We start from the raw sequence: 72,089 nt of genomic DNA, 5'->3' as shown, positions 1-72,089 counted from the left end.
ACACGTGCCCTGTCTTGTATATACCATTTCCATTTAATCACACTCGCCTCCTGAGCATGCCCAATTCGATGAGTTTTCGGTGAACTCAAAACCCACTGCATAATAGGAATTTCAGGACGCAAAAATATATCATGTCCCAAAGTCAATTGCTCGGTATCCACCAAAGCCCAATAACAAGCAAGTAGCTGTTTCTCAAAGGGTGTATAACGCTCACCAGCATCAGGTAGCTTTTTGGTCCAAAACCCTAACGGTACCTTACTCCTGCCTTGTTTCTGCCATAGACTCCAATTTGCATAAGGGCCTTGCACAGACACATTCAAATCCACATCACCATCACGTACAGGCCATAGATCCATAGCATGTTGAATTGCCTCTTTCGCCAGACTAAATGCATCTTGCTGTTGCTTACCCCATTCAAATGCATTCTTTTTACGTGTAATTCGGTACAAAGGGGCCAATATTTGACTCAAATGAGGAATATGCTGGCGCCAAAAACCAAATAAGCCAATGAAGCTCTGGGCTTCCTTCCTATTCCTCGGAACCGAAAAATCAAGAATCTTCTGTTTAACTTGAGGGATCACCTCGCGGTGTCCCTCATGCCAATTAATACCTAAAAATTTTACAGCTTGGGACGGACCTTGTAATTTATCCGGATTGATCTCCCAACCTTTCTCACGCAGACACTCAATGACTCTATCTAATTGTGTCTGAACATCCTCTTGTGTTTCGCCTTGGATCAAAACATCATCAATATAATGGCATATCTGAATTTTGGGATGAGCTGGTACCTCAGCCAAGTGTTCTGCCACCAGCCGGTGACAAATCGTAGGACTATGCACATAGCCCTGAGGAAGACTTCTGAACGTCATCTGACGCCCATTCCACGTAAAACTGAACTGTTCCTGACACTCAGGGGCAATTGGAATAGAAAAGAAAGCATTAGCAATATCGATGGACGCATACCATGTACCTGGATGTGTTTGGATTCTTTCAATCAGGGTGATAACATCCGGTACTGCAACAGTCAAAGAGGGCGTGTGTTTGTTCAATTCTCGATAATCAACAGTCATGCGCCAAGAATTATCACTCTTACGCACCGGCCAAACAGGATTATTCCAAGCAGAAGTAACTGGAGTTATAACGCCTGCATTAACCAACTCCTGAATGGTGGTACTAATCTCTTCATGACCACCCGGAATACGATACTGCTTCTGACAAACCACTTTGGTCGCCTGGGGAACTTGTATGGGGGGCATCCTTAAACGACCAACTCGTATAGGTCTGGACGAGATATAATGCGTCGTTCCAAATTGGTAACACCCATCATCAAGATGCAACGTCATTCCCTTCAAAATATCAATTCCAATTATGAATTCTAAGAGTGGCACCACTAATACAGACTATTCCTTTCTAGGGATTCTACCTATTCTCATTTCAAGCAAAGTTTGAACTGCAGGGGTTTCTTTTCCTCCTAATCGGGTAATAGTAAAAGGCTGCCCTGTAAACTTCTTTGATTTTCCATGAATAAGAGTGGCCTCCGCTCCTGTATCAACTAATGCTCGGGCCCTTTGGATATTACGATGTCTCCAATAAATATCAATATCTACATAGGGTCTATTATCTCTATGAGCCCATCTGTGTACCGGAGCTTGACCTATTTCCTAGTCATTCTTACTGCATTCTGTGTACCAGGACAAATCAGGATAAAGACTCTCACGTTTCTTAGGTATCGGTACCTCCTGTTCATATCCATTCCCCGTACGGAACGGATTCAAGTCTTCAGTATTATACCGTGGGTTACGATCAACCAAGCTGTGACGATTCTCTCTCCTCCTCAACTCAGGAGATTGATCCCTATCATCTCTACGCCTGCTGTAAGCATGATCATTTCTCCCCCTTTCCTTTTCCCCCTCTCTCTCCCTGTCCCGCTCTCGACGGGGGGACAGATCACGTACAGGACGCCGATCATCACGACGATCAGAGCGCCCACGGCGATCGTCATCACCGCTACCATCAGAACAACCACGATCACACTCAGTCGTTCGAACACGCCGGGCACCCTCCTTCCGATCCAAGCCCCGTTTGCGAAACAACTCCCACAAACGAGCAGTAATCTCACCATCAATGTCCTCCCGACGCACACCATCAGCCAAAAGACCAGTAAAGATATCACGTCTAGTAAATTTATATTCACCAGGAGTACGAGTGTCAGACCGGGACTGACGTTCAGGTTTAAACCACTCACCCAACTCACCGAGTTGGCGCACCGATTCCAACACCGTAGACAGCACATTACCAGTCTGGTTAATCAACAAAGTCATCATGACCTGCTTGTAGGCAACAGGAGAAGAGCGAATGATACGATTCCGCACAGAAGAAGTCAACATCCCATCAAGCAACCTGTCAGCAGTGCCCAGAAAAATAGCCGTTTTCATCACTTCCTCCTTAAGACGTTGCGCAGCATCACGCAAGGTATACCACGGCTTGTCATTGACAGGCCAGTCAGATTCCGTAGGATACTTCAGATTACAACCCTCAGTCGCCAATTGGAGCAAAGAAATTTGACCACCACCATTATAGTTACGAAAATGATCTTGCACAGTAGAATCCAAACTCAAAGAACAAAATTTCAAACAATCACCAGCATCCAACATAATACCAGCAGCGCCTAGTTCATAAAGGCGCACCATCCATGTGAGCAAGGCCTCACCAGTCCGCTGCCGAAAGCGCTGCAAAATATCACTAATTTCTTGTTGGGTAAAATCTTCTAAACAGTCTAAAGAAACACCCTGCGGAGCATTGGGAGACTGCTGCAACTTCCGACGAAAAACCGGATGCGCAGAGACCACGGGGCGAGCATCACAAGGAGCCCGAGCAGTACTAGTAGAGGGACAATCAGTGTAAGGAGCATCGATCCCGCCCGAAGAACGAGCGTAATCACGGGGTGCACCATCAGAGGTGCGAGAAGCAGACTTACTCTCATGACGGGAACGAGAAAACTCGTGCGTAACAGACTCCTCACCCGAGGAACAAGATGTACTCGAGTCCCAGATATTACCATCCCATTCATCAGGGTTCCAATCTAGTCCAGCTTTCGCCACGACCAGACGCACCTTACGCGTCGAAACCCGACCACGCCTGTTCTTGTACTTATAACGAGCAATCCGCACAGCCGCCCTTTCGGCAACCGTTTGGTAAGTGTCAAGTTTGTCAGAAAGCAACTTATTTTGACACCGCAATAGAGTATTAGAATTCTGAATCTCAACAAAGTGTGCCTCCACATCCTTAAGAGAGATCTGTAATTTCAACGATCTCTCATGCAGAATCCGATACGCAGACAGAATAACCCAACCTCTGCGCCCCAAAGCGGGAACCTCCTCACCCTTCAATACAGGTGCCGTCTGCAAACAAGTAATCACGTCAGCCAGTTCCGCCGACTCCAAAGAAGAGTTCCAATTTTCACTCAGACCAGTAGAGTCAGCCCACTCTCGGGCTAAGGCACCATAAGGCGTTGAATCCCATCCGGGAATATCAACGGACAATTTAAGAGTAGATTTAGATTTCTTAGAAAACATCGCGAAAAAAGAAAGAAAAAGAAACGTAGAGAAAAGAAAGGAAGAGAGAAAGAGAGAGAGAAAAAACTATACACGCAAATATATAAAAAAGAACGCAAAGAAAACCACGTACACACCGAAAGCAAACATAAGACAAACAAAACGCACACAGGTTTCGTAAACAGTTCGTGACGCCAAATGTTCTGCTTGGGTTTTCGGATCAGGTGGAACCCGCTCAACAGAGCCTTTCTAACCCAAACCAGAACGTTACCCCCTCCCTAGGGCCTTTTTACACCTAAATAACCACATATATATGTACCACCTAAGGACAGGGAATTCCTATTATATATATATATCCAGACCTCACAGCCTCGCGATCTCAGCAATCACAGTCTCGCGGTCTCAGGCAGACCCAGAATCTCCTACCCAGACGGCAGCCACACACAGTCTCGCGGTCTCAGGCAGACCCAGAATCTCCTACCCAGACGGCAGCCACACACAGTCTCGCGGTCTCAGGCAGACCCAGAATCTCCTACCCAGACGGCAGCCACACACAGTCTCGCGGTCTCAGGCAGACCCAGAATCTCCTACCCAGACGGCAGCCACACACAGTCTCGCGGTCTCAGGCAGACCCAGAATCTCCTACCCAGACGGCAGCCACACACAGTCTCGCGGTCTCAGGCAGACCCAGAATCTCCTACCCAGACGGCAGCCACACACAGTCTCGCGGTCTCAGGCAGACCCAGAATCTCCTACCCAGACGGCAGCCACACACAGTCTCGCGGTCTCAGGCAGACCCAGAATCTCCTACCCAGACGGCAGCCACACACAGTCTCGCGGTCTCAGGCAGACCCAGAATCTCCTACCCAGACGGCAGCCACACACAGTCTCGCGGTCTTCAGGCAGACCCAGAATCTCCTACCCAGACGGCAGCCACACACAGTCTCGCGGTCTTCAGGCAGACCCAGAATCTCCTACCCAGACGGCAGCCTTAGCACGAGCTCATCCTATTATTACCGTAGTACACGACAGGGGAATCGGGATTACTATATATCAGATCACACAAAGACTATTAGTTGAGCACAACCTGTTCTTTAGTTCGAGGGACTCGTTTCCTCCCTCATTCAGAGTTGAATCTGACTAGAAGAATAGGCTATCCTCCTATACAAGAATACACAACACATGCTGACTCACAACAAGCTAAATACTTTATTTAATTGTCACATGCACACTCGCAGAATACATCATATATACAACCTGCAAGGAAAGTAAAAGGTTAAGTTATACACTTCAAAGAAAAGGGGTCGACATCACCTTAGTCGTATGTAGCCTGTGCTCAATGGTCATCTAGGTTCCCTTCTCGTCTGTGCCTCGGCTTCGCCTGGAAGTCACACCTCCGCAGTCGCGGATCTACTCCCTTCTCCCTCTCCGAGTCACTGGGACCTCTTCCTCATCGGCTACTCTCTCCTCTTTAGATTCAAGTTCGTCATCTGTCTTCCCTGGAATAAGTAGTAGCTTTTCTGCTAACGGCCAGATGCCGCCTATGGTCTAGAAGCAAGTGCCCATATCTAACTCAGACTTTCACTAATATAGAGGTGCATTCTCTCATGGAAATTTCCAGCTCGAAACCTGCCGCCCACCAAATTCCTGTACCTCCCCGTGCCAAGGACACGTTCCCAGCCGGCCGGCCTGATGTAGTGTCTTCGGCAGGGGAAAAATACACTCCTTCGATAAGGGCCGGCCTGAACCGGTTCTCTCCGAGCGAATAACACCTCATAACTAAAACATCACCCTTCGTCTAGAAATGTCCCAAGCTGCCGGAGCAGAAAGAAAGATGGAGTCTCTCCTGTCTGAGGCCTACCAGGCCTGAATTCAGCACGACTCCATGAAATACCCTCACTATAGGGCAGGTTATCCTTAATGCTAACGAATCTATCCCCTAGGCTATGTATGTAGGCCCTGATCTATGGGTAGGAGCACGGGATCGTGTCAAAGTGTCTAATAAATAGGCTCTATTCACTACTCTAATCCTTAGACTTGGATGGAAAGAGACTGAAGTCATATTGATCGCTCTACAACACAAGAAGGCTGGGAAAATCGAGCAGTACATTTTCGAACTGACATATGAACTGCAATTACACCCCGCAGCCACGGATTTACTGTTGGGAAATGTTTATTTTAGTCCCCTGTCACTGTCCATGAATGCCAGGTATATAATCAACCAGGTGGTGACTGTAGGATGATTTGCATATGATTAAGGCTCAGTAGAGCTGAAACGCGTAATGCTACTTAATTCTGCCGGAATAAAAACTTTTCTTAAAATGAAGCACAGCGTTTGGGCCTGATTGCGCGCACCAGAGGGTGGAGTGCGCTTTGCTTTTCAACATTTAGAGTCCTGACACAACTCAACAGGCCCCGATTCGAGAGGCTGGGCATTCCTAGTGTTGTCTTTGCTGTTTGGTTTTATATATTACCTACTGGCGGTCGCCAGTAGGTAGTTATAGTTAGGACCACGTTTCCATAGGAAAACCTCAACATTCTATTTTGAATAACTTTGACGCCGGTCGACGAATCCTCGCGAATTTCTCAAAATAGGTGGGGCGCTACGCTCCGCTCCTACCCTGAAAGTCTCGGGGGGATTCGTCAAGTGGGGGCTGAGATAAAAGGGGGGTCCCAAAACGCGTTTTTCCCATGCATTTTTCCATAGGACCTTTAGAACGAGCTACAGCCCGAACGGCTGAACAGAATTACTAGAAATTTGGCAGAGAGGTAGTCCCTAGGTCAAGGAAGTGCCTTTTGTAGGTTTGGTGTAAATCTGTTCAGTAGATTCTGAGAAAATAGCCTTTAAATCAATATATATATCTGAGCCCGCTTACGGTACGCTTACCGTACGCTTACCGTACGCTTACCGTAAGCTTACGGTGGCGTGCGCGAGCGCGATTCTGATTGGCTCTTAGATCTTAGTAAACATTCGAATCGGCCGAAACCAGGAAGCGGCGTCCGCCATTTTGTCTCTCGCACTGAGTGTTGTTTATCAAACATGATGGCCAAAAACATGTTACGGGGCTGTTTTGACAACTCCCTCCCACATAGTCATGTTGAGGGAGTCCCCAAACATCCCCCAAGAGCAAAAACGGTTTTATTTTTTTTTCGGCAATTTCGCGGGGTACGCTTACCGTACGCTTACCGTACGCTTACCGTAAGCTTACCGTACGCTTACGGTAAAAAAATAAAAATAAAAAAAACACTATCCACACTTACCCCACCCCCTGTGCTTTTGGTGGCCGCAGGCCACCAAATGTGCAGGGCTTATTAATAGAGAAAAAAAACGTAATTTTGGCAACATGAAATTATAAAATCGAAATAAAAAAAACACTATCCACATTGACCTCACCCCCTGTGCTTTTGGTGGCCGAAGGCCACCAAATGTACAGGGCTTATTAAAGTTGATAAAAACCGTGCACGGAACGAACTGCGTTAAGTGGGCGCGCACGCCACAAATGGCGTAAAGTAACTTAGCATTTAAAAAACCGTACAAATTCACTGAAAAAACCATAGGTTTCACACACGTTATAGTTAGGAAATAGCATTTAAAAAACCTTGCTAATTCACTGAAAAAACCATAGGTTTCACACATGTTATAGTTAGCTGGACATTTTACTGATAAAAAACCAATGAAATTCCCCCGTTATAGTTACTGTAGGCAACTATAACTCACGCGACCGTAATCCTCTGCTGATGACATATGTGTCTTTATGAAAAAAAAATATTTGTAATATATGTATAGCTAAAATTTAATGGAAGAAGATATGGGCAAATAAGTGTCTAAATACAGTATTAGCATCAGCAGAGGATTGCGGTCGCGTGAGTTATAGTTGCCTACAGTAACTATAACGGGGGAATTTCATTGGTTTTTTATCAGTAAAATGTCCAGCTAACTATAACATGTGTGAAACCTATGGTTTTTTCAGTGAATATATATATATATACATATATATATATACACACACAATTTAATGTTTAAAAAAGTATATCTTTTTATTTATGAAAATATTTTTACAAAGAAACAAAAAAGGAGACCCTTATCACTGGATTCAATGTCACAGTTGGTTTTGCAAACTGACAAGTATTATGCAAGAATAGAAATGAAAAATGGTGTTTCTAGGCTGAAAAGCAATACATCAATGGTTTAAGATAAGCGGCATTTCAAAATATTTTGGAAAGTAGGCTGGCATGATTTTATGTAAGTATGTTTAGGAAATGCTTTTTCCGAGGTTCCCAAGCCATGTATAAAAATCTGATTGGTCTTGACCCTCTATTTTGTTTTTATGTATTTTACAAAACATACAAATATTTCCAAATAGTGATAGGGAATATTGAAATGTGCTTATGATTACTTAGATCACATATTGTTGTCAACCTATTCAATTTTGAAATAAATAGAGCATTCATGAAAATGAATGCATTCTTGATATTCAATGACATTAAAGTTATTTCCTCATGTTGAATTAAAAAAATGAATGTGTAACTTTAATAGAAAATAGTATGAATCAACAATTAGGTAATGCATCCAATAAAGTAAAAGTAATTTGAGTCTAATTAGTACAATGTATCTTTACATTCATTTTAAAATACAGAAAATATATAAATAAATATAAAATATGCATTATTTCTTTTTTTTAAAACACGTAATCATATGTATTTTTATTTTCACTATTTTAAACAATTTATTTTAATTCAACATTATTTCCTATAGGGTTAAATTAATGTTGCTAATTCCATTACATTTCTTAGAAAGTGGTTGCAAAGCCAGTGGTTGGGCGTGTGTGGTGGTGTTCTGTTCACCGAAGCAGCGCAAGCTAAATGTGGGCAGGTTACAACCTAACTCTCTGATCTGCTTGTGTCAAGTCTAAATGTTTGTATTATAATCACAAAGGACTAAATCTGATAAATGTAATTCCAAAAGCAAGCTAAAAAGAGGTGATGATGCAATATGGAAAATAATGATATCCTCCAATCTTCCACAAAGAATTGATTCCCTCAACACCAGCCTAATCGAAGCACTGCACGCAATTATTTTGAGAGTATAAGATTCTCAGTAAAAATGTATCTAGCCACCTATTGGAATATCTGTCACTCCTAGTACACACTCATCAGACTTTCTTTTATCCCAATCGCTCAACCACTCTCAACATATGAAGACTTCACAGAATACTGGAGCAGAGCCCGTCCCACTGGCCATTTGTCGCTTGTTTGTTAATAGACCTTGAACTAGGGGTGGGCGGAATTTGCGAAATTAACTTTCGCAAATTATTGCGAAAATGCCGAAAATCTCCGCAAACACGCCGGAAATATCGCGAAGACGCGGAAGTTTTTTTGCCGCCTGTTCGCGGTATTTTTTGCGTGAACGCGGGTCGCCAACTTACCCATGCGATTGCTCACGGGCGCGGCCATCTTGTTTTCACTTGTCCAGCCCTCTCGCGATGCTTACTTCCTGTTCCGGGTCGCGCAATGCATGTTCGCGCCTGTTCGCGGTCGATATTTCATGTTCGCGACCGCTTTTACTTGATCGCGTTGCTTTTTGCTTGCTCGGGGAGAAAATATCGCGCGAACTTGCGCACGTGGTCGCAATGGGCGCGGCCATCTTGTTTTTCACTCTATTGCATGGTTCTGGGGCCTGATTTTCAATCCTCCCAAAATCCTTTCAATCCTTTGTTTATCGCCACTTTTTTTGGATCTTTATTACTTATTATTTCTCTAACTATTTTCCTGCTTCTATATTTTTGGTTTTTGTCTATTTTGTTTTTGTTTTTTAGCTACTTTTGCCTCTTTCTATTCCCTGCTATTTATTTCCTTTACTCCTTTATTTATTTGACCTTTTCTTTCCCGCCCCGTCCCCAGAACCATGTCCAAGGGTAGGGCTGTTCGCCGGCGCAGCCAGAGCCGCGACGGCGCCCACAAGGGGTGCAGGCACGGGCCTTATTTGGGAAGGAGGAGTTGGCTGCACTAATTTTCTTTGTGCAGCGCCACCTCCCCTCAACCCTGGCAGCAGGTGGCAGGCCTGGGTCCGGGTACGGCCTAACGGGGACCGCGTCGGCAGCTGTGGGGGAAGGTGCGCTGGGCAGTGTCGCACATCTCTGGGGTCCGGCGCACCCAGGCACAGCTGACGCACCGGTGGTCCGACATCCTGGACCGTGAGCAGGACCTGCTGGACCTGCTAGGAGTGGAGGTCCCGGGGCTTGGTGAGTACCTATTTAATTATTACAACTTTGTGTCTGTTCTTTTGCTCTATGTTATATATTGCGAATATCTTTTTTTCCTTCCAACCAGCTAGAATGTTGCTGCTTACAATACATTCCAGGTTAATAACGTTTAAAAGTCTTCTGTGATTATGACACAGGTGCTCTTCTGCGCTACTACTAATCTTACTTGTTTGCAGCTGTGCGTTTGCGCTTGCTTAGCGTGATTCTTTACGAGTTTATTTTAGAGAAATTAAGTTACGTAATGCTACAGTGACTCACGTCCACTCCTTACTTTGTCCTGTCACTAATAGACAGGGGCAGATTGATACTTAGGTTTAGGTACTTTGTATGAGCTTCTAATTGGTTAGTGGTATACGTGATGCCCACCCTCACTCAGTTATGTGACATGCTGCTAGTACGGCAGTCTTTAGAACCTTTTCTAGTTTGTTCAATGAGTGGAGGTAGGCTTAGCAGTTACTTAGCAGTAGCAGATCAGCATCAATCAAACCAAAATTTGGTGTATACAAAAAATGTAGTCATTTTCATGTGTCCTCCATGATTGGACCATACGCATTGTTGAGGAATACAGTGGAAATGCATACTTAATGTACAATTGGCATGCCTGGAATAGGTGGGCTAGGTTGAGTGGTACGTTGTACTACTACTTAGGCTTAGTTGTAACTTAGATTTCTGGAATCAGAATGGAAGACTGGATTACTGTTGATAAATAGTAACTTAAGTAGTCGAACTGCAAATCCCCAGATATTACATGTTGACCAGATGAGATCGGTCAATGTAGTTATTGCAATTGTTGTTTCCATAAGTATTTTTTGACCATTGTTGAAAAATATTGTATTTGTTTGACACCATCCATCAATGTTTGTCTCTTTCTTATATCTTTCCTGTTCATCAGCACCCAGGGGCAAACCGACAGGGACTGGGCAGTCGGTGGGACAAGAACACCACCAGGAGGACACCGCTGAGGGCTCCTCTGCTGGCCCCAGTAAGTCTTCTTGTTTTTAATAATATTTCTTATTCCATAACTTTTACTGCCCCATTTTTCCCGAACTATAGTGTGTTTCCAAATGCAATTTTTTTACCACCAATTATCCTTCGATCTGTACGGTTTCAAAAATCTTATCCCTGCCTCCGCTATGATGACTCTGAGTACTACTACTACTACTACATACTATCAGTCTGTCCGTTCTGTAGTAGCTAGTCTTGCCCAGTTGGCCAGTGCCACTCTTTGTGAAAGGTTGTAAAATAAAACTCATATTCACCAGTAGCTCGTACAATCCGTTGGGTCGTTGTCTTGTACTACTTTTACTCTTATTGATGTTGAGGCTTTGAAAATTCACAGCAACAACAGCCCTACCAGATTTCTTAATATTTTGATATGATACCCTATAGGACATACCACTGTTGTAGGGATCTTGCACATACATTTGCACCAGAAAATAGGATGTTGGTGATGGTAGGTTGGACCTTCCTTGCACACCTCAATCAGAAATTCCGCACCCACCACAATTCCACTGCTTGACTATATTACTGTCTTGTCATACCTATTAGGTCTCGGAACCCTCCCCCCAAGATAGCCAACAAGTACACAACCCAGAACATAACACACCCAACCTCTGTCGTGGAAGCAATTCACATGCACACCCTTACTTTAATTTGCTCACTCGTGTAAGTTAGTCCACACCAAATACCACCAAGTCTATGTAAGTTTAAAATGTTTATTTCAATTTGAGAAGGTCTGTACACTGTTTTCTTAGCAGCACCAACCGGCAAATCAATAACATTAAAACAATATACATTGTTACACTTATACAGTTGGGAATTAAATCATGATAACTGAACAGTGGTGGAAGGCAGCACCACCATCCCATAGCAATTTAGTTTATATAAATTTATAAATGAAGATGTGAGTGAAGGGACCCCTCACCTCAGAAGAACCTAGTACTGGTAGTTGGTGCATCGTTCAGAAGCTCTGGTTCATAGAAGGGAATCTTGCATCTGTAATGCGAAAAAAGAAATGGTGTGCGTTAGTATATTGCAACTTGCAAGCATTTCTCAGCCGTGCCAAAAAGTGTAGCATCTATGGATAAGCAATATGGACTAACAGTAACAGTAGTACACCAGTTCTTCCTAAAAAAGTGGCTTGTTAATGTTTGTTGACCGCTTGTATGCAGCGCGTAGACTAGACAGTAGCAGTGTGAGGCTGGTCATGTGGGCTCAAAGGTGTCTTAAGAAGCTGCAAGGTAAAGGTAACGTCACATGTGCATGGCTAGGGCTAATCAAGCAAAGGCTACAATGATCATATAACTATTAGTGTCTACTCTACTACTACCTGATTTGTACTAGTGATGTATGTTAGTATTAACTCATTTTTCAACCTTGCTACTGATCAATAGTGGGGAGGTGTATATGAGGCCTAATAAATGTGTAATATTTTCTAGGCGCACTACCGACCACCATTGCCGGGGCCAGCGAAGGCGACGCGGAGGGCGAGGATGCGGCAGTTGCAGATAGCAACGGAGCGGTAGGGGGAGTGGCAGCACCAGTGGCAGGCGGTGGTAAGTTAGATTCATAATCCTTAACTATTGTTGAACTTGACAGCACACTCACTGCAAGGGTGTACTGTATGTATATGTATACTGTACAGTTGTGACTTAGGGCCCCATTAGGATGGTGGGCGTATTGCCCCCGCCGGGCCGGCTGGAATTCACTGCCGTCACCGCAGGGGCAAACCTCCCGCCATCCCTGTAGAAAATATTCAGACATGTCCAGGCGGAAAAGGGTTCAATATGGCGGTGGTGTCTTCCTCACCACACCGCCAGCCATAGTATCTGCATTTTGGAATGCCTTTGCGTGGCGGCATTGCCGTCCGCCACGGAAAGGCATGCACACATTGCAGAGGATGCTTGGGGGCCCCCATGGAGGGTACCTACCTATGCTATGGTACCCCCCCGACTTTCAAAGCAAAACGTGACAGGCTCCGTGCGGGGCCCGTCATGTTGTGCTTGGAAAAGCAGCACAACATTTTAGCATTGCTTTCAGCAAAGCCAACCAGAATTTAAATTAAAAAAAACAGGGTGCGCACGCCACTGTGCCGGGCGCATCATCCTATTTAATTGTCCCCATGGGACCCCCACCCTTTTTAGCAGTCGGATGGCGGGCGGACAAAGTCCGCCCGCTATCCGATGTCGTAAGTAAGTATGAGTTGTTGGGGACGTTTGAAGAGTGAACTAGAAGACTAGAATTCCCTTTAATTGGTATAGGACTAGGAGCCGGAGTATTGAGTAACCAATGGCCTCATCTATCTGATTTTAACTCCGCTTTGAAAGTTTTATGGAGAAGAGCACCTGGTGCACTGTTCAACTAAAAAGTGTAAGACAGGTGGAAGGAAGAAGGACGGGCGACATTTAAAATGTTATGTACTACTGTGCTTTATTTTATAGTGCTACTCTACCATGCCACTATGTGTATAAATAATTACCTGTCCTACTGTTTTATTAAGACTATATTTTACAATTGTCTTGTTTTTTTTCTTTTTGATACACAGCTACTCCGAAACTCAACCGGAAGGAGTTGGCCGCCAAGGCACGGCGCCGGAAGCTGGAGGCAATCCAGCAGGAATACCGGTGGCTGGTGATCCTAGCCGAGGAGGAGACTGCAGCAGCAATTCAAGCCTCCTCCAGTGCCCCGGGCCCCAGCCACCGCCCTCCAGCGGTACGGCGCCATCGTCTGGCGGCTGCCCGCCGCCACCGTGCCATCTCCGGTGCCCCCCCACTGTGGCTGCAACTGCCACGGCCTTAGACGCCGCAGGGCCATTTAGAGGACGAGATGCGCCAGATGCGTGTCCTCTTCCTGTACCGCCCCACCAGTTAGTCCCTGTCACTGCCCCTTTTTTAATTCCTGTTCTTGTTCTTTACTCATTTGGCCGTTAGACTTTTTTCTACTGTGGACAGTGGTTGGGGTTAGGGAGGGGGGTGGGTCAGCTTTTGTGGGTTTAGTTTATTTTTGTTAGGGTAAATATATTATATTTTTCTATGTTACATGCAATGTTGTTAATGTTTTGTAGGTGGGGTAACTGTTTTACATCACACTGTTTCTGGTGCTGGTGCATGGCCGCCCATAGCCTGTGTTTGATTTCAATAATTTGCTGACTGTATAAGACATAAACAGATAGATGCGTCACACCTCACTCATTGACTGGTCCTTCTAGTACTTTCAGTCTGTCCTCTAGTCTATGCATTCTTTGGAGTGGTGTGTGAAAATGAAATCATTGACAACATGTCCATTATTAATTCTGCCTCCACCAAACTTCTCTCTTACCGGTGCTTGATGTTTATGTCCAACTGTGGCACAGCACTGGCTGCATGGTGAAGATGGTTTCCTTTTTCATACATGCCATGATTGGGGTGGTGGTGGTGGTAGTATAGTAGTAATAGTAGACACTGGCAGGGTGGCAGCATTTCCAAAAAAAGAAAAGGAGACAGTCAATCGCCTTTGAGAGACTGTTAGAGGAGTAGTTGAATGAAGTACATTACAGAACTTACCAAACAACAATTATATGCTCAAATATTTGACAAAAAAACTGAATGGTGGTTATGAGGATAGCCTACTAGACAGAGTTACAAACTATAGTTGTGTCGACTCGAGTCACTTGACTATGCCTACAGTCTAACAGTTAGTGCTGTATATGAGGAATGACAACAAACAAATCCAATCAATGTCGGCAATTCATGCTGAGGTATATGTTCCTTTGAAAATAACCTCTGAAATATCCTACTCATGGGTGGGCAAGCAGAAGAAGATCATCGCTCTGCATTGAAATTGAAGTAGTGTTGCTTTCCCCACATCCGCCCCAGCAAGTGTGTGATTAAGTATTGGTGTACATTTAATTTAGTTACACCTCAACAATAAGTCACACAGCCCGGGGGAAGAGGGTTAGGGTTTGTTGAATGGATGAGAAGGGGGATTTTGGGAAAGGTTTGACATAGAAAAACAGTATGCATACATAGACAAACAAACGACAATCATTGAAGACTACCATATCCATATGTTAAGGGAGAAAAGGGCAATGCATGCATGATGATGAGAGACCCGGATTACATACACTTCTATTTCTTGTTCTGTTCCGGCCTTAATACTTTAACAGATAGCAAATAGAAATTTTAAATATTGGTAGTGAAGAATCGTAAACACAGAGCAAACCTAATGAAGATTAATAATAACAACTCCAAGAACACACTGTTGTAAAGATTGTATACAAGATATTAATCAAATTATTTAAAAGAAGTTAAAAGTGGATACTGTTACTGTCTTACCCTGGTCAAAAATGTGGACTGGATTTTTGCATCTCGGCATTTCTCTTGCTCCTCTCGTCCATCAATCTTGGGTGTGTCGCCTCGCCACTCGCCACTGCCCGGCTGGAAAAAAAAGGTGATTGATTGGTAAGGTAATTAATATGCATTGTAATGTTTTACAAATATTTGGGTAAGGCCTGGCCTGTAATTTTAGATTGAAAACCAAAGGGGATATTGAGAAAGAAAGTGAAAACAAATGCACAAGTGATGGTGTAGTGCAACAAGAACAATTTCCGAGGTGGCATGTATGCATATGCATCATCTCTGCTCTAGTCTGTTTCCAGCATTGACCTTCAACAGTAACAGGAGAGATCAGGCCCACAGTGCTTACCATTCGCACATCCTACGTTAACACTTTAGAGTCCTTTTTTTTTCTCTCAAAGAGTTGGACAAACGCAAAGCACATTATCCATTCCAAACATAGCATTTTACAGTTTAAGTTAGTAAAATCAATGCACTGCAGTCATCCCACCGCTACACTCTATTCAACTTCTACACAGACATTTGGGTCTGCTGTGGTTGTTGTTGACGTGTTTACCTTTAGGCTTTTCCGTTTTATGCCACTCCTGAAACATCCTCCTCCTGACTTCATCATCATCTCTGATACTTTTACTGACTGAAGATCGGCCTGCAGTATAAGTATGATTTTTATGACACAACAAGAGTAGAAATATGAATATTACTGACTTGAGTCATTCTTTATTGTGTACAGAAAGATAGATTACTACTAGTACACTTTGACATCACTTTGTGAACAACAAACAAACAACGCAAACACAAAGACCAATAGCTCAGAGTCAGGTGTCCAATACATGCCATTAATTGTCATCATTCATTACCTGTTCCTTCTCATCTTAAGTTAACGGGCCATCTCTTTCGCCATCATCATGATGGACGGTGCTGTTAAGTCACAGTCATTTGCATTGCGCCGATTGAGTGAGTCCCCTTCCTGTATTGAATTAAAAGCAATGTATCACCAAGATGCAGGAGAAATACACATTTCTTGTTTGCAAGAAGGGGAAAATTAGTGTGTTCTGTAGAAAGTTGATTAGTGGCAGTGCACAATTACATCAATTCATGCGCAACACACACAACAAAATCTACATCATTCAGTCTGCGATTCTGCGGCCAATGCATGGCCTCAATCATTACCTGTTCCATCTCATCTTGTTAACGCTGCAGGCCGTCTCTTTCGCCATCATCATGATGGACGGTGCTGTTAAGTCACAGTCATTTGCATTGCGCAGATTGAGTGAGTCCCCTTCCTGTATTGAATTAAAAGCAATGTATCACCAAGATGCAGGAGAAGTACACATTTCTTGTTTGCAAGAAGGGGAAAATTAGTGTGTTCTGTAGAAAGTTGATTAGTGGCAGTGCACAATTACATCATGTCATGCGCAACACACACAACAAAATCTACATCATTCAGTCTGCGATTCTGCGGCCAATGCATGGCATCAATCATTACCTGTTCCATCTCATCTTGTTAACGCTGCAGGCCGTCTCTTTCGCCATCATCATGATGGACGGTGCTGTTAAGTCACAGTCACTTGCATTGCACAGATTGAGTGAGCCCCCTTCCTGTATTGAATTAAAAGCAATGTATCACCAAGATGCAGGAGAAGTACACATTTCTTGTTTGCAAGAAGGGGAAATTTAGTGTGTTCTGTAGAAAGTTGATTAGTGGCAGTGCACAATTACATCAATTCATGCGCAACACACACAACAAAATCTACATCATTCAGTCTGCGATTCTGCGGCCAATGCAATGCATCAATCATTACCTGTTCCATCTCATCTTGTTAACGCTGCAGGCCGTCTCTTTCGCCATCATCGTGATGGACGGTGCTGTTAAGTCACAGTCATTTGCATTGCGCATATTGAGTGAGTCCCCTTCCTGTATTGAATTAAAAGCAATGTATGACCAAGATGCAGGAGAAGTACACATTTCTTGTTTGCAAGAAGGGGAAAATTAGTGTGTTCTGTAGAAAGTTGATTAGTGGCAGTTCACAATTACATCAATTCATGCGCAACACACACAACAAAATCTACATCATTCAGTCTGCGATTCTGCGGCCAATGCATGGCATCAATCATTACCTGTTCCATCTCATCTTGTTAACGCTGCAGGCCGTCTCTTTCGCCATCATCATGATGGACGGTGCTGTTAAGTAACAGTCACTTGCATTGCGCAGATTGAGTGAGTCCCCTTCCTGTATTGAATTAAAAGCAATGTATCACCAAGATGCAGGAGCAGTACACATTTCTTGTTTGCAAGAAGGGGAAAATTAGTGTGTTCTGTAGAAAGTTGATTAGTGGCAGTGCACAATTACATCAATTCATGCGCAACACGAACAACAAAATCTACATCATTCAGTCTGCGATTCTGCGGCCAATGCATGGCATCAATCATTACCTGTTCCATCTCATCTTGTTAACGCTGCAGGCCGTCTCTTTCGCCATCATCATGATGGACGGTGCTGTTAAGTCACAGTCATTTGCATTGCGCAGATTGAGTGAGTCCCCTTCCTGTATTGAATTAAAAGCAATGTATCACCAAGATGCAGGAGAAGTACACATTTCTTGTTTGCAAGAAGGGGAAAGTTAGTGTGTTCTGTAGAATGTTGATTAGTGGCAGTGCACAATTACATCAATTGATGCGCAACACACACAACAAAATCTACATCATTCAGTCTGCGATTCTGCGGCCAATGCATGGCATCAATCATTACCTGTTCCATCTCATCTTGTTAACGCTGCAGGCCGTCTCTTTCGCCATCATCATGATGGACGGTGCTGTTAAGTCACAGTCATTTGCATTGCGCAGATTGAGTGAGTCCCCTTCCTGTATTGAATTAAAAGCAATGTATCACCAAGATGCAGGAGAAGTACACATTTCTTGTTTGCAAGAAGGGGAAAATTAGTGTGTTCTGTAGAAAGTTGATTAGTGGCAGTGCACAATTACATCAATTCATGCGCAACACACTCAACAAAATCTACATCATTCAGTCTGCGATTCTGCGGCCAATGCATGGCATCAATCATTACCTGTTCCATCTCATCTTGTTAACGCTGCAGGCCGTCTCTTTCGCCATCATCATGATGGACGGTGCTGTTAAGTCACAGTCATTTGCATTGCGCAGATTGAGTGAGTCCCCTTCCTGTATTGAATTAAAAGCAATGTATCACCAAGATGCAGGAGAAGTACACATTTCTTGTTTGCAAGAAGGGGGAAATTAGTGTGTTCTGTAGAAAGTTGATTAGTGGCAGTGCACAATTACATCATTTCATGCACAACGCACACAACAAAATCTACATCATTCAGTCTGCGATTCTGCGGCCAATGCATGGCATCAATCATTACCTGTTCCATCTCATCTTGTTAATGCTGCAGGCCGTCTCTTTCGCCATCATCATGATGGACGGTGCTGTTAAGTCACAGTCATTTGCATTGCGCAGATTGAGTGAGTCCCCTTCCTGTATTGAATTAAAAGCAATGTATCACCAAGATGCAGGAGAAGTACACATTTCTTGTTTGCAAGAAGGGGAAAATTAGTGTGTTCTGTAGAAAGTTGATTAGTGGCAGTGCACAATTACATCAATTCATGCGCAACACACACAACAAAATCTACATCATTCAGTCTGCGATTCTGCGGCCAATGCATGGCATCAATCATGACCTGTTCCATCTCATCTTGTTAACGCTGCAGGCCGTCTCTTTTGCCATCATCATGATGGACGGTGCTGTTAAGTCACAGTCATTTGCATTGCGCAGATTGAGTGAGTCCCCTTCCTGTATTGAATTCAAAGCAATGTATCACCAAGATGCAGGAGAAGTACACATTTCTTGTTTGCAAGAAGGGGAAAATTAGTGTGTTCTGTAGAAAGTTGATTAGTGGCAGTGCACAATTACATCATTTCATGCACAACGCACACAACAAAATCTACATCATTCAGTCTGCGATTCTGCGGCCAATGCATGGCATCAATCATTACCTGTTCCATCTCATCTTGTTAATGCTGCAGGCCGTCTCTTTCGCCATCATCATGATGGACGGTGCTGTTAAGTCACAGTCATTTGCATTGCGCAGATTGAGTGAGTCCCCTTCCTGTATTGAATTAAAAGCAATGTATCACCAAGATGCAGGAGAAGTACACATTTCTTGTTTGCAAGAAGGGGAAAATTAGTGTGTTCTGTAGAAAGTTGATTAGTGGCAGTGCACAATTACATCAATTCATGCGCAACACACACAACAAAATCTACATCATTCAGTCTGCGATTCTGCGGCCAATGCATGGCATCAATCATGACCTGTTCCATCTCATCTTGTTAACGCTGCAGGCCGTCTCTTTTGCCATCATCATGATGGACGGTGCTGTTAAGTCACAGTCATTTGCATTGCGCAGATTGAGTGAGTCCCCTTCCTGTATTGAATTCAAAGCAATGTATCACCAAGATGCAGGAGAAGTACACATTTCTTGTTTGCAAGAAGGGGAAAATTAGTGTGTTCTGTAGAAAGTTGATTAGTGGCAGTGCACAATTACATCAATTCATGCGCAACACACACAACAAAATCTACATCATTCAGTCTTCGATTCTGCGGCCAATGCATGGCATCAATCATTACCTGTTCCATCTTATTTTCAGTTAATGGCCAGTCTCTCTCGGCTCTGAAAGGAGGATAGCTATAGTAGTCATCTGATTCATGGTCCACTTGTTTTGGAAGGACGAGGAAAGTTTGAATTTGTTGTTACCATCATCCAATCATCATTCATGAGGGAAATGGAATTGAGCAGGAGATTCAGTATGATCGAGCGGAGGAGCTGGATTCTGAGGACTGTAGTGTCAAATGGCAGACACCTGAAAAGTGTATCTTAAATTAGAAGAGTAGAAGACGGTGATAATGGATTTGTTGCGATTCACAAGTTTATAAATGGAACGACAGACACATAAACAAAGGGGGAAAAAAGGGAGGAAGACAGTAAGCGCGAGCCTAATTGTCAGGGAAGTATAGCTCGTCCTCAAACTCTGGGGGTTCTTCCAGTAGTAGGTAATCATCTGACACAATACTTCCGTCACCTGAGCCGCTGTCCTCATCTTCCTCTGTTGATTCATGCATTGTGTAATTCAGTGGTATGAAGTGCTGATTCATTTTGATCATTGTTAACCTCTCCACGTTTTTTGGAGATAGACTGGTCCTTCTCAAGGTTACAATGGAACCAGCAGCACTGAAAACATGTTCGGAAGAGACACTTGCGACAGGGCAAGCCAGATAGCTTATCGCCAGCCTGCTGAGCTGTGGCTATTCAGACCTTTTCCTATACCAATACTGCACTGGGTTTTGATCAATGTACACCTCTGTTGGGTCGTCCAGATAGGCCTGGACCATCCGGTCAATGTTCAGGGTTGCTGCTGGTAAGCTTTTGTGCTGGTTTTTTCTGTGCATCAGCACTGTGCTTACAATAGCCCATCTTTACATACCAATCTGATAATGATTGTACTCAGCCTAATGATCCAGTTATTGTTTCTGTAGTCGATGGTGATGGTGAGTGTTGTGATTGTGAGCCAACCGCCCTGCCCTCAGCCGACGAAGTTGCACTTGATTCTGCATGGCCTGCTTCAGTATCAGTACTTGTTGTGGGTTGATGTGGCAGGCTTTTAATTAGCAGCCCTTCCTTTTCAAACTTAATGGCTGCTTCAGCTATACAACTTTTGTAGCGGGCAACATCATTGTCGGAAAAAGCAAGGAATGTCTTCACTAGTCCTAATTTTGCACGTGGATCCAGAATTGTGGCACAAATGTAATGTTTTTGTGACAAAATGTTATTTTGTATCCCTACATTTTCAGTTAAGCGCCTGGATAAGCTCTCCATCAAGTCATGGGCTTGCCTTCTGTCCTATACACCTTTGTAGGATTCAGACACATTATTCAGCTCATGCTCTAGCATTTGCAACAATGGGATAGCTTGGCCCATTGTACAGTCCTCCTTGCTGACTTCAACGTGTGAAGACCTCAAAAGGAGACAGCATCTCAGTCAGGAATTTAATTAGGGTCCATTGCTCCCTCTGAAGGGTCATGCCTTTAACACTAGCATCACTGCTTCTGTACCAGACATATTCATGGAGTGACCTGTGCTGTTTGTACAGACGATCAAGCATGTAATATGTTGAGTTCCAACGTGTTGCCACCTCCTGGATGAGTGCCTTGACTGGCATCCTAAATTCACGTTGGATGATCCTCAGCTGCTTCCGAGCTTTAAAAGAATGGCTGAAATGAGTGCATATTCTTCAGCAGATGGCCAGTAAATTGCTGACTATGGGTTCTTTTTTCAGAAAGTCTTGCACTATAATGTTTATGCAGTGTGCCAAACATGGAACCCTGAAATAGGAACTAAGTTCCATGGCCTTAAGTACATTACTGCCATTGTCTGTGGCAACAAAACCAATACCAAGCCCTCTGGGCCGCAGCCATTCCAAAACCTTGGTGCGAAACTCTTCTAAAATGTTTTCAGCCGTATGAGATTTCTCCATGGCGAACATGGCTACAGTTGCATGTTTCCGAGTACCTTCAAAAATCGCAGCTGTGTCAACAACTCCTCGTGCAGATAGTTGATCTCTAACCCCCACAAAAGACATCCAGTGTGCAGTGATGCACATGTAATCTGTGGCTTGGCAACTGCTCCACATGTCTGTTGTCAGTTGGATATTGTGCACAGCACTCTGCTGCAAACCTTGACCAACCAATTTCAGCACATCATGATGTAGTGCCGGAACAGCAATTCGTGCAAAATAGGACCGGCTGGGAACCTTCCATTTAGGGCAGATGGCAGACACAAATTCAAGGAAACCCACCCCTTCCACAAATGAAAAAGGAAGAAGGTCCAGTGCTAACATTTTAGCCAGCTTCGCATTGTACAATCGTGCCGTTGGGTGGTTGCGGTGGAACTGCCCCTCCAACCTAAACATGCTGTCAATGCTAGGCTGGCCTACTTTCCTTAGTGGTCCTGTTTTCATTAACCCACTAAGGCTCAACGACACAGATTGTCTCATTGAGGTAGTCGCCGGTCGCCTTGGTGTCTCAGCCTGACTCTGAGTATGGCTTTTACTGCGGTGCCACTGTGATGTTACTGAGGAGGATGTGGGCGTTACCACTGCAGTACTGGGGACAGGACTAGAAATGCCTCCCTGTTCTTCACCTGCCACCACAATAATATCGCTCCCTGATTCCTGAACAACTTCAATGGGTTGAGTTTTTCTACTTTCTTTTAACTTAAGTAGGTGATCCTCCCACACGATAGTGTGGTGTATTTTTAGATGACTTGCTTGTCCTCCGGTACCATAGTTTGTACCAAGCTTACCACGCCGAACACATTGCCGACAAATTGAGCATATAGCAACGTTCTCCTCCTTGGCGCTAACAGAAAAGAAGTCCCAAACTTGGGAGGAGAACATTCTGGCACTGCTGGATGTGCCACTTTCAACACCAGATGAACTTGAGGGGGTGCTTGAAAATATGTGACCCTGTCCACCTACACTGTGACTTTTACTACCACTACCTACTGAGATGGTTGAGCTGGATGTAGGTCCCTGCCGGGCCTTGGAAAATATGGCAGCTGGAGGTAGTGGTGGTGTAACCTGTGTTGGTGAGATCCGTGCTACATCCCACTCAGTAGCAGCCTTTCTGGATAGGGTGAGAATGGCGGTCTCCAATCCCTTTAGGGCAGGAGTAATGTGCGTGATGACTGGCTCGTCTTCATCAACATCATCACCCCCCTCTTCTACATCTACCTCCATAACTCTAAGTTTTTCTGGGACCTTCCTTTTCAGAAGCAATGTCTTGTGGCGTACATCACTCTCAGACCGAGCTGGTGGGACCCAAGTGTCATCACGATCATCAGAAGCGGGGCTTGAAGAAGAAGATGATGGACGAAGCCTCCTTTTCCTTGCTGGTGGTCTGGAAGACAATAGATCTTCTGAAACAGTGGTTTGACTTTGCTCCACTTTGTCTGCAGGAAGCTCGATTTCCTGAAATGCCCCTACGTCAGGAGCAACAACTACTATGGTGGGCTGTTGCGGCGGCTGCTGCTGTTCTTGTTGCGGCTGCTTCTGCTGTTCTTGTTGCGGCGGCTGCTGCTGTTCTTGTTGCGGTAGCTGCTGCTGTTCTTGTTGCGGCAGCTGCTGCTGTTCTTGTTGCGGCAGCTGCTGCTGTTCTTGTTGCGGCCGCTGCTGCTGTTCTTGTTGCGGCAGCTGCTGCTGTTCTTGTTGCGGCAGCTGCTGCTGTTCTTGTTGCGGCGGCTGCTGCTGTTCTTGTTGCGGCGGCTTGACACTGATCTGCTGAGTTTGCGCCTGCGTTGAACTTGATTGTGTACTACTTTGCGGTAATGACATTTCTTGAACATCGCTGCTCGTTAGTAGACTGGCTACCTCTGCGACACTAAAGCCCTTGGGCCTAGGTTGGTGGGTTTGGACCACTGTGCTGCTCCCAGTTGGTTCCCGGACAACGCTTTGGTGCCAAAAAAAACATTGGCCGGCACACCACCAGTCTTGGTTAATGGCACTTCCTTTTTCTGTTCCTTCTTCTCACCGGCAACTTTCTTGGTACTGGACCTGGTACCTTTCTTTGGGGCCATCTACTTCAGATGTCAGGCAGGATGCAGATGCACAACAAGTTCTGGTCACACGTGGACGTGATGCGCAGCAGGACTTCTGTCTGGCTGGCAGTACAACGGGTAGCCAGGTGATGCCGATGACACCTCCTACTCTGTCTTTTGTGCACCTAAAAGCAAATAAGACAGGAGAAGAACATCAGTGAAATGTTGCATTTGTTGTTGTGGTTCAGTTACTTACTGTACTAGTGCAAACAAAAGATAGCTCTAGTTAAAAGAAAAAGTCATAAATGGCTAGACTATGTTATACTACTAGTACTGTGTACAACCACACACTACACTCTCAGGAAGGATAGGAAAGTTAATAATAAACAACAAAATAAAAATCTAATGGAAGTGGGGTGGACCATTGCATTATTTGAGCATCTCAGCATCCATGGAGCTGCTGCTGGCAAAGGGGGTGGATGGATGGAAGCAGTAAGCCAAAGAGCCAATATGAAAACCATGCAGGCCTATGGCAAAATCAGGACACTAATACTCACAGTCCAAACACCCAAAAAGGCCACCACCCAGATGGACACACACAAATCACAAAGAAGCCGGGGGCCTGGGAAACACCAGGAGCTGACAAAAGGCCTATAAAAGTCAGGTAAAGGATGCCTGCTAAAGCACACTGCTCTGCTTAATGCAACAAAATGTAAATACAAACATTCACAGGCCCCAAAAAGTTCTGCAGGGTGCATGCATTGCACACCAACACACCAGTGACCAGACACATAAAAAAAGCATGGATTGTTTTTAAGACACCCAACATCAGCAAGGCCACCCCCGAAAAAGCACACTTCCCCAACTAAATCCAATGCCATCCATGCCCTAAATTATGTCTAAATTCAACAGATCACATAGAAAACACTTGATTAATAAAGCTGTGGCTACCTGCTCTGATCCTAGTGGATGAAAAAGCAGGCCTGTTGGCAGACAAGGCCAGGCAAGCGTGCAGGCCTAGGCCTCAAAATGGCCACCAGCCACATGGCCAGGCCCAACAACATCACAAAGGCCACACCCAAAAAACACACTTCCCCAACTCAATCCAATGCCATCCATGCCCTAAATGATGTCTAAATTCAGCAGATCACACAGAAAACACTTGATCAATAAAGCTGTGGCTACCTGCCCTTATCCTAGTGGATGAAAAAGCAGGCCTGTTGGCAGACAAGGCCAGGCAAGCTTGCAGGCCTAGGCCTCAAAATGGCCACCAGCCACATGGCCAGGCCGAACAACATCACAAAGGCCACCCCCAAAAACACACTTCCCCAACTCAATCCAATGCCATCCATGCCCTAAATGATGTCTAAATTCAACAGATCACACAGAAAACACTTGATCAATAAAGCTGTGGCTACCTGCTCTGATCCTAGTGGATGAAAAAGCAGGCCTGTTGGCAGACAAGGCCAGGCAAGCTTGCAGGCCTAGGCCTCAAAATGGCCACCAGCCACATGGCCAGGCCCAACAACATCACAAAGGCCACCCCCAAAAAACACACTTCCCCAACTTAATCCAATGCCATCCATGCCCTAAATGTGCTGAAAATGAAATACATTCAAAAAACAAAAGGAACAGTTGCTTCATCATGCACACACCCACCCATGAGGCCATGCCCATGGCTAGCTCGGCCTACTACTACTACCCACAAAATAAAAAAAATAAAAAAAAGGAATGATGATAATTAATTAATTATCAAAAATAAATTGTAGTTACAACAACTGCAATGCCCACAATCAAACAAACACAACAACCACTTACTTGTAAAATATCCTATTCCAAAAATCCTGAAATCCAATTGCAATGATGCAGCAGACAAAAAGAGTGATCTTTCCAGCTCCAAATCCAAAGGCAGAATGAGCAGGAGATGGACAAAGCACTGGGAGGAGGCTGCTGGACCGGAACAGGAAGTTGGAGATTCTGTGTCACTTCCTCCCTCTCTCCATCTTTTAAAAAAATGACTCCTTCCACAAAAAAGGAAAGCCAAATGTCAATGTAAGGAGTTCTTTTCATCCAAAATCAGCATTTGCAGATGGTTTCATGCTGCTAGAGCCGATATTCCTCTCCAAATTGAAAATTTTACGTTGTTGAGTTCTCGAGCTTCACATTACTTCTGCCGGCGTGTCGAAAACGACATGATCGCGTTCTCTTCTTTGTCCCTGTCGCATTGGATATGACGTGTTCGCGGTCTCTTTCTCCTGTTCGCGTTCGATTAGACGTGCCCGCGTCCTCATCCTCTGGCTCGCGATGTAGAATGACATGTTCGAGATCACAATCTTCTCATACTCGCGCGGTGCATGATCGCGAGAAGAAAGACGTGATCGCGCGACAAATGATGTGATCGCGTGACAAATGAAGTTAATGCGGCCGCGAACTGTCGCGAGACAGCGCAAAATGGCTACCAAAATCCAACATCTCGTGGAGAATGCGACCGGGTCAAGAAAACTTGTCGGCGAACGCGGGGTTTCAGGTAAGGCGATCGCGCGAACACGAGAATGTATTTTTTCACAGCGCGAACAAGAAACAAATTATCGCTAAGCTGCGGAATGCGGAAATTTTGACATTTTTGCGCTTTCCCCGGAACGCGAAAATGCCAAAATATCGCAATTCCCGCGAACGGAACGGAATTTTGGCCCAGGCCTACCTTGAACGTGCATTTGATATAGTTGATTGGACATACCTGTTTGCAATGGTTTGGGCTTCCGGCACACTTGCTCCCTCTCACCTGCCTATTTTATATGGCCCCCACTGCCAGGGTCAAGACAAGCCAAATCATCTCACACCACTTGAAATCAGCTGGGTAAAATACCTGGGGTGTCTGCTGATGCACCTCCTCCTTACGTTGGCACTAAAACAGTTTGTAATACACAAAGAAAACTATGAGTCTAGTAACGTTAGAGACCTACAATGGTGTAATGGTTCTGAAATGGCTTATTTTAGAACAACCATTTATTCCACCGCATGTCACAAATGTCACCAGGTTCCTTTTTCTCAAAGAACAGAAATGGGTGTTCAAACTCAAAAGTGACTGCTATGGGCTAAATGACGATATTCCGTGGTCTTCGATTTAAGAACTACACGATTTCACTCTTTATTTTCATGGATGTTAACAGCCTGTATCATCACATGTCTGGCTTCCAACCCTAGGAATATCGTTTTGTACCCTCCACTGAGTGTCTATCACTAATTCCTGTTCACACGCAACAACGTGATGATTAATGACAAAACCGCCAGTGCATCAAGGACATTACACACTGGGGCTAAGAACAATATACAGCGTAAACCCCTCTCGCTACAAATCTAATGAACGAGGATCAAGATTGCCTCTATTTCAAGCATATCTAGGTATGACAGATTGCGCAACCCGTTCTGTAGTCCTCTTTTCCCTCAAGACACTACAGTTCCCAGAGCCCTTGAGGTCACGGGGTGGCGCAATCAAACTGAGCCCGTAAACCGACGCACACTTGGTTTCCCGGGCAACCTAGACCACTCTTCATTTATACCAGGAGCTCTCAACACGCCGGTTACCTCCCCTTCGAGCTCAGCATCGGCAAGAGGTACCGACGGATAGGTGAGCGCAACTAACATCAGTTTACTTGATTATTTTATCTAGTTCAGAGTATGGCCTGTGAACAAAATACTTTTCGTTTTTTCTGTCTGACTACAAACGAGTGAGATAATGAACTTTCTCTAACGCAGTGGAATACAATCGCCTAACAGTATTCGTAGTTCTCTCTAACAGACAGTTCACCCATATAACACAACATGGTTATACGATTGTCATTTCGATCCTACTGATTTGTAATCGTAAGGCTTACGGTGATTTTTCGGCATGGTTTTAACTTCACGCAGTGCTTATGACAGTTTTCCTATGCAACAACCCACCTAAAGGGGTAGACAATGTTGAACCCTCTTATTATTTTTACAGAGCGGTGCCTCCATAACCTGAGCAGTTGCCAGGTGAGGTGAGGCGCACACCCACTACTAATTGGGTAAGTGCTGCGAACTTCATTTAACAAGTGTATTAACTAGGACAAACTTATAGTTGTCTAAGATACATCAAGAGTATTAGCATACTTGATATTTCTCTCTGGATGCATTGTTTTTGACCTCACATGATCATGATATCAATGGTTTTGCTTTGTTTGTTGTGTGTTCATCATTTGTGTTTCTCCGTGTAGGTCAAAGAATTAAACTAATCCCCACGGATCCATAAATTGGGTTCAGGTTGTATTTCAAATTTCTAATTATTTTTAGTTACTCTGTCACTAATTACTTATGCAGTAGCTTAATTGGTCCTGACGAAAGCTAGGATTACTCATATCCGACAGCTGAAACATGTAGACCATTTCCATCACAGTTATTTGTTGAAACTGTTGTAGCACTGTTTTTAATCATTGCCATCAAGGTAGCGTCCTAATAAAGTTTATCTTGTGCCTTGATAGACGATTTTTAAACAGCACTTGCTCACTAGCACTTTTTCTTTTGCACTGCAGCCATCATCCTCAATAACTACTACTAAAACACCTTGTTCTTCATCACTATCTAAACACAAAACCACCAAGAGGTCTGGGACACTTATGAGATCAATATCTACATTTTCCAAGTAGAAGATGGTTCTCAATTAATGTCCCGGTTCCCAGATGCAGAAGCCAACCACGTCATGTGGATGATGGGAACCATATTCATACACATATGAACTCACATTTTCACCTTACTTAGCATAACCATTACACCATTGTAGGTCTCTAACGTTACTAGACTCATAGTTTTCTTTGTGTATTATATTATTGATTTGGGGATTTCAAAACTATTAGAGACTTTAAACCTTATCCCTTGGCCCCTTACTCTCTTTTGAGATACTTTAATATAGTAACTAAAACAGTTTGCCCAACTGCTATGGTGAGGTGGGGAGGAGTGGGGTATCTTACTGGCAGATGCATGGCATATGGTCTTCCTGTACGTGGACAATGTCCTCTTTTACATACAGGACTTTCAAGGGCTTGGAGACATTGAGCTGATACTGGAGGAGTTCTGGTGAGCCTCAGGCCTGGAAGTGAATCGGGCCAAGACCTGGATGTTCCCTGTGTGCCAAGCATACATGCCAAAATGCATCATGGTGGGACCACACAAGGTGCGATGGGGGTGGTCCAAGTTCCGATATCTCGAATCAGAATGTACCACAACACGAGAGACTTAATAGATGGTAATCTAACTAGTGTGATTGCCTCTCTGCGGCTGCAGATGGCCTTCTTGGACATGCTGCCACTTACGTTACAGGGATGTGTCTCTTATTAAGATGGCGATGCTTCCTTGACTCCTTTCATAACATTCTAGCCCATATACCACGCTCTACGTTCCATACCCTGCATGGTATACAAGGTCCTTTATTTGGAATAAGGGACACAGATTAGTTGCCTTGTGGAAGCTTCAGCTCACAGTGGATAAGGGGTGTCTAGGAGCCCCAGATTTTTAACATTACTTTATTTCATCTCAGTTATGGTGGCCGTCACACTCGCTGGCTGGTCAACACATGGTTAAACGTGGCCCTCCTGCACAGGATTGAGCTGCACAAGGGATTCATGAGCTACTGCTACCATCCAGTAAACTCCCAGAAGTTTCTGAGCATTGTCTATACAGCTACATTAGGGCTTCCAATTGACCTCTCCCCTGACACCTTACATGCCAGAGATCTCTGTTGGATTTCCTAGACCATTCAGGGAACTCCATGAGAGAAGGGGTGGAGCTCTGGGAGAAGGAGGGGGTGGACACTCAGAGTGCCCTGTTCCTAAATGATGCCCTCATACCATTTGACCAACTCTGCAAAGATCATGGCCTGCCCATGGTTTACTTCCTAGCACACCGAATTATGATGGCCGAACTACAAAGTTTTTGATATATCACCGACACGGAGCCAGACACTTATCCACTATTACATGCAGTCTACGTGATTGGTGGTGGTAGATATCTTATTACATGGTTCATGCGTGCGCTGGCCTTTGCCCCACAGGAGTTTATGCATTCCACTAAGAAGCACTGGGAACAGGATTAGTCGCAAACACACGCAGAAAGAGTGGCAGTGCTCATATATCCGAATATATCTTGTTACAATGCAAACAATTATAACGCATGCTTTAACAATGCGGTTTTTACATCACATCAACATAAATATTGCCATTACAATGCATTTTTTAGAAAGTACCTTTACAACGCATTCCATTACAATGGTTACCATTACAATGCATACCATTGCAATGCATAATACTATTAAGGTAACAGTAAGGTAAGTGCTGGATAGTGTAGGGGTAAAAATGTCTATTCCCACTTCAGTGAATGCAACAGTAGGGTAAGTGTTGGATAGTGTAGGGGTAAAAAATACTATTCCCATGTCCCCCAAAACCCATCCCCACTCTAAAACAAAAAAAATCCCCAATACTTACCTCATAATTTGTTGTAATAGCATGCATTGTAATGCCTGCATTGTAATGGCATGCAATGTAAATGCAGTTGCATTGTAACAGCTGCATTGTAAAGGTAGTGCCTTGTAATGACCACATTGTAAAGGATGTTTCCCATATATCCATACAGACTTTCCTGCAATGCAAACTTCCAATACATTGAACAGCATTTTACACAGAGTATAAAGAAGATATATGGGAATTAATTCACATGCCCTAGATGTGGCCAGGATGCCGTGGATGTGGCACATATGTTTTTGAACTGCCGGAAGCACAGTTACTGTGGGGGACAGTTGTGCACTCCTTGCTGGTAGTCACAGGAAGGGAGAACCTACACACTAAAGAGGTGGGCCTGTTGGGGCTTTATGGGCACAGGAGGAAGAGAGGTGCCACTAATTGGTTTATTTACTGAGTCCTGATTATAACCAAGTGAACTATAGCCATGAACTGGTAGGCTACTTGCTTTTTGGGCATGTCCTATTGGTGTGCAGCAATGTTGAAATGGAACAATGCCGAATCAGTGGTACTCTATTAGGAGGAGGTCAGAGGGTTGTGCAGGGTTCCCATGGCATTGGAATGGGATGCCCTCACACATGTCCTGCAGGTCCTTGCCAAGGGTCCCGAGAAACCCAAGGTAGAGAAAAACAGGTGGGTAGTTTGATTGCTCATTACGAGCCAACACATATACTCCATACTGTCACCCCTTATCAAACTTCCCTTCCTCTCTTTTTCACGTCTCCTCCTGTCCTTCTCTTCTCCCCCTCTCATTGTTACTATGGCCCTGAGCCTACGATCTCTCTTATACTGTAGCCTGCCCTCGTCTACGCTGTCTGCAACCAGAGTGGCCTGTGTCATGGTATCCGCTCTTTTGAACACATAGCTCTTCATGGAAAAACTGTTAGTGTCCTGATAGTTACTTTTGTTGCATATGTTACTTGTTGCATGTAAGAAAATAAACCAATATCTCCTGTCACAACTGTCATTGCTGTATATGCTACTCTGACCTTTTGGGAAAATGTGATCTCTCTCTGTCCATATGTTGTCAACATTAAATACCATCATTGTGTCCTATTTCCTCTTAAAATCTATAACATTGGTTAAAAAGAGAAAAGAGAGAAATCTCCATACCTGCCTTCCTTCCTCTCTATGGGCCTCATGTAGGTAGCCAAATACCGGTCGGTAACGGCCGATTTTCGGTAAATATGCCGTTACCGACCGGTATTCAGACAAGTGAGATGTAGGAGTCCAAAAACGACTTTTCGGTAAATATGAGGCGGTAAATACCGAATCATATTTACCGAATTCTAAAATACCGATTCATATTTACCGAAGACATAATTAACGAATCGGTAAACATGAAGTGGTAAATATGAAGTGGTAAAATCTAAAATGACATGTAGGAGCACTCGGTAATTAAGAAATCCAGTAAAATCGGTAAATAAGAGTCGGTAATTAACACGGATTGAAAGCAGGTGGTAACCATCAACAGTGCATATAAGCAAACCCAAAATGCAACAGCGTGGACAACATGGCCGCTATGTACGTCATTGCAAGGCGCCTACGTCTACAGGCAGCAGGACTGAGGGTGTGGCGACGGGAGGAACAAATCTACAGACAGCGCATCACACTATTCCAGCTGACTGATGCAGAGATACATGAGAGGTACAGGCTAGACCCCGAAACCATCATGGACTTAATCAGGGACCTACACCCACTCCTGGACCATCCAATAAGAAGGGCGCACACCATACCCCCACATGTGCAGGTGCTCTGCAGCCTACATCTGTTGGCATCCGGCAGTTATCAGGTGGTGATAGCTGCGGTGGGTGGGGTATCCCAGAGTTACCTGTCACGTTTCTTCAGGAAGTTCCTGGATGCCATGATGCAGAGAATGCACCACTACATAAGCTTCCCGAACACACAGGCTGCACTGCAGAAAACAAAAACTGACTTTTATCACATGGCACAGTTCCCCCATGTCATCGGCTGTATTGATGGTACACACATCCCAATCTGTCCTCCAGCTGATACAGAGCACATCTACAGGAACAGGAAGTCCACCCACTCCATCAATGTGCAGGTGATCTGTGATGCAGGGAACATCATCACAGATATAGTTGCTCAGTTTCCTGGGAGCACCCACGACTCTTACATCTTCCAGAATAGTGGGATCTACACACAGTGCCGGAGAATTCGGAGAGGGATACCTGCTAGGTAAGTAACAGTGATGCCCCTTGAAACCTGCAAATCATAGTGTATAGAGGCATGTTACTGATGGTTCCCTTTTACTCATCCAGGCGACAGTGCATATGCATGCCGGTCATTCATCCTCACTCCCTACCTACACCCAGCAACCCAGAGTGAGAGACGATACAACGTGGCACACAAAACAACACGCAATGTGGTGGAGCGCACGTTTGGACTACTGAAGAGCAGGTTCCGCTGCCTGCACAAGAGCGGAGGCGCACGCCAATACAAACCCATCACCTGCTGCAAGATTATTGCCACTTGTGCAATGCTGCACAACCTTGCCACGAAAAAAGGTACAGATGTGGAACTAACATATTTTGAGGACAACGAGGATGAGTCAGGCCAGCCAGAGGGCAACGCAGCAAGAGTGCCAACTGCAATCGATGGGAGAGAGAGACGGGCAGAGATCACATGCAACTATTTCTGAGTAAGTAAGGGGACACAGCGAGTTGTGAGAAGTCCTGACGTAGTTTTAATGTGGCACCACGCCATGAACACATGAACAGGCCAATCTGGCAATATACCAGCTATACAAGGAGTATGTCCAGGGTTACGTCACCCAATGGGAAGTGGCTAAGCAGGGCCACATCAATGTTTGCGCATACGCGCTGCAGTGGTGGATTGCACGGCCTGTGCATCCTCACTAGAGCCAACCCCAAGCCGCCTGCTGCTCCTGCGTGCTTCTGGGACGGGGGGTGTGATGCTGCTGCTGGTGTCGATGCTCTCCGCAGCATCCCCTGCAGCAGTTGTCGATGCCTGACTAGTCAATAGCACCCCTAGTGCACTTGTCACCTGCACCATCCCCCGAGACAGGTCGCTGCAGCACTGTGTTAGGCCCTCCTGCATCGTCACAGAGCGCCGGCACAGCAGAGAAGTCGCAGTTGCCAGACGGTTGAGTGCCCTGCTGGTGGTGTCCCTTCTCTGGCGTTCCCGGCGCCGTGCTTCGATGTCAGCATCTAATTTGCTGCACAACTGCTGGATTGACTGGGACATGTCCCGAATGCCCGCAGCCATGCCGCTAATGTTAGTGTCCATGTTGACTAATGTTGTCTTCATCACCCGCATGTGCCTCTGGACTGACATGACTGCCTTTGATTGCAGGCGATGTTGCTTCAACATTTGGCCCTCGAGCCCCAAGAAGACACCATGGCCGTCAGTGGGTGCTGGTGGACTCTGGACACGCGACCTGCGGCGCCCTCTTGCTTCCGTCTGTGCTGCCTGTGAGGTGTGGGGCACAGTGGCATGGCTCCCTTCCTGGGGCCCGGTGCGGTCTTCTGGGCCCATGCTGTCGTCTGACGAGGTGTCTAAGGCTCGTAGCCTGGCTGCTGGACGCCTCCTCATTCTCACACCTGCAAGCGGAGATGTGGCCGGTGAATCGAACATGAGTGGCGATGCTGGCTCTGGTGGTGGTGATGCTGGCTCTCGGTGAGGTGATGCTGGCTCTGTGTGCGGCGAGGCTGGCTGTGTTGGTGGTGCGTCTGCCAGTGGGCCTGCTCCCTGGTCTGCACTTGTGCTGGCTAGAGGTGATTTATGTGGCCGGTGTGCCGTCTCTCCTGCAGCATGCCCTGTCCTGCATGATGTCACATCTGTGGACAGAAATACAACATCGGCTCAGTGTCCCCGAAGGGCTGCATTGCAAGCGTCACAATAAATCATTTCACATTCCAATATGTCCCCTGTCTCCTTGTGCCTCGAGTGCGTGACATGCCTTGTTGCCCTGTAACATTTACGTCATGGTTAGTGTTGCCCTGACTACATCTCCCGGAATGCATTGCCTGTCTGCACTGACACGTGTGGACTGCAGTGTGATTCTCGTTTCACAATGGGGGATGTGGGATAGGGGTAGGGGGGGCTACATTGCTGTGCTTTCGTCTTACCTTGGTGTGTTGCGGCTCTGGCAGAGCTGTCGGCGTCCCCAAGACCCACGACGCTCTCTTGCTCGATTGTGGCCGCCACCAGCTCCTCCAGTTCGGTGAGGGCAGGTGCCCTGTTGGTTCCACCTCCGGTCTGGCTGTCCTCCTTCTGGATGTCGCCCATCTTCCTCTTGGTTACAATCCTGAGGTCATACCAGTGCTTTTTGAGGACCTCAATGTCCCTGTGGGTCACTCCCACAGCATTGACCTGCGCCTGGATGGCCAGCCATATGTTGCGCTTTTCAGCCTCAGGCACTTGCAGGGATTGCCTTCCAAACAGCTTCTGGTGCTGCTTCACCACCTCCTCCACCAGCACCTGGAGTTCCTTGGGGCTAAATTTCAGCTTCCTCCTCCTTTCCCCTCCGTCTTTCTGTGTTCTCTGGCTGGACATGCTGTTCGTTTACCCGCTCGCACATGCAACGGCTCCCTGCCTCTCCTCTGCACTCCAAGCCTCTCCAGGGTCGGCTGATTATGTACACCTGCCTGGGTGTGGCCACTTCGGCTAATGATGTACACCTGCCTGGGTGTGGGCACTTCCTGGTTGGGTGGGCTGTCGTTGCACTGGATTGGCTGTTTCGTCAAGTCATGTGATTTTATTTACCGAATCCGTACATACCGATTCGGTATTTTCCGATTCGGTAAATACCACCTCGGTATTTTCCGATTCGGTAAATACCACCTCGGTATTTACCGATTCGGTGTATTCCGATTCGTATTTACCGAATGTTACCGAATCGGTAACTGTTACCGAATTTTTACCTACATATAACTTACCGATTCTAATTTACCGATTCGGTACGGCTCGGTATTTAAGAACCGGTAAAATTTATTTACCTACATGAGGCCCTATGTCCTTACCCCTTGACTTAGCACATTTTTCTTGCATTGTATATATATATATATATATATATATCCAACACAAATTTCTCCGTGAGAGGGGGCCCCCAACCCTGGCAGGGCGGCCTCGGAATGCAGGAACGGAGTGTCCTGCTACTTGCATCCAGCAACATAAACATTTCAGCCGAGGCTCGACTTCAGAGACAAAAGTGCTTTAATAGTGCAGGGCGGCAGCCAATCACTTCCAGACGCGTTTCAACTGTTCATTCAGTCTTAATCATTGGAGAGCCTACTCTGGTAACCAATGGGGATGCACTACCTGGTGTCTCAATCCTCCATTTCCCAGGATGTACTGTGCAAGCGAAATGCAAAATTCTTTTCAAGCTGCCAAGCAATTATCAAATGTAAATATTTTTGTGCAACGCAGTCTTGTAAATACAGATTAGTTTATGCACTCACAGGGCATCTTTGCTCGTTGTGCTGCCACAGATAAAATGTCATTAGAAAAGCTCCCGTCTCCATAGTCAGCTTTGGGAAGTGGAATACTCCCCAAGCATCCCTTGCTCGCCTCCATGCGGTAAAATGTATCAGGGAAATCCTTTCTTTTCCGACTTGAAGGCGGGCGGGTCATGCCCCCTGAGTTAGAATCCAACACAAATTTCTCCGTGAGAGGGGGCCCCCAACCCTGGCAGGGCGGCCTCGGAATGCAGGAACGGAGTGTCCTGCTACTTGCATCCAGCAACATAAACATTTCAGCCGAGGCTCGACTTCAGAGACAAAAGTGCTTTAATAGTGCAGGGCGGCAGCCAATCACTTCCAGACGCGTTTCAACTGTTCATTCAGTCTTAATCATTGGAGAGCCTACTCTGGTAACCAATGGGGATGCACTACCTGGTGTCTCAATCCTCCATTTCCCAGGATGCACTGTGCAAGCGAAATGCAAAATTCTTTTCAAGCTGCCAAGCAATTATCAAATGTAAATATTTTTGTGCAACGCAGTCTTGTAAATACAGATTAGTTTATGCACTCACAGGGCATCTTTGCTCGTTGTGCTGCCACAGATAAAATGTCATTAGAAAAGCTCCCGTCTCCATAGTCAGCTTTGGGAAGTGGAATACTCCCCAAGCATCCCTTGCTCGCCTCCATGCGGTAAAATGTATCAGGGAAATCCTTTCTTTTCCGACTTGAAGGCGGGCGGGTCATGCCCCCTGAGTTAGAATCCAACACAAATTTCTCCGTGAGAGGGGGCCCCCAACCCTGGCAGGGCGGCCTCGGAATGCAGGAACGGAGTGTCCTGCTACTTGCATCCAGCAACATAAACATTTCAGCCGAGGCTCGACTTCAGAGACAAAAGTGCTTTAATAGTGCAGGGCGGCAGCCAATCACTTCCAGACGCGTTTCAACTGTTCATTCAGTCTTAATCATTGGAGAGCCTACTCTGGTAACCAATGGGGATGCACTACCTGGTGTCTCAATCCTCCATTTCCCAGGATGCACTGTGCAAGCGAAATGCAAAATTCTTTTCAAGCTGCCAAGCAATTATCAAATGTAAATATTTTTGTGCAACGCAGTCTTGTAAATACAGATTAGTTTATGCACTCACAGGGCATCTTTGCTCGTTGTGCTGCCACAGATAAAATGTCATTAGAAAAGCTCCCGTCTCCATAGTCAGCTTTGGGAAGTGGAATACTCCCCAAGCATCCCTTGCTCGCCTCCATGCGGTAAAATGTATCAGGGAAATCCTTTCTTTTCCGACTTGAAGGCGGGCGGGTCATGCCCCCTGAGTTAGAATCCAACACAAATTTCTCCGTGAGAGGGGGCCCCCAACCCTGGCAGGGCGGCCTCGGAATGCAGGAACGGAGTGTCCTGCTACTTGCATCCAGCAACATAAACATTTCAGCCGAGGCTCGACTTCAGAGACAAAAGTGCTTTAATAGTGCAGGGCGGCAGCCAATCACTTCCAGACGCGTTTCAACTGTTCATTCAGTCTTAATCATTGGAGAGCCTACTCTGGTAACCAATGGGGATGCACTACCTGGTGTCTCAATCCTCCATTTCCCAGGATGCACTGTGCAAGCGAAATGCAAAATTCTTTTCAAGCTGCCAAGCAATTATCAAATGTAAATATTTTTGTGCAACGCAGTCTTGTAAATACAGATTAGTTTATGCACTCACATATATTAAACTTTCCCTACATTGTATCATGTATACCAAGATTCTGTAGGAACTGCTCCCTCATTTCCCACAACTGTTTTTCCCTTTTATGTTGTTATTACTTGGGCTAATTTCCACCAAACCACACATTTGTCTGGGCTTTTGAGCAGTAATAAAAACCAATGAAGTTATTAAGCCTGAAGACAACTTTTCAGTGGATTTATTTTTTCTAGTGACAGATACAACATCTGTGTCTAAAAAACGAATATCCTGGTCCTCCTCCGGGAAACATTCCAGTCCAAATAATTTCTGTAGCTGGTGCATCACACCCTGTGCAAATATTTACTTTGCAGAGATTTTGGATTCCATTGTTTGTCTTTTAAAAGAACTTGGAAATTGTGAAACATTTTTATTGGAGGTGTAGAGCACTCTGTTCTTCAACCTACTTTTAAAAGATCAATAGCTCAGGTTATCTACATTTAAGGGGGCCAAAGACTGCTCATAGGAAACGATGTAATCTGTCTTACTAAATTCTATCCTTCTTAATACACATGGATTAAAAAAACACGTAGATACTAAATTGAAAATATCTGAGGAGACTATTAGAAATGGATGACAAATACACTAGATGTGATTTCTTTTCACTAAATCAATAAGCTTGCAAGAGAGATCATTTACTGGATAAGTATTTCCCTACCTGGACTTGGAAACTTCCTAATTGATGGAATGTAATAGCAATAGGGCAGAAGGAGATATGATGGAATGACTGGGAGAAGGGAGACATATGGAGGGTAGAATGCTCAACAGTAGAACAAAGGGGTCCATTAGGATGGCGGTCGGAAAGCCATTCCGACCACCGTGCTAGTAGAAATTAACCATCCACAGGTACCACGGGAAAACCGGCAGTCAAATTATGATGAACCGCCATAAAAATCCAACCGCGGATTTGCTGAGGAAAGACCCAAAACCGCCGCACGTGTAGCGGATTGACCGCACGTGAAATTAGGATAACATGTCAGGGACAGCAGAATGATCTGCTGTTTCCGACCACCGCAATCGCAACCATTGATGAATGGGAGAGCCGGCGAAAGGGCGGTTGTACACTCACCGCCACTGCCGCTCCGGAACAGTAATGGCGGTCGACAAAAAAACACACAACAAGGCTACCAAGTGTGGCCATTAACCTGGCTCAGCCTCAAAAACACCTAACACGCCCCAATGACATATCCCCATGGCAACTAAAAAATACAAATCACAGGTCAAGCCACACAACACACCTGACAGGAAAACACCCTTTTGACCCACACACATAGCTGAGTATAAAATCAGCCCCTTCCCAGACCAGCATCCCTTGCACTACTCCACTAGTGAAGGAACCAACCCCACAGCACAAAGGAGAGGCAAATATGCACAAATCACACCATCACAACACCATCACAACACCACGCACATCACCACCACCACTTTCACACCTGCACCTTTCACCTGTCACAGAAGAAATTGCCCAAATTCACTGACAATGAGTTGTCAGTGATGGTAGATGAGGTAATCAGAGTCGAACCACATTTAGTTGGAAGCCTGGTCCAACAGATACCACAAGCCACTAAAACTCAAATGTGGGCAAGGACAGTCAACAAAGTCAATGCAATAGGGACCATCCCACACTCCCAGAAGGAGATCAGGAAGCGGTGGAATGACCTCAAGAGCAAGGTAAAAGAGAGGAACAACTGGCTCAGATGACTGGCAGTGACCTTCCCATTCCACTACGAACATTCACCGAATGGGAGGAGAAGATGCTTGCCACACTGCATCCAGAGAGTCTCACAGGAATAGCTGGGGGAGTGGAGGCTGGTAAGTATCAACAAATGTCTACCATCACACTGCTATGTACTGTCTTGCACAACTACAAAGCTACACCTCCTAGGTCCAGATGCATGCATGTACACCACACTCTACTAAACATATTGTAATTTTAATTGTAAAATCACTTATATAGCGCATGGCTACCCGTAGGCATCCCAGCGCTCTTGGCAACGGTAACCCTGGGCTAGTCCGATCTACATTCCTACTGCAAGCTGATTTCTGGGGAATAGGAAGGTTTTGAGTTTCTTCCTAAACTGAAGGAAGGTCTGTTCCTGCCTCAGATTACATGGGAGGGTATTCCATTCTCTTGCTGCTTGCAGAGAAAAGAGCCGGCCGCCCGAGCGGGCTCGCTTTATCCTGGGAATGATTGCCAGGTTGTGGTCACTCGAGCGGAGATTAAGTTGGGGCTTACAGGGACTTATCATATTTTCCAAAATGGAAGGGACTTCTCCATGCATGATCTTATATGTGATGCATAGGGTTTTAAATCGCACCCGTTCCTTCACAGGGAGCCAATGGAGTGATCTTAGAGCTGGCTTCGCCGACATATATCGACTAGTTCCAGTAAAAATCCTGGCGGCATAGTTCTGAGCCACTTGTAAGGTTTTAAAAGTGGATGCCGGTGCCCCAAGGTATATAGCATTCCCGTAGTCAATTCGTGATAAAACCAAGGATTGAACTACGGTCTTCTTTGCTTTTTCAGGGAGTTGGGGCAGGATTTTGCGCAGGGATTTGAGTATCCCATGACAAACTGCAGAGGTCTTTCTGGCTTGTGTTTCGAAGGACAAAGCTTTGTCGAGCCAGAAGCCTAAACTTTTTATTTCTGGTTTGGGTGGTGGTATGGCACCCATACAAGTGGGCCAAGCTAGACAGTCGGGGATATCCTGCTTTCCTCCGTTAAGTCTAAGCTGAGACGAATTCATCCAGTTTACTACCACCTCCAAACAATTAGCCAGATTGTTCGGGGGAGCATCTGTTTGTTGCAAGGAAAACACCAGCTGGGTGTCATCCGTGTAGCTTATTAACTGGATGCCAAACGGAGCAACTAGTTCCGCCAACGGGGCCATGTAGACATTAAACAGTGTGGGGCTAAGGGACGACCCCTGTGGTACCCCACACTGTAACGCTAACATGCGAGAGCAGTTGTTACCCTCAAACACCTGAAAATATCTTTCCTCGAGAAAAGATCTCAACCACTCCATGGCTTTCCCGGTTATCCCGATGCTCCGAAGTCGAGACAGCAGCAAATGATGACTTACCGTGTCGAAGGCGGTGCTGAGGTCCAGAAGGATAATGGCCGCGCTGCCACCTGCATCCAAAATACTTCTGGCCTCTTCTACCACCCTCAACAGTGCTGTCTCGGTGCCTTGTCCCTTCCTGAACCCCGTCTGGGATGGATGGAGAAGATTGTACTTCTCCAGGAATGCCGCCAATTGGATGTTTACCAATTTTTCGGTCAATTTCCCCATCCCAGGTAACAAGGATACCGGTCGATAGTTACCCGGGTCTCCTGGGTCGAGGTTCGGCTTTTTAATCAGGGATCTGACCATGGCCACTTTCCATGCCTTTGGGACCGTAGCCGATTCCAGGGAGGTGTTAACCATCTTAATTACGGGTTCGCTGATGGTTGAAAGTGCCTGGTTAAGTATTTTCATGGGGACTGGGTCTCGTGGTGATCCACTTTTTATACTCCTCAACAGAGAGGGGAGAAGCTCTTCCGTGAGGGGGGCAAACTCGGAGAGTGTTGGACATTCACTTCTTTCCTCCGGAGGAGGTACACTATGATGTGAGGCCGGATCCGATACCGGGATCGTCTCAAGAATTTTATGTATTTTGGTCTGGAAATAGTTCGCCATGTCATCACATCTTGTGTCCTGCTCGTCTGCTTTTACAGGGGGATCTGGGATTTTTGTCAAGAGCTTTACAATCTTGAACATTTCCCTGGGGGCATTGGCGGCGGATTCGATTTTGTTCGCAAAGAATGCAGTTTTAGTGATAATAAGAGTGGTTTTGTATTTCTTCAGTGTGGCTTTGTAACTGGTCTTCCTTTCCACGCTAAAATCCTTCCGCCAGTGTCGTTCTGCCCTTTTACATTCTTGTTTTAGTGACCTCAAGTCTGAGGTAAACCATGGATGTTTCAGCTCTCCCTTCCTAATTGTTGAGGGTTTTTTTCGGTATAAGCGTATCTAGGGATTGGGTGATCCACTGATTAAAATTATTGACAGCCCCTTCTACATTAAGATTATCCAGTGGCTTACTGCTTTCTAACAGTCCCTTCCATTCGTCCACGTCAAGTTTTGTCCAAGGTCTTATTAGTCCTCTGAGGAAGTAGTAGTACTCGTCCTGGAAATTCTCCAGTGAAAAGGAATCACCGAGTGATCTGACCAGGGGACAGGGTAAGGCTCCAGGACTGTTATAGTCGCAATGTTAGTAAAAATGGGGTCAAGAGTATTTCCTGACTTGTGCGTGGGGCGCCGAACCTTAAGGTTAAGGTTATAGCTCTCTAGGTCATTTTCTAAGTCTTTAGCTGCCCTATCTCCTAGCTTGTTAAAATGGAGGTTAAAATCTCCTAATAACAGGAAGTTCGTGACCGTACATACCCCTCCTATCACCGCCTCCAGCAAGCTTTCGTGAAATGTGCCAAGGGGGCCTGGTGGTCGATAAATCAACATCCCTGCTATCGAGCTCTCACATGAGGGATGGAGGGTGAAATGTGTACTTTCACATCCCTGAATCCTAGTATCCTGTAGTCGGCAGCTTATATTCTCCCTATGGATAATTGCAATCCCTCCTCCTACCCTCCCTGGACGGTCTTTATGCTGTGCTATATATCCTGGGGGTAGTGCCTCGACCAGATCTGGGCCAGAATGTGCCCCCAGCCAAGTCTCCACGAGAAACAGGGCATTGAGATCTCCGAGGGTGATTAAGAGTGAAATTTCCTCCTTATGTCCAGGCAGGGATCGACAGTTAAGTAAGGCCATCTTCAGGGTTGTAGTCTGTTTAGCTTCGTCAAAAGCCTGTTCCGTTACTTGAAAAGGGCAGTGATTGCATGCTTGATGGTCTTTCGTCATATGTCATACAGATCCAACTTTCACTCCCTCTGATTCAACCCAAAGGTAGCTAGCAATACTTACCAGTAGGTAGCGATCGTAACAGGGAGGGAGGTTTGTGGGTAGGAAGCTTGCACTCCCACCAGGGCCCATCTAAAAGCTCAGCTGGATGGAGCACTCCCCTCCACCCAGAAGCAAGTGGCAGCCATTACATTGCCCTCATCAAACTAACAGGTAGGTAGACATCTTAACAGGGAGGGGTGTTTTCTCACATCAAACTTACAGGTAGGTATCTATCTTAACAGGGAGGGGGGTTTCTCACATCAAACTTACAGGTAGGTAGCCATCTTAACAGGGAGGGGTGTTTTGGGTGGAAAGCCTACACTACAACTCACACCAGGCCCCCTGTCTCAAAGCTCAGCTGGATGGAACACCCCCCACCCAGAAGCAAGTGGCAGCCATTGCATTCCACTCATCAAACTAACAGGTAGGTAACCATCTTACCAGGGAGGTTGTGTTTGGGGTGGAAAGCCTGCACTATAACTCCCACCAGGCCCCCTGTCTCAAAGCTCAGCTGGATAAAGCACTCCCCCACCACCCAGAAGCAAGGTGCAGCCATTGCATTTCACTCATCAAACTAACAGGTAGGTAGCCATTTTAACAGGAAGGTTGTGTTTGTGGGTGGGAAGCCTGCACTAGAACTCCCACCAGGCCCCCTGTTTCAAAGATCAGCTGGATGGAGCACTCCCCCTTCACCCAGAAGTAAGTGGCAGCCGTTGCATTTCACTCATCAAACTTACAGGTAGGTAGCCATCTTAACAGAAGGGGGGTTTGTGGGTGGGAAGCCTGCACTACAGCTCCTAACAGGCCCCCTGTCCCAAAGCTCAGCTGGATGGAGCACTCCCCCATGCAGGAGCAACTGGCAGCCATTGTATTTCACTCATCAAACTTACAGGTAGGTAGCCATCTTAACAGGGAGGCTGTGCTTGTGAGTGGGAAGCCTGCACTACAACTCCCACCAGGCCCCCTGTTCCAAAGCTCAGCTGGATGGAGCACTCCCCCTACCCAGAAGCAAGTGGCAGCCATTGCATTCCACTCATCAAACTAACAGGTAGGTAACCATCTTAACAGGGAGGTTGTGTTTACTCACATCAAACTTACAGGTAGGTAGCCATCTTAACAGAAAGGGAGTTAGTGGATGGGAAACCTGCACTACAACTCCTAACAGGCCCCTGTCCCAAAACTCAGCTGGCTGGATCACTCCCCCCCCACCCAGGAAAAAATAGCAGCCATTGCATTTCACTCATCAAACTTACAGGTAGGTAGACATCTTAACAGGGAGGTTGTGTTTGTGGGTGGGAAGCCGGCAGTACAACTCCCACCAGGCCACTTGCCCAAAGCTCAATTGGATGGAACACTCCCCATACCCAGAAGCAAGTGGCAGCCATTGCATTCCCCTCATCAAACTAACAGGTAAGTTACCAGCTTAACAGGGAGGTTGTGCTTTGGGTTGGGAAGCCTGCACTATAACTCCCACCAGGCCCCTTGTCTCAAAGTTCAGCTGGGTGGAACACTCTCCCCCTCACCCAGAAGCTAGTGGCAGCCATGAACTTCACTCATCAAACTTAGAGGTAGGTAGCCATCTTAACAAGGAGGGGTGCTTGCTCACATCAAACTTACAGGTAGGTAGCCATCTTAACAGGAAGGGGTTTGTGGGTTGGAAGCCTGCACTACAACTGCCACCAGGCCCCCTGTCCCAAAGCTCAGCTGGATGGAGCAGTCCCCCCACCCAGTAGCAAGTGGAAGCCATTGCATTTCACTCATCAAACTTAAAGGTAGGTAGCCATCTTAACGGGGAGGGGTGTTTGTGGGTGGGAAGCCTGCAATACTAATCCCACTAGGCACACTTGTCCCACAGCTGAGCAGGATGGAACACTCCCCATACCCACAACCATGTGACAGACATTGCATTGCTCTCTTCAAACTTACAGTTAGGTAGCCATCTTAACAGAGAGGGATGTTTGTGGGTGGTAAGGCAGCACTACAACTCCCACCAGGCCCCCTTGTCACACAGATCAGCAGGATGGAATACTCTCCACACCCACAACCATGTGACAGACATTGCATTGCACTCTTCAAACTTGCAGGTAGGTATCCATCTTATGCTCTCTTGTCCCACCCCTAAGCAGGATGGAACACTCCCCCATCCAAGAGCCATGTGAAGCCTATTCCCTTCCTCTGTTCCACTTCACAGGGAGGTAGCCATCCTAACAAGGAAGGGGGTATGTGGGTGGGGAAACTCCCCACACCCACAGCCATGTGGCAGCAATTCCCCTCAACTGTTTCACAGAACAGGTAGGTAGACAGTGCATGCACCCTGCCATTCCTCTCAAAAAGCATGGAGCATATGGCCACACCAGCCCTCATATGTCATCCAACTTGGTATAGATCTAATAGCCACTTCCAGTGTGTAGACAGCTAAGCGTATGTAACTGTCACCGAAATGTAAGTGTGACTCACCAAATCACATGTTGAAGAAAATAAAGGCACAATCATGCACAGCACTGAATGCCATGTTTAACTGCCATGGGGCAGAGCATCAAGGCCCATATGAACACAGAACATGCATGGTCAGTTGGTAAAAGAATGTAAAGCGCATGATATGACAAAGGTTTGCATAAGATCACAATAGCTAATTCTTGCTTAGATGTAACGTTCAGAGTAAACAAAAAAGACGCTTCACATAAAGTTCTTGTGCTGCAAGTCGTTAGAAGATTTCATGTCCTTGAAATCATACAATCTATACCTGGGACATGGTATCGATTAACATGTCACACCATGAACAAGTAATGAATGTACCTCAACATCATGTCATGATGCTCAGTATCTTGCAGCCATACCAAGTGAGTGCAATGTAAACTGTGTGGTGCACCACATATAACATCCAAACATCTAACACCAAGCTTTTGGGGTGCTCTTCAATTACCATTTCATCTCTGTCCAACAGGAGATCAACAATTGACAGCTGCAGATAACAACACCGACCTGCAGAGCCAGTCTCCTCCCCCCCGGAATATGGACTCTCGGATGCAGACTCCCTAAGCTTACCAGATGCGGAGCCTGAACCTGGCCCATCAGGACTGCCAGGGTGCTGCATGTTCTAGGCCCCAAATGTCCCCACCAACACCACCTCAACAACAACAACCATTCTGACCCCTGCTGCAATGACCTATGCAGACCCATCCACCACCATCACAACCAGTGTTGCCCGCAGCACTCTCCCTGCCTCAGAGGATACCAGCACCACCCAAAAATCTGAGGAGGGCAGGGGAAGTCTGTGGGTGCATCGAAGGGTAATGCCACAGGTCAGGGACAGCAGTGCAGGTGGGAGGGCAACTGGGGGACAAAATCGACAGGACACTGGGGCCGAAGACCTGTCCAACATCTCCAGAGTCCTTGGGACATATGAACAAACCCAGGGGCACATGGGCCAGGTTATGGAAGAAGTGCGTGAGCTCCACCTGCTGCTGAGGTCCATGGACACACATATGGGCCAATTCATGGACCTCATGGGCCAGCTTGTAGGTGTTCTGAGGGACAGTCATGCGGCCCAAAGGACAGCCTTCAGCACAGAGGCAGCAGTCAAAATGCTCCCCTAGGCCTTTTCACTACCATCAAAGATAGCAGACAATAGCACTGTTGTACAATGTCAATCACACTTAAGGGAAGTAGCGGTTGATGAGCTGTTGACGCAGGTCGACACCTTCCTCCTCTTCACTATCCTCATCACTGGACATGTGTGGGTTTTCAGGCAGGCGCGTAGCTAGGGGGGGGCGGTGGGGGCGGTCCGCCCCAGGCGGCACTATTTTTAGGGCGGCAGCCGCGCGGCACTGGTGGCCCGTTGCGGCGGCCTTTATAATTTATTTGGGGACACTGACACTACTGTTACAGTAGTGTCAGTCAGTGTCCCCAAATAAATTATAAAGGCCGCCGCAACGGGCCACCAGTGGCGCGCGCGCGGCCCTGTTTAAAATGTAAGCGCATGCGCACCGCCCGCCACCACCTAGCATAGGCCCGTGACGGAGGTGGTGGCAGGCCGACGGAGCTGCAGGCAGAGAGAAGATAGATACAGAACAAATCTGCGAGTCTAGAAGCGATGTACCGCCCTAGGCTCGAAGCAGTTAATTGTTTGGGGACGACGGGACGTGGACTACAGGCAGGGCAGAGACCAGAGGACCCTCCACGGCACTTTCTGAGAACGCCGGGCGCAAGTAAGTGATTTTAGATGAAGGGGAGAGGATGTGGTCCCTCGGCCGGCCTAAACTGCCGCCTTTGGTGCTGGAAACCAGAGTTCGAGCCTCGAGGTCACCACACCAGGTGCTTGCTTCCTGGCAGCGCCGTGTTTGAAAGTTTTATTATGCTTTTGAAGCACCTGCTGCAGCGTTTCTCCCCCCCCCCCCTCCCCATTCCCCCCAATTACCAGGCCTTACATAAATGTCAAGATAACTCGTGTGATTAATTACCTTCCTGGCGAGAGATCAGCATTTTGTATAGTTGAGGGTGCAGAGGGTTAATATTCCTGCTGCAAAGAACGTGTACCAAGTAGATTACAGAGTGCGTATGATGTAAACAGGTCAGCAGATTACTGCTATCAAAAGAGACATCCTTTTGTTACTTGCAATTTATAACTTAAAGTCCTAATATAGTATAGTGAGCTATTAACTTTCATCCTGGAACTGCATACAGACTGCAGAGTATACATTATTAGAACATTAATTAATGTTGCAAAAAGGGTTAATTTGGCTTGAAATCGATTCTTATTATTAAAGAAAACTCCCAACTACGCGGTTTCATTTTCGCCTCGGAGTTTGTGCTTTTCCACACCAAGCACTCTTAAACTATACTGCCTATCAGTATGGATGACATGTGACTCCTACACTTTTAGTCCTTTGGCTTATGTAACATTTCCTATGTCTCTGTGTAATGTGTGTGTGATGCAAAGTGCTCGGACACCCTACACTGGTATGAGTGGCGCTATAACTAATTCAGTGCATCTGAGAGAGTGTGGTTATGGAGACTTGGTCACTGTTAAAGGGTGCTAGCGAGAGATACCTGTGGTGGTGGAGGTGGTCATTGGGGGGCGCCAACAAACGTCGCACAGGGCGCCACCAGCACTTAAGCCGGCCCTGGCTCTAATACCTTCGGGTCGAGTTTGCGCTATATAAATATGCAAAAAAAAAAATGTCAAAGTACACAAGTTTTGTGAGTTCTGCTATAAGCACAGTTGCTCCAATGTGCTTCCGTGTTCACACTCCACTGAGTGGGGGTGAAGGAGGGTGTGTTTGTGATATGTTTATAGCTTCTTTAGTTTCTTGAATTAAACTTGCCATGGGTTTATGGTGAGCCTGTGTGTCAGTGTTCAGCTGTGATATCTAGCAACCATATGCATGACGTTACACATTCTGCAGTAAACATGTGGTAGGTGCATAACATCTTGAAATAGTTTTTCACGTGTGATGCACTGGACAGTCCATGAACTGATTGGCTACAGACCGCCACTGTTTCACAGCCTAGCTAATGCATGCAGTAGATGACCCGAGGCCTGGTGATTGCGTGCGAGTGAGCAGGTGATTGTGTGCGAGCAGGTGATTGCTTGGAAGTGAGATCACAGAGAGCCATCACTGGGTCTGATCTGTGGAAGTTCTGCATGCTTTCACAGATACACAGCACCAAGTGACAATGGCTGTCTCTTCAAAGCACCAGCCATAGTCTGTGCCTACCTGCTCCACAGGGTTGTACGTGATTTCATAGAAAAACGGTTAAATGCCACATAAACTGACTGTTGGAAACTTTCGGGATGAACTGCATTTACCATTTCATAGAAACCGATGAATAGATTTAGCATGCTTATTGTTTAAGGTGTAAATCAAACCCTTCAGGATGTCATGATTGCAAAAAAAATCACAATATCAACACTTTTGTAAAAATGCCTCGCATTTTACAAAAGTGCCTGTGAAATTTTGATAATGCTTAAACTTTTGCCCTCCCCACCGCCCGCTCGTGAGGTTGGATCACTGCATTTGTAAAATGTTTTAGTGGCGCAGGCCCTGCGTCTTCTGCAGCAAAGCAACTCTTTCTCTCCTCTTCAGCGCGAATATCCAAAATCAGCCTTGCCCCAGCTAATTTAGCAGCAGAAGTAGGCTCCAGCCCCTGAAGGTGGGGCTAATATGTGCGTTCTCTCTCTTTAGTAATATAAAACCTGTGGGACTGTGAAACTGAATAGCTCCTCCGCACTTCTTTCTGGACTGATCAGTTATGTTTCAAAATGTGCACACACTGCACTACGATGCCGAAGGAGTGGGTGGAGGAGTGGTAATACGTCAGCAGCCAGCAAGAAGGCCCAGCAAGTTAAGACCTCTAGTTTTACCTGCAGGTCAGAAGTTTGAATCGCAGTAAAGTGGATCTTAGCCTTTCATCCTTTCAAGGTTGATAACCAGAGCACTCTGTGAGTAATTATAGAATATGTTATTTAATTTGGAAAAAAAATCCAATTTACTTTTATTGTAGTAATGCTTCAGGTGCCAATAACTCTTATTTATTTGAAGTTTTTGAAAAGTGCTCTTACAATTGTCCTTTCTCACATTCTCCATGTATCCAAGTCTGACATTCAGTTCTCCAGTGTGCAGCATTGAAGTAACAATTACCATGCAGCACTGTACCCTGCCTTCTCATCACACCTCATTCCACCCTGGCCCACTCCTTCCTGTCCCACCCTATACCACAACTCTACCCTGTCCCATCAAACCAAACCCCCACCATGCCCATCTCACCCCTTTCCCTCACATCTCATTTCTTCCCTCACATCTCACCCCACCCCATCCCATTTGCATCAAATCCTACCTCACCATCTTCTCAATCCATCCCATCTGAACGCTACAAGATCAAACCCCAACCCCACCTACCCTCTCCTCATCTCATCACATCACCTCGCATCATAGCCCATCCCAAAGACCACCCCATCCCTTTTACTTTCCCATCCCCTATCCCATTGCATTCCATCCCACCATTTTCCCATCTCTTTCCATCCACTTACATTCCATCCATTACACTTCAGTCACCATTGCATCTCCCTTCCCCACCCTCCCTTTTCCCATTTCATCCCATCTTCTCACGCCCCATCTCACTCACCTGATTCCAGGGGCGTAGCTAAGAGGGGGGCGGTCCGCCCCAGGCGGCACTATTTTTGGGGTGGCGGTCGCGCAGCACTGGTGGCCCGTTGCGGCGGCCTTTATAATTTATTTGGGGAATCTGACACTACTGTTACAGTAGTGTCAGTGTCCCCAAATAAATTATAAAGACCACTGCAATGGGCCACCAGTGCCACGCGCGCGGTCCTGTTTGAAGTACGAGCGCATGCGCACCGCCACCTGCTGCTTGCAACTGCTGCCTGCAGCGTACGCACGCCGCCACCACCACCTAGCATAGGCCCGTGACGTCGTACGAGCTTCTGCGAGGTTGACTGCACGCTGGGCGGAGGCGTCCGGGTTCATTGTGCGCGCCGCCTGGGGTCTGGTCCGGGTCGGGACACAAAATAGTGCTTTCGCTTCCTGTGGACGGCGCTGTGCAGCGGAGCTTGGGGTGCCTAGGCTTGGGGTCTCCTGGTGCTTGCGAGGACGAGACATTTAAACCTGGAGCACTGTTTGTGGAATGTAGCGTGAGGGGAGCTTCATTCAAACAGGTAAGCCCCGGCGCAGTTCTTGTCTATTAGGTTCCTCTTGTGAGAGAACTGGGGACAGAGACAGGAAACGTTTATCCTTGCACACTTCGTTACTTTTTAATATAATTATGTGAAATGGTGACAGGCTGTGCCCTTACAGCCCTAGATGATGCAGACTTGATACATACAACAGTGTATTCCTGGTGTACCTACATAGAAGTTTGATTCAAACTGTTTGAACGTCAATATTCAAGCTTAATTTGGGAAATTTTATAAAAAAAATAATGGAAACACAATTGTAAGCAGCTAAATATAAAAAAAATTGACAAGGACAGTCATTTTGATTTCTTTTGTTTTTTTAAGTGGAACGGTCTCTTAAAGCTTCGCTAATTCACACACAGCATAGGGACAGTATGGACAGCTGGTATGCAACGTTTCCAAACACACAGAGCATTGTTTAGCATGTGTAGCAGTAGTTCTGTTATGTTGACCTGCCAGATATGGTTCAGAGATAGCCAATTACTTGGCCTCGGCACTTTATGCAGACATTGTGATTCATCCATCAGAGGTTTTCCAGTAGAGGAACTGAATCACATTAATGTGGGTGGCTGGCTTGGAAGAGATTGGTTATCCTCATAGAGCTGTTCTATAAAGGGAGTTGGGGGGAAGGAGGAGAGACTCTTGACACTTTCCAGCCTAACCTGTGTTAATGTTGAGTGTGTTTGGGGGTTCTGCATGGTGGTTCACAGTGGAGGTTAGGGCCTTGAATCCTTCCCCCTAATTAGTGTCAGCAATGGTAGTGTTGTTTGAAAGTAATGCCATGTGCCCTTCTACATGACACAGGTGGTTGATGCAAGAGTCATTCTAGTGCAATATTTGTGGATTTTATGTTTCTCCTTTGGTATGCATTGTTCCTCATCTAGGTTCAAATTCAAACATTCCACCCTAGGCTCTTATTTGCCTGCATCCTTGTAGTTGGAACTGGCCTGTCTCTTGCTTTCAATGTCTCTGTTGTCTTGTTCTAGCCTTCCATTTCTACTCTGCCTGATGTTTCCCAGCCTAAAGCTGCTCAATATTAAGGTCTCTCTGTCTCCAAGGCCTATCTATTGCGTCTCCCGGTTCCTTTGTTTTACCTGTCCCACTAAAGTATGAGAGGCTCTCTTTCTCCAAACGCCATCCTGAAAGCATTAGTTCCCGAACCCCTCTTGTTCACTGGTTCCCTGTTCCCTAGTTGCTTAGACACCGTGCAGACAGATTGTCAGAAGGACAATCACCTATTCAGGGATAGCTCAGCTGCTATTAAGGCATAGCTTTGCTCCCTGTAACTTGTTTGGGAATGCTCTGTTGTCTGGTGAGAGTAGCTCTGCTGACAAAAAACTTAAAGGATAGATTTGCTGTTTGTACTGAGTAAGAAATTAACCAGAAGAGCAAGGGATTGATCAGATGAATAGTACTAATCAGCTGCCTTTGACATGTGATGATAGCTGTGGTCACTGTGGCACGTAAGTAGTACTTTTGCCATCTGTGACATATGAGTGATACTTGTACTATAAGCGCTGAGTGTGGAATAAGTCTTCATCTGAGCTAGTGGTGGCTGTGCTGTTAGCACCAGTTAGACATGTGGGCTATTGCACCTGTCTCTGGGTAAATGTCAGTCTGTACCCTGCCCTTATGTTGACTTCTTCTTGTAATTCTCCTCAGGAAACAGCAGGGATAAACTGACCTCTCTGCTTCCATTCTCTCATTGATACATTTACCTGCGAGCACAGGCAAGCCTTTCTACTCTCTCTTCCTAAATAATGCATCCATCTGTAGAGCCTAGAGTTCTAGAGAGAGTTGAATGTTGTGTGAGCTATTTACCTTAAGCATTTTGGCTTGTGAGAGGAAAGGAACACAAAAGATTGAGATACAAGAGAAGAACCTGGTATTCTCTGATCCCAGGGCACCAGGGCCTAGGTTACGAGAGCTCCAGTTGTGATCGCAGGTTGCCAGTGTGATTGCTCCAGTTAGTCAGCAGTTGTCTAGGCGCATCCAGGTCTGTGTCCACTAAGGTTATGAACCTTTTGAAATGCGTAAGGGATCTGATTAAGGGCTTTATTCCTGGATGTCTGTGAGTAGAGCGATACCAGTAGTAGCAAGCTACCACTGTCCAATGATTGAGCCGTGGACATTTTGAAACACACATGCGTAAAAGCACACATAACTTACTTCATATCCGGACTTCTTTTAAGTGGTTATTTTTCTCCAGACCTTGATTCTGCCATGCCTACATTCGGGTCTGGGAGGCAGCTGAAGACGTGTGTTACAGGGACGTGTGTTACACAGCCTTGGCGTTCCATACTAGACACGTTATTATGATTTTACTGTTTTTGCAGACTTTTAACACTGTTGGTTATCATGAAAGTAATGTGAAAACAAAATTGCAGAAAAATGTAATGTTTCTTGTTTCTTCTGATTATTCACGGAGTCCCTGGATAGGGTTGAACATATTCCCATGGCCCCTACAGCTTTAAGGATTGTGATGACAATGTGTCTCCACTCCCTATATTTTGGCTTTGGGCCCCCTGGGTAGGCTGTGCACCATGTGTGTGCTGAGGTTGCTCTTAAGGAGAGATGCACTATTACAAGCTGGCTTTGGGTCCCAGGGAGTTGGTTGCTGCTTCTTAGAAGTAATGACAGGGCGTGATCCCTGGTTGTTGCCATTGGGCCACCAGAGCGGGCTTTGTATCTGGTCTGTGTTGGCAAGGTTGTGGAGCTGACTGACCCCTTTGTGCTGAGTTTAGTTCTAAGGGCACACAGTGAGTCATTCCCTGTGAATAATTAATTTGCTGTTTTTGAAAGATAAAGAATTACAGGCTTCGACACTGTTAAGTTGGCTCTGGGTCCTCAGAGCACATCACGTTTGTGCACGTCCCCACTACTTTAATGGGGGGGACCATGATGTTTGGTCATTTATTGTCAGCTGTAAATGACGGATCCCCGAACAGTGTCATGTATGTGCATGTTTACATTGTGCTGAGGTGATTACCAGGTAATCGTTCACGCAGCTTTCTGATAGATGTCACATGTGGTTTTTCTGAGTCCCCAGATAGATCATGCAGTCTGTGTGTCCTCCTTTGTACTGCCGGTCACTGGTGTATTCAGCTGTGTAGCCCTGGACCGTGTCATGTATGTGCATGTAACTTGCATGATCGAGGTAACTATTAGCGGCGATGCTACGTATCTCTCGGACCTCTTTCAAGTGCGTGCTGTCCTTTCTCCCCCCCCCACCCCCCCTCCCCCACCGGGGCGGCAATCTGAGGGATAGCCCCGGGCGCCACAAGCTCTAGCTACGCCACTGTTTTCAGGCAGGGGCATTTGCTGCTTACCATCGTCCAGGATCAGGGGGATCTCTTTGTGCCAGGCCAGGTTGTGGAGCATGCAGCATGCAACTACGATCTGACACACCTTTTGGGGAGAGTAGAGTAGTGCACCTCCGCTCTTGTCCAGACACCGGAATCAAGACTTCAGAAGACTAAAAGTACGCTCCACCACACGATGTGCCCTTCCATGGGCATCATTGTAGCAGACTTCACCTGGGGTCCTGGGATTCCTCAGTGGGCTCAGCAGCAAAGGCCGGTTGGGATATGCAGAGTCACCTAGGAGTGAGATACACAGACCAATTTTGTAATATAACTGTGGCTGAGGACAGCATGTCACACATACAGCATGCTACTTGACTTTGCGTACTCACCCACAATCCATGCACACTCCGTATGTGGATTTGCCATCAGCTGTGGTACGACGCTGTTACGCAGTATGTAGGAGTCATGTGCTAGTCCTGGAAATTTGGCACAGACATGGGAGATTATCATATCCACTTGGCATACCACTTGCACATTAATGGAATGGAAATGCTTCCTGTTCCTTTAGATGTGCTCACATGCCTGTGGTGGAACCAGGCCAACATGTGTGCAGTCAATGGCACCAACAACATTAGGGATGTGGGCAAGGTCATAAAAATCACCCTTCATAGCTGCCAATTTATGTCTCCTGGGAAAATGGATGTACCTGTCCTTGTAGGTCATCATAGCAGACAGAACATCATGTAGCACCATGCTGAACATTGGTTGAGACATCCCACCTGCGCTGGACACCGTGTACTGGAATGAACCAGTTGAAAAAAAATGCAGGGCCGCAATCACCTTACATTTTGGTGTCAAAGCAGTCGGATAGGTTCTGCAAGGTCTCAGATGGGGCTCCAACTGACCACATAGGTCTTGAAGGGAAGGTTGATCCAAATGGAATGTACGTATGATGTCTTCATCCTCCATGTCCGCAAGCAATGTGAATGGACGATGCACATTTGGTTGCCTCATAGGTGAGATGAAAGGGGACACTTGTCAATTCAATTCCCCTATGAGATATGCCCAATATCTTACGTTTTGACTGACACAGCACCAACAATGACTGGCATGAAATTACAGCATAAGTCATATACAGAGGCACCTTGATCTAAAGTAGTTGTACACGTTTCCAATATGTACATAGTGAGCACCCCAAAAACTATTCTAACTATGTGAATGCCTAATGGTACATTCCAACATCTTGTGTCACCAGCCCTTAGAGTAGTTGACACAGCACATGTCTGAAACAGCAACGCTGCTGGCTTCAACATAGCTGCAGTATCTGCCACACCTTCTTGCATGATTTAGACAGGGCACCCATTACCAACACAATGAGCACAGTGTGTGCATAAGGATCAAGTATAAACATGAGTTCAGCAATCTACACAGTGAACTAGGCACATTATGTAGTCAGTCCATCAATACTGTGGGTTGTTTAGCCATCTCACACATTGACACGTGTACATATTTGAGAGTCCATCACAAAACAGATCTGTGTACATGCACAACAACATCATAAGTGGCATGTGAGGGAGTACATGCCAATGCATGTAATCCTGTGCATAGTCATCAGTGAGTTAAATGCCACACTAGCATTGAATTACACTAGCTGGTGGCATGATTCATAGTAAGTGTCTACTGTTCAATGCTGAGAACTGGTCATTGCCATGGCCACAGCATGATGTGTCCATAGGTGCCGCAAACGTGCACCGCCACCACAATCACAGCCATTGGAACCAATTGAAAGATGTCAATTCACGGTAGCGACCATCTGGGCCCTGCGGTGTCACACCGCCAATGCCCGTCCCCTTTCAGCCAATGGGAACAGCAATCGCGGTAGTGAAATGGACTATTGAAAATCACAGTAGGCGTTCACCGCCACCGCTGGACCGGTCATTGGGGGCAATTGAAAGATGCCAAAACACGGTAGTAACCGCATGGGCCCTGCGGTGTGGCACCGCCAATGCCCATGCTCTTACAGCCGATGGGAAACCGCAATCACTGTAGTGAAATACACATTTGAAAATCGCGGTAGGCGTGCACCGCCACTGGGGGGCAGGTCATTGGTCACATTTGAATAAATCTGACCTGGAACACCAATTGCAGCAACTGAGTACCACTGAAACAGCCCCAAGGGCTATATTTATTTCTGGGAGAGAGCCACACATTTTCACTGCATCCAGACACTGCTGCCTGACATTCTTCGTCCCCAACTGCTGCAGTTCCTGTCTTCTGGACCCAGTGATGGCGAGAACTGAGAACATCAGGACCCGTCCCTTCACCACAGTGGAGCTGGAGGTCCTGGTGGACGAGGTGCTTTCACAGTATGGGAGGCTATATGGTGCTCCTGATGTAATGGTAAGTGTATCAGAGTGAAAGTTGTAGAGTGCAAAGAGTGCACACATGAAGTTCCTCTGCTGTAGTATGTGCCTGTGAGTGCAAGTTTGTGAGATACACTGCCTAGCATGCAGACTTTAGGTAAATGGGGTTTGTAGCCTAATTCCACAGATCCATGTCTGCATTTCAGGATGGGAGGGACATGCAGTGTTTTTGCAAACTTACAGTAACACTGCTGGTTTGGAAAGTGGAAGTCAGAACAAACATTGCCTGTGCTAATGGATGTCCGAGTCCATGAGGTTTTCACATGTTCATTTGTGATATTACAAATGTGTTTCGTCCAGAGGGTACTGAAGGATGTGAGACCATTTTTCATTTTGCCACCATTGATATGTAAGCATTATGAACACACTTGAAATGCTTGAGGGTGACACTCTTGGTGGAAATGCACCTATGACACATCGTATTAATGTACTTCTGAAACATTCTCTGTCCCTTGTTTTCATTATGTGTATTGACTTGCATGTGTAGGCACTGTTTGCCCAGTCATATTGTACATGCATGTAAATGTTCTGAAGGCCCATGTTTAACCTCAGTGTGAGTTCCCCTGGCCTGCACAGATACTGCCCAATTTGACAGGGACCCATCAGTAAATGGACAGAGTGAGACATATGTGTTGTCTACCACCCTATTCATCAATCATCTATCTTAGGCCTGTGGATTGCATGAGACAAACCTTGTGACAAGGGTGTGAGAATGTAAGATCATGTCCCTAAATGTGACCTCCATGACACAGTGAGACATTCACAGGCCAATGACATTGAGGGGTGTGTAGTGTTAGTCACAGTGAGTTTGCCCCGACACATCATTTCTAATGTAATGTATGGCTTGCTCCCTCACATAGTGCATCACAGATGAGGGCCTTCTTCACTTTATTTCTGTGCTGGCATTCTGCATGTGTATGAGGTGGCAGGGTACTGTGTCCATCCTCATACCTGCATGCATTTTTATACGATTATCTGATGCTAATGTACTACGTGTCATGTTGTATCGCCTCTTCTAAACATATCTGTATAGCTGTGCTAAGATTGTGCATGCTCCTGTACTGAGAAACAGTGATGCATAACCCAGTGTCACTGAAACTTCCTCTTCTTGTCTCCCATGCCTGCAGCTTAAAGTCCACCAGTGTAAGGCGTTATGGAGGGCCAGTGCACACAAGGTGTGGGCTCTGGGTTTCTCCAACCGACGGCACACACACTGTCACAAGAGGTGGGAAGACATCTGCCGGCTGAGCAAAAATGTGACAGAGATGATGCTGGGGCTGCTCCCATGGACTGGAAGGTTGGCGGGCAGAAGCATGACACCACTAATGGCCTGAATCTTGGCTGTGACACAGCCAGAGCTGGATGGACATTTGAGGGCCCATCACCAGCAAGTTGGGGATGAGTATTCTGCCAAGGATGACTTGGGTATGAGTGACTACATGTATCCTAACCCTGAGCCAGTGCGGAGCTCTATGATCTTTCTAGTGTGATGCAATGGCTTGTAAGTGGCCTCAGTGTTGAGTGCAGCTGTCATGCATTTTCACTACATATACTTTCTCATGTTTTCAATATAATGGCACTTGACATTGCAAGATGGGATGTGGCTTTATGACATTTCCTGCATTATGGGTGTCATAGACATCACTGGAAAGTGAACAGCACTGTGCTTCATATTTGTGTTCTTGTGTCGATGTGTGCAGTGCCTGACTTCGAAATTGTGAGAACTATACATCTGACACCAATGTGCAAGGGTCGTTGTGCTTCAAAGCACAACATGGTGGACAACAGTAGCTCATGGCCATAGAATAAGGACATTCTGGAGCCAGTGTCTGTGTTGTCCCCTTACAGTGACTCCATATGTGACCGTGACAACATATTGAGATGTACATCTATCTCACCTACAGGCATGCAGGTATGTTTACAGAAAGCAGTATGTCAGGTTACAACGAGGCACAAGCCAGCTATTTGGCTGTGGGAACATCACATGGGTCATTAATGCCAAATATGCATGTTTACATGCATCTTCCTGAATTAAGGTTGCACATGCAGACTGCACAGGGTATCATATTCCTGTTGTGTGCTTTGCTTGCATATGGTGTTTGCGAGTATGGCACTACACCAACCCCATGTCTCTGTCTATTGCAGCATCTACCAAGGGCATGGAAGGACAGGTGACAGGCATCAGTGGGGAGGAATCTGGCATGACTGCTACACATGAGCTCACTGACACTGATGTGACCAACGCCTCGGAGGGGGACAGGAGTGCCCTTAAATAATCACACCTAGAAACACCAACCTCAACATCATCATCATCTGACTCCAGCGGCGACTCCTCGATGTTTGCGGGCACAGGGAGTGGGAAATCTGCCTCTTGTTCCACCACACATTGTCCTGTGCTCACCCTCCCAGCTACTATCACTAGTGCTGCCCGTGCCTGCAGCAGTAAGAAGGGTAGAGTGTCCTTCCCCCAGGCACTGCTGTCCCTTTCTCCCCTGTTGCCCTCAGTGTTGAGGCGATCAACCTTTTGTGCCAGCTGTGTGTGGGTCAGACTGCTCTCCTGAATGCCTTCCAGGATCATGACAAGAAGTTGGCACAGGTAGTTGCCTTCATGGAGCAGATTCATTCTGACATGTGTGGGCTACAGAGAACTGTCCAGTCTTTGTCCTCCACAGTGATTCCAACCATTCAGCTGTCACAGGCTCAGAGTCCAACTCCAGTTCTTCAGCAACCACCCTGCTAGTGGCAACATCTGACGACAGTGAACACACACCACAGCCCTCAAGCTCCAAGTACTCAACATGCAGCACACAACACCAGCACTATGGGTGGCATCGAGCACAGACACCATCCCCAAAACAAAATACAGGTAAACAGGAGCGCAAAGGCAAAAGCCATTCAGGTGACCTTCAGGGACATCAGGCCAAGAGGAAGGCCTCAGGCTCCCATGCATCCAAATCATCCCCATCAAAGGACACTCCCATCCTCAAACCTGTTCCCAAAGACAAACACACAGTTGCCCTGTCTGCTATGAAGCTGGTGCCTTCAAAGAGTCTGCAGAAACAACTCTCTATGGCAGATTCACCCACAAGCTCAACTCCCACCCACACCCCTGTGAAGCTGGGACAGGAGAGCAATGTGGGGGGTTCACCTGGTCAACAGGGAATGGAGGGGAAAGGCAAGGCCAGGCCACAATTACCGCCAGATCCAGCAAATCCCCACAGGGAAGGTCACCACCTGTACCGGCTGCACCTTTGGTGGAGAGAGAAGCTGTTGTGCCCACCCCACTTCCCACTCCTACCAAGACAATTCTTGGCTATCAAATCCCCAAAAAGTGGAGAGGCAGCCCTCCACATTCACCCTCACACACTTTGTCTCACTGCAGCATGTTTTTGCCTCCCCGTGTCACCATGCCACCCGGTCCAAGGAGCCCTCCAGCTCCCAAAGCCACTGATGACTCTACCTCAGCTGGTCCTCTCTCTCCCAGGTCCAGTCCTCCAATGGGCCCCGACAATAAGCCACCTCCCAGTTCAACTAACAGCCAAGTCTGAGGCAAAGTCCCCCCCAACCCATCTCTCCCACAGCAGTATCTGGACTGCCCATTTGTATCCCCAGAGCTGTGGTGATTCCCATGACAGTGTGTGGTGTTACCCATTCCCTGTGCAGGTTCTCATGCACATATGTACATACTTTGAACTATGTAGTGGCCAATGGCCTTGCTGTTTGTCACTTTGGATGCCCATTCCTTGTGCAGGTTCTCATGCACACATGTACATACTGTTAAATATGGAGTGGCCAATGGCCTTGCTGTTTGTCACTTTGGATGCCCATTCCCTGTGCATATTCTCATGCACACATGTACATACTTTGAACTATGGACTGGCCATTGGCCTTGTTGTTTGTCACTTTGGATGCCCATTCCCTGGCAGGTTCTCATGCACACATGTACATACTTTGAACTATGGACTGGCCAATGGCCATGCTGTTTGTCACTTTGGATGCACATTCTCGGTTCAGGTTCTCATGCACACATGTGCATACTTTGAACTATGGACTGGCCAATGACATTGCCATTTGTCACTTTGGATGCCTATCTGGGTGATATGTAATAAAGACATTTACTCCTATTGTCTGCTTTGTCAGTGTCCTTGCTAAATAAAATGCTTTCTGTATTGGTATGGTTGCATGTGACAAATGCTCTGTGTGCCACTTTAGTATTGCCAATTGCTTGTTTTACTTTTTCAGAGTTTGCCAGAGGTGACAGGCACTTTAGTTCTTCTTGACTCTGAGGCGTGAGAGTGCAATAATGATTGTTTGTGATGATCTACTGTTATCCTAATCATCCTATGGTCATGTTTGCTAAATTGTACACGTCATGTTATGATGCAATACCACAACAGAGGTGAATTCTATCCACCTGATTACTTGTGTGGTGGCCAGGGTCCATCATATCTGTGTGATCTTTCTTCATGTGTGTACAGCAGTGTTTATGTGTGCTCATCTTGTGTAGGCCTGTCTTCCTAGTCACATGGGTACATTAGTATATGTGAACTTGAGTGGTCATACTGTGTGAATGGGCTGTCGTTGTGAGTAGTGTTGATGTGTGTGTGCCCCTGCAATTCCAACTGCACACATGTGTGATACATGTAATGTGTGCCTGTTAGTTTAAACTGTCTGCAATGTACTTCAGATTGTGGGCACATGTAGGAGTTGGTAGGTTGGGCACTGTGCAGTAAGTTGGTGGGTCATTGCACCCCTGGGAGATACCTACATGTTGTTACTGCCAGTTGTGAGTATGCAAAGTGGGTGACTGCCAAGTCTGTGTTGTGTTTTATTGGTCAGCCATGTGTCTTGTTTCTGTCTGTGCTCACTGTGCAGACCTTCTCAGCCACATTGACATTATTTGTGAGTTTTCTCATGCATTTCTGTCACTTGACACATTCTTTGCTTCAGTATGGTATGTGGTATGTGGAGTCATCAACACGGGTGGAGCGCCTTGCTGCTCCTATCGAACGCACAACCTTAGTCCTTACAGTAAAGGTAACTCAGTTTTTCTGTTAGTTAACTTCTTTTAATGCATGAATGTTTCAAACACGTCTACACGTTGTCAAAGTTGAAATAAATCTAATTCCCCGCCCACTGTAGAGTATTACTTGACACATTAAATATGGCATTTTACCACATAGCATACTGACAGACGTGTTTGAAACATCCATGCATCAAATAAAGGGCCGGAAGGTATTCTGGGATTAGTAGTTTAAAACATCGTAATTAAGGTGATTGGTAGTTGTAAGAGGTGGAGAGCTGGCGGACACTGTGAAAAAAGCGGGAGGTAATAAGTGGGCGGTTTTACATATCGGTTTGCACATCGTTGCAATGAAGGCGGGAAGTGCAATGGGAAGATGTTTGAAGTAAGTAGGGAGAAAAACGTTGGTTGTAAAGTGAAGCCGCTGGAGTGAAAGATGTGTTGAAATTCATAGTGATATCAAAAGGGGAAAAGTTTTGTGGGTTGTAAAAGTTTGTTGTGGTTTAGGTTTTGATGCAGAGTTAAGCAATTAGAGGAAACACGTTAATATGAGCGATTATAAAACAGAACATGAATAAAAACTGGGATGTATTTTCCAATGAGCGTCATAACCAAGGTACTGAGTCTTTCCGTTAAAGCAGATTTTTTTTTAAATTTGTAGTGAATCCCTGATGAAGGGCGAAGATTATGCCCGAAATCCATTGGATACATCAATGAGGATGATTTTAAATGTATTCGTCATGTTGCAGTAGAAAGGCCTGGATGGGCAATCTGCAATATTTGAAGTGTTCCAAATATATTAACTGTCATGCATGTGATTGTGAAAAACTGGATGGAAATTGTTCTGATCTATGGATTAATTGGACATTAAAAGAAGTTAACTAACAGAAAAACGGAGTTACCTCTTCTTTAAGGACTGAGGCTGTGCGTTCGATAGGAGCAGCAAGGCGCTCCACCCGTGTTGATTATTCATTCGAGTGATATGTGGAGTCATGCCACTCCCTATAGGTGTTTCTGATGCCTACACATTGTGAGTGACTACTCTATGTGTTTGTGCACTGTGCGCTCCTCACCTGTCCAATACTGATTTACACACCACTTCAATCTCATGTCTTCCACCCCATAGCTTGCCAGTGTGTGAGCCTCACCACCACTTCATAGCGTGACACTATGCTTTGTGATGCTGAACTGTGTACAGGACCAATGTGCCACTCAGGACAGTTTTCCAATTAGTTATGTTGTATTTTCTTCTACTGATTTGCTGTCATGGTTGCTCATGTGCAGTGCATATGTTTGGGCAGCACTGTCCTCTAGTCTGGTTGTTTGCCCCCAGGTTTCTCTTAGTTGTGCATCTGTGTGTGTGGGTAAGCTGTATGTGTGTTTGCTGAGGCACTGCTACTCTTCCTGAGTGTGACATTCTCTGTGTGCTGTGATGATTTGTGTTGTGGGAGTTCATGGTGTGACACTCAAATGTGTGTGCTACTGATTTGGTTGGTGTGCACACACTGCTTGGTGTGCATCCAGTGTTGTCAGTGTATGTTGCCTTGTACTTGCTTGTTGTGCATCGCCCTGATCTCCATCTGAGTTTGCAATGTGATGGACTGGTATTTTGCATTTGTTGTGTTTTTGTTGTGGATGTATGCAGTGTTTGGCCTGTGTTGGCTCTTTCTACTGACAGGCCCGTAAGCAGACGGTAGTTGCTCTAGTTGGTTTAAGATTGGACTATTGTAATGCACTCTATGTAGATATCAACAAGGGTCTCATTCATCGCCTCCAGGTTGTGCAGAATGCTGCAGCAAGATTTGTTCTAGCCGCACCTAACGCTTCCTCGGCTACCTTAGCCAGGAAGAGTCTGCATTGGCTTCCAATCCAGGAGAGGATTTATTTTAAACTTCTGTGCCTCGCGTTTGGAGCCCTATTGGCTGGTTCCTCGGATGCCTTAGGTTCCCTGCTAACCTGCTATACCCCTAGCAGATGTCTTCGCTCCTCTGAGATGAATCTTCTTGTAGTTCCCCATTTTAAGAAAGTCAGATGGGGCAGCAGGGCCTTTTCCAATGTGGCCCCTCGATTATGGAATGCTCTCCCCTCGGAGATTAAGGCCCAACCTTCACTAGCCCTTTTTAAAAAAGCGCTCAAAACGTGGTGTTTCATTAAGGCCTACCAGTAAGCAGGTTCATCTGATTTAACTAGCATTCTTTTTGGTTAGGCGCCTTGACGCCCATTGGGCTTAGTAGCGCTTTATAAATTTGATTTCATTTCATTTCACAGATGCTATGTGTGTGTGATGTTCTATTTGCATGACATTGTGTGTGAGTAGTTGTTGCTGTTTGATACAATCAGATGTGTGTTGCAGGTGCTGTGTGCATTACTTGTGTGTCTGTCACATGCAGCAAGGTGGATTCTTATTACTGGGCTTGTTTTGAGTGAACATTGGTCGTTTGTCCTCCTATATTTTTCAGGATTGTCCATGCTTTTCGTACACTATGGCACCTTGTTCACTTTATAAGTGGCGTGGTATCTCTGGCTGTGTTAGCTGATTGTCCCATTGATCCCAGTTAGTGTTCATGATTGATTTTTGAGGATGCACTTCTTGTTTGTGTTGAGGTATGGTGTCTGTGCATTGGCCCTCAGTGACAATGTTGTGTACTCCTGTTCTGTCTAGGGTCACATTGCCTTTCCACTGTTTGACTGCACATGTGTGGGCTTGTTAGACTTCTGTGTATGTTGTTATGAGCTTTGTGTTTGGCTATTGTTTCTCCCCTTCTTATGGCGGCCGCGCGCAGTGGGCGCGCCGCTTGTGCGCCGAAGGCAAGTCCGTCTGTGCCCGTCTGTGCCTGGACCGCGCTCAGCGCCAGAACCCCTGGCCCCCGCGAATGCCATGACACCCGACACTGATACGACTCCAGCACCATCCACGCACTCAACGCCAGACGATCATGCCCCTGCTGCCTGGCCACCCCAAAGCACACCCAAGGACCCTACTACTGCTGGAACTGCAGCTTCACCAGCATCCGGCCTGCCAACCCACCGACCAGGAAAGAACCCAACTACCTCAGATGCATTCTTCTCAACACCCGCTCCTTCCGCAAACACGCCGTTGAACTCTGGGACCTACTCGACTCAACCTCCCCAGACATCGCCTTCCTGACGGCGATCTGGCACCAGACATCGCCATAGCCATCCCAGAAGGCTACAAGATCACCCGCAGTGACCGCACCAACGGAGTAGGAGGAGGAATCGCCATGGTCCACAGGAAAACTTTCAGAGTCTCAACCAACACCAATGACACCCTCAGCATGCCAAACACCTGCACTTCCAGATCCACGCCAACCTCAATACCACCCTCAGAGGAACCCTCATCTACATACCCCCCAGACCCCGACCACAGTTCAGCGACTCAATCTCCGACTTCGTCAGCACTCATGCCCTTGCCTCCATGGACTACATCCTCCTCAGGGACCTGAACTTCCACCTCTAGAACAACAACGACACCAACTCCACCACCCTGATCGACAACCTTGCCAACCTCGGACTCAGACAACTCATCACAACACCCACCCGCTCCGCCAGCCACACGTTTGACCTCATCTTCTCCGCAAGCCCCCACATCTCCTTCAACCACACCACCAAACTCCACTCGATTGACCATCACTGCATCCACTTCACCTTCCGGAAACCCACCACGCACCACCGCACCCAACAGATGCCTTGCCACTGCAGGAGCAAAGTCACCAAAAACCAGCTAACCCCCACCCTCACCCAGAGTCCACCTGCTGACCCCACTGACCCCGACTCCGCCGCCCGCAACCTTAGACAGTGGATCAACGACTGCGCCAAAACCCTCGCCCCGTTCAAGAAACCCTTCAACAGCCACACCAGCAAGAAAACCAGCTGGTTCACTGAAGACCTCCAGACCTCCAAGCAAACCTGCCAAAAGCTAGAGAAGACCTGGAAACGTGAACGAACACCGGACAGCTACGCAGCCCACAAGAATGTCACCCGCAGACATCATCACCTCATCAGATCCGCCAAAACTGCTGCCTTCAAAGACCGCCTAGACAACAATGCACACAACAGCAAAGAGCTATTCAACATTCTAAAGGAACTCTCCAGCCCCAGCTCCAACACCAACGACATCCCACCTTCCCAAGACATGTGCGACTCGCTGGCCACTTTCTTCCATCGCAAGATCGCAGACATACACGACAGCTTCAATGCCAGGATCGCCCCTACAACCACTGAGACATCCGCCCCTATGACCACCATCCGCACTGACTGCCTGCTCTACTGGACCAACATAAACGACGACGGCACCATCAAGATCATTAACACCGTCCACTCCAGATTCCCGTCAGACCCATGTCCACATCACATCTTCAACAAAGCCAGCACCGCCATCGCACCCCATCTCCGGAAAGCCATCAAGATTTCCTTTGAGACAGCAACCTTCCCGGAGAGCTGGAAGCACACCGACATCAACGCCTTACTCAAGAAACCCAAGGCGGACCCCAAGGATCTCAAGAACTTCCGGCCCTTCTCCCTGCTCCCTTTCCCGGCGAAGGTCATCGAGAAGACCATCAACAAACAACGGTCCCGCTACCTCGAGGAGAACAAACTCCTAGGCCCGTCCCAGTCCGGGTTCTGAAGCAACCACAGCACCGAAACTGCCCTCATTGCCGCCACCGATGACATCAGGACCCTGCTAGACAACAGAGAAACAGATGCCCTCATCCTCCTGGACCTGGCAGTCGCCTTCAACACGGTCTGCCAACGCAAACTACACACACACATCCACGGCACCGGGATCCAAGAGAAGGCCCTGGACTGGACCACCTCCTTCCTCTCTGGCAGAACCCAGAGCATCCGCCTCCCCCCCTTCTGCTCCAAAGCCACCGAGATCATCTGCGGCGTACCCCAGGGCTCATCCCTTAGCCCAATGCTGTTTAACATCTAAATGGCACCACTCGCCCACGTCGCCCGACTGCACGACCTCAACATCATCTCTTACGCCGATGACACCCAGCTGATCCTCTCCCTCACCAAGGACCCCCACACTGCCAAAACCAACCTCCACAAAGGAATGAAGGCTGTCGCTGAATGGATGAGGTATAGCCGACTGAAGCTGAACTCAGACAAGACGGAGGTTTTCATCCTTGGATCCAGTCCCTGGGATGACTCCAGGTGGCCGACTGCACTGGGAACAGCTCCAACACCCACTGACCACACACGCTACCTAGGGGTCATCCTCGACTCCACCCTCTCCATGACTAAGAAGTTCAATGCCGTCTCTTCCTCCTGCTTCAACACACTCCGCATGCTCTGCAAGATCTACAAGTGGATCCCCACCAAATCGAGAAGAACGGTCACCCAGGCCCCCGTCAGCAGCAGGTTGGACTACGGAAAGCCCTCTACGCAGGAGCCTCGGGCAAACTCCTGAAGCGGCTTCAACGCATCCAGAATGCCTCTGAACACCTGATCCTCAACATCCCTCACCACAGCCACATCACACCCCACCCGAGAGACCTGCGCTGGCTCCCCATCAAATAGAGGATAACCTTCAAGCTCCTCACCCACGAACACAAGGCACTCCACAACACCAGACCAGCTTACCTCAACAGACGACTCAGCTTCTACACCCCCACCTGCCAGCTCCGTCTCCGCGTGAGTGGATTCGCTGCTGCAGTATATTGAGCTGTTTGTGGCATTGTGCGTTGTACATTCTTTAACACTAGCCACCCAGAGTAATTCAGGATGGGGTGACTTGTGTGGCTCTCACCTAGTTCTATTACACAGAATCTCCTGCAAACCCCAAACTTTGTAAAAAAAACACATTTTTCTAATATTCTGTGATGGAAAGTTATGGAATCTGCAGGGAGCAACACAATTCTAACAACCCAGCATTCAGCCAAGTTTCCCAATAAAAATGGTATCTCACTTGTGTGGGTGACCTGAGGAAGGTGGTGTTTTAAACAGGATACCCACCGAAACGCGTAAACGCAAGAGAGTGAAGGCATATTGTAGATTGTTAAGACAGTTGTTACTCTTACTGATTAAGTTTTCTATATAATAATTTTATGTAGAACAAATTATCTGGATCTAATGTATGTACCTTCATTGTTGACAAGAAACTGTTTTTCGTGCAGGTTCTCCTTAATATTAAATTTGTGTACAGAATGTCAGAATGTTTTTAACCTATTTTAATATTGTTCGATAATTCACTGTATCTGACCAAGTGTCTGGTTAATTTGTAATAAAAATATGTTTATATTGTGAGCACTTGGCCTTTGATGGTGGGGGTGTTTGGTTCTGGTGATTTGTTGTGCGGAGAGCCCAAAGGGGATTCTCTTTTTGACTATGGTCTATTTGGTGCCCTACTCCTTTGGTGGTAAAGGGGCCCCTCTCATTTTCTTTGTGTGGGTCGACCTAGTGTCCTCAACAGGAATTTGCCCAAAATGTACTGTGGGGACTTAAAAATTCGATCACAAAAAGACATGGTTTTGTGAGGTAATCACCTGCTCCTTTGGCCCAGGGCTTGGCAACCATCTAGGGAAGCCTACCAAAACCAAACAGTTCTGAAAACTAGAGACCTGGGGGGATTTAGGGAGGTCTGGCTTGCGTGGATCTCCAAAAGGTTTCTTACCTAGAATCCCCTGCAAACCCCAAATTTTCCTAAAAATAATATTAATACTTTTTCCTCAAATTTCTGTGTTGAAAAGTTGTGTCACTGGCCAGACACAAATTTCCTACCACCCAGCATTCCCCTAGGTCTCCGATAAAAATAGTTCCTCACTTGTATGGGTGGGTCAAGTGCCCATAACAGGGAGGGGCCCAAAACGTATTGTGGAGATATCAAATGTATCTATCACAAAATAACCTGCGTTTGAAATGGGGGTACCTACGTTTTTCTTGCTGGGCTCGGCGGCTATATAGGCATACAGGCATACCTTCCAAACCTAGACATTTCTGAAAACTAGACTGCCGGATGAGTCCAGGGAAGTTTGACTAGCATGGATCCACCGAAGTTTCTTTCCCAGAATCCCCTACAAACCTCATCATTTGCTAAAAAAAAAAAATTTCCTCACATTTCTGTTTGAGATCACCATGCAAGCATGAAATTAAACTCACTGTCAGAGCCTGGTCCTGGGACCTGAATCACCTTAACCTCCAGTGGATTCCACTGGACTCGACTTGCAAGTGATGCAGTGTCACTGGTGCATTTTCCCATTGACCACAATGTTATCCAGTTATACTCATCTGACTGTCTTTATTTTGGTATTTTAAATTATATATTTTTATTATTATTATGAAATTTGTTAAGCGCGCGGCTACCCCCAACGGGGGTGTCCCGGTGCTGAGGACAGTAGCTGCAGAGAACATGAATGCTAATAGCTGGCAAACAGCCATGTCTTCAGTTTACATCTGAACTGAGTTTCTGAATCGATCATTCGGATGTTAAGTGGGAGGGCATTCCATAGCCTTGCAGTAATCACTGCAAAAGCTCTGCCACCTTTCCTTGATCTGTAGAACCTGGGGGGGAGCAGAAGACGGAGGTGATTGGATCTGAGAGCTCGAGATGAGTGGACTAGTTTCAGCCTATGTTTGAGATACCCTGGCCCCTTACCATTCAAGGCCCTGAACGTCAGGACCAGGGCTTTAAACTTAATGCGGGAAGAAATCGGAAGCCAGTGAAGGTTCTTTAGGTGAGGGGAGATCAAATGGCGGTAAGTAATATTACAGATCAACCTGGCCGCCGCGTTTTGAACCATCTGCAGTCGGTGTAGGAGATATGCTGGTGCACCCACGTATAGGCTATTACAATAGTCCAGGTGGGAAGTAATAAGAGCATGCACGATAGTCTTCAAAGAATCCGTGGGCAAATAGGGGGACATCTTTTTTATCATGCGCAGTTTGCCAAAGCAGGCAGAAGTGACTTTATGAATTTGGGTCTTACCCAACAACTCGTTATCAATTTGAAAGGCCAAATTACGAGCAGTTTTAACAGGTGATGGGGGAGGGTTTAATTCAGACGGCCACCACAAGGATGGTAGTAAAGGAGATTTTTGGTTAAAAAAAAGTACCTCGGATTTGTCGGTGTTTAGATTCAGGGTATTAGAGGTCATCTATTTGGTGTTGGAATTATTTCAAGTGGTGTCAATTACTTGTCGTCCATGTTTGTACATGCTTAACACATTTCCTCTAGTAAAGCATGACCGCTCTGTGCCACACTACCAGGACTGAGCTGTGGATTTATTAATGTTAATCCAAAAGACCTATTTAGGAGTAACGTGAAGGTATTACACAGTTAAGCTTAACCAGCCTCACTCCATAATACCCCACTTTCCAAAGTGCTCTACCACAGGATAAGCAAATATCCTGCAGTTATTCATGGGCAGTACACTTGCAGCAACGGCGTACTTTAAACACAACCCCTGGCAACATCATTCATACAAAAATATGTCAAGCCACCCAGCTGGAGTACTTGTCGCTGCCTAAACAGCACATTCAGATCAGGCTATATTCACACATTCCCTCATAAAAAAGTACACTTTAAAACACAAATCACAAACTCCTGACACCATCATGCTCTTGTGTACTACACTTTGTAAACAAACAGAAGGAAATCTAAATACTGGGTTAAATTGAGCTTTGGCTTGTGACTTTATATATACATTTATAATACAAAGAACGCCCTCAGTTTTACAAATAACTCAAAAATAATAACCTCACAGCTCCTGATATCACCCAGCTGCCCCAGCCTACCCCGGTCCTATGTTGTTTGTTGGAAAATATCCACTCCTAACATTATTAACTACTGGAAGCCACTGCTCACCGAACCCCTAAGACTGACTTCTCAGTGAATACTTGTGTCATATTTCTTATATAGAACCAGTTTCAAACTGAATCACCTCTAGTGTTTTCCATGAATTAGCAATGTGAAGTGGGTATTTGTATAGGCGGTAGATTGAGAGCAATTCGAAAGTGATATCCTGCAAAGCCAGACCTACTTTATCACACTGCAGCAAACATTCTTAAGTCAAAAAGATCGTAGTATTTAGTCCTTGCTCATTCAGTTATTGTCCTGTAAGCTAAAACTGTCAATTTGTGACTGTATTTCGGTAAAACTAGAAACGTGTTGCTAGGGTAACTGAAAATACTCATTGGATATTATTGAATTCTAAGTAGTGATTGGTCTTAGATGTAAATATGAAACTGAGGATGGAGGTTTGAGCTTTTCATAAAAAAGTATTTTGTGCAATTCAAAAAGAATTAAATAATAAAGTATAACATAGTAATACAAATAAGATTAAAGAGTAGAACATAAGATGCAATTAATTTTCAGGATAAGAGAATATGATGCAAATACTGAAAGAACATACCAAGGGGCATATTTATGAGCCCCTTTGCATCACTTGTGCACCACGCACCGTGGTGCAGGAGTGACATATCTTTTAAATGAGATTTATGAAGCCATGTAAAGCCACCTTCCATGAAACTGAGTGGCTTCATAGATCTAGAGGAATACAAATCACTGTGTCGCATTACTCTGCACCAGAGACCATTTCCGTGCTTGTTGTATTTTGGACACACCTACAAATTTACCAGAAGTGGTAGACTTGGGAATGCGCTGAAAACCACCAGGTGAGGTGTAACAAGAGGAAATATCTTTATTTCTCCTTGTTGTGTCATCTTCGTATGTGTGCTGCATTCTGCAGCATACTTAGAAGGAGGAAAAGGCCTCAGGTGATTGTTTTTGTGCAGTAAGGTGCCCCCACCTGCACAAAAATAATCCTGCTTATAAAGCAGGCACTCTTACACCATGGTGCAAGGGTATCTGCGTTGATGCGATGCATTCAAAAGAGTGCCAGCACAGTGGAAAAGGCAGGAGTGCACTGTATTGCCTTAAAAATTGCACGTTCTTTCCCTTTCCCTGCCAGACAGTGAAATGCAGAAAGGTGACTTGCTGCCCTGCACTTCGTGAGTTTCCAGCAATTAGGACCCCAAGTTTGCCCCAGACATAAATTATGTGCATATTTTATCAAAGGCACTTTAATAAACATTGTGGACTATTCATGAGTTGGTTTGTGTGGCTCTTCCACCACGCAACACGGTGCAAGAGCAAGACAAACCTTGCATGTGATATAAGAAGCCATGCAAGGCCACTTTGGATGGCCTTTAGTTGCTCCAGAATTCTGGAGTAAAGCAATGCAGCACAAATCACTGCATTGCCTTACTCTGTCCTGGGAAGGCGGTCCATGGGCATTGCATGGTTATTCCCTGGCAACTCCAATGGTTTTTACTGGTTTACTCGTTTAATGGTTTACTGGTCAACCTGGAACCTGGAAATCTGCATAAAAAGATACACCTTCTCTGGTGAGGAGTAATGGGGAGAAATAACTTTATTTCTCCTCGTTAATTTATGTTCTTTCTCTTTCTATGTGTGCTGCTCAATGCAGCACAGATAGAAAGAGGATTATGCTTCTCAGGATTCCCTTCCTGCATGACAATTATCCTGTATGCAATGCAGGCACCCTTGAAGCATATTGCAAAGGTTGTCTGCATTGGTGCTAGGCTGCCGAAAGGATGTCAGTGCAGGGGAAAAAGCAGGAATGTGTCGTATTGATTTAAATACAGCACATTCCTGCCCTTTTCCTTCTCATGCAGTGCAGCACAGCAGGGTGAAGTAAATGAATAGAATTACTTAGTCCCCTCTGCCTAAAATGTCCTGTTTCATTGCACTTTGCTGTGAACACTCAGTAGTAGTTGTAAGGGACACATTCAAGAATCGTTTTTATCTTGGGGGTAAAGTGACCTAAGTGCTACCTACCAAAGTCATATTCCATCAGGGCCAATGGAGATAATTGTGGGGCAAGAACTGCCATAAAGTTGTCCATCTCGTTTTTCTATTTTCCAATTGATTCCACGCCTCCACTGTGCGAGCCCCGGTGGTAGAGTAGGATTAGTGGTGGGGCTCAGACCAGGGTGGAATCAGTTTCCACCACTTGCTCTAAAGTGAGGCCTTGTTTGTTTAACACTGGAATATGAATCAAGGACTCACTGGTGACCTCTTTTGTCAGACACAGCCTTACTTAATAATTAGGATATCATCTCCAACAGAGTAATTTTAAACATTATTTTGATACTTTTCATATTAGCAGAATTTAGAAAAATTATTGATGTCAATAATAAAATTCGGAGTAACGCGCGTGGAATAGATGAGATGTTTCTGTTTGCTGTCTCAG

Source organism: Triturus cristatus, chromosome 7, assembly GCF_964204655.1.
Source record: "Triturus cristatus chromosome 7, aTriCri1.1, whole genome shotgun sequence".
NCBI classification, from domain to species: Eukaryota; Metazoa; Chordata; class Amphibia; order Caudata; family Salamandridae; genus Triturus; species Triturus cristatus.
This window is presented reverse-complemented; position numbering follows the sequence as displayed.